The sequence below is a fragment of the Pinus tabuliformis genome, chromosome 6 (genome assembly GCF_031772625.1).
Source record: "Pinus tabuliformis cultivar Carrire ecotype Pingquan chromosome 6, CPIR1, whole genome shotgun sequence".
Taxonomy (NCBI): Eukaryota; Viridiplantae; Streptophyta; class Pinopsida; order Pinales; family Pinaceae; genus Pinus; species Pinus tabuliformis.
The window spans coordinates 1,555,520,790-1,555,592,878 of NC_142292.1; the positions used below are offsets into that span (position 1 = coordinate 1,555,520,790).

The window sequence follows — 72,089 nt, forward strand, 5'->3', positions numbered from 1 at the left end:
TGAGTAACATCAGAAAATGGTGGCATGAAGACTTGCAATTCTAGGGATCTAAAATGTTTCTCCTTCATAAAAGACTAAAGCACATTAAGTTTGGACTCAAAGAATGGAATAAGAAGGATTTCGGTAACATTTTTGTGGACAAAAAAATCAGTGGAATCCAAAATTCAGGAACTCAACCAGTCACTGATCAAAGATGGCTTTGACAAAGACAAAAATGAGTAGGCTGATAAAATTCATCATGAATGGGAGAACCTATGCAAACAAAAGGAAATATTTTGGAGGCAAAAGTCTAGAGTTCAATGGCTCAAAGAAGGAGAGCGCAATACAAGATTTTTCCATAGATCAACTATGGCTAATAGAGAATTCTGTTGAAAAGTGTGCAACAAGAAATGCTTGTAGAGATTGCAACAAGATGATGGAGCTTAGTGAAAAGAGTCGCCTTCACTAAGTGGGCCCGCAGGCTATTTTTGGCGCAAGTCTATTTTTAGACTATGTCTATTTTTAGACATATGGATCATGTCTATGTTTATGGATGATTGATCAAGTTGGGAAAAATAGATGGACTTCTATTTTTGATGAAAGTGTGAGTGATCAAAGTCTATTTTTAGACTGGCTGTCAAAAATAGAAAAGTCAAATATTATTGTCTCATAATAATATTTGGACTATAAACTTGATCTTATTCTCTTGGAGCACTTCAGAATGAGCTACGGATGTGGTACATGCAGATCCCACAAGGAAATACGTGGTTACCTATGGGATGACTAATATTTGCATGCAGGACTTCAGTTAGAACTCAAGTGAGTTCAGTTTAGTGGACTGGAGGTGCAGTTGATGGAGTTGTGTTCAGTTTAGCTTTGTTAAACTGGTTGTATTTAGTCTAACTGATCAATAGACTAGAGATGAGTTGGGTGAATTAGTTATTAATTAATTCACAAGTTATTAACTCATAATACAACTAAAGAATACATCAGTTAACTCAGTTGCATGTCAGTGCATGTTCAGTTCAACAGGGACAAGTGGTAGAGAATCAGATTGCTATCAGTTGTGACTATAGTTGTGCATCAGATCTTGCACAATCAAAGGATTGAGTATGCCAATGAGTTTGCTCACGTATTTGGCCCACATTTTAGCCTTTGCTCACGTCCACAAAGAGTGAGTGACTATTTTGCAGGTGAAAAACGAGTTTGGGAAGCCATTCTCATCAGTTCTCGAGCAGGTATTGAGCAGTGGAGGCAGGCAAGCAGTGGAAGAGATTTGGAGATCAAATCTGAGCTGTATTGTGTGTAACAGGTGGAGATACTTGTGAGAAGTATTATGCTTTGTATTGTTACATGATTCAATCAATATAATATACAGATAGTATGGGGTTTTTAGCGAGATGCTTTCCCCGGGATACATACTGTGTTTATGAGTTTGATTGATGCTTCTATGTGCGCCTGTGAATGTTTCTGCTTCTGTAAATTGATGATCAACGTAGAGGAGATTATGTATTATACATGTTCCGCTTATAATTGTATGATCAACATAATCTCTGTTGAATATGTGTCATATTATTCAAAATTTCTACATGGTATCAAAGCTAGATAATTGTAGAAAAAGTTTCTACATGGTATCGGAGCAGCTTGATTTGTAGAAGAGATTTTTACAGGATATCAAGCGAGGATTGATCATCTGATCTACTATTCAGGAAGTGTTTACATTATATTTCTTCAGGCAGAGTCTGTAATTGGGCCAGGTAGCCTCTGGATTCATCCTTCCCTTGGAAGGTGAGATATCTGGAGAATGCCCATACAGTCAATCTCTGTACGAGAAATATTTTGTTCTCACGAATTCTAGATCGGAAGCGGTTGAGTTTTGTGCTGGTGGAATTCGAATTTAATTCCAAAGCAAGAGATAAAACTCAGAAACATTCAGTTCGAGAATGGAGATAGTATGCCCCAGTATCTCACGAGGTTCACTCAGTGTCGAGATGAGCTGGGAAATGTGGGGGTTACTGTTGATGATGAGGATGGTGAGTCTAGGACTCCTTGACCTTCCTAAGAGTTGGCATAGCTACCAGGACTCGGTGAATGGAAGGGAGAAACTGCCAAATTGGGAACGACTATGGTCGGATTTGATGCAGGAGGAGATTAGACAGAGTACCAGAGACGGTTCTTCATCCATGCAGGATGAGGAGCACTGTGCCTTAGCGAGTAAGGTGAAGAAGGGGAAGGAGAAGGTTTCTCTTTTCGAATCTTGTTCTTCCAGTGATGGGAAGAAAGTTGACAAGTCGAAGCTGCGATGCTTTCATTGTCATGAGATTGGTTCATGGGTCAGGAACCTGTATGCTCTTGAGGTTCAAGATGCATGCAAAGCCTTGAGCAGCGAGGCAACTGATGGAGACTTGGTGGTTGAGAGGGAGCGTATATTACCTCTCAACATGCAGAGCCAGAAGAAGTCTCAGACGATTGTGGAGGAGCCACGATTGGTGCAGCAGCTTCAGGAGGTTGTGGAGGAGCCACAACAGGGGAAGCTGAAAGGAGATCGAGTAGAGACATCTACTCATCCAGAGACCTCCAGTAGGGGGAAACTTCAAGCCAGGTGGGCTGAGGGATCGCATGCAGCCATACCTCTAGGTAGGAGGTGGGGTGATGTGGATTGATTGTCCCAAGGAGGAGGGGCAGGATCCTTGAGGTACCCAACCTCTCGGATGAGACCTTGCTACGGGAGCCCTGATGTGTAGTAGCAGGAACTGACTGATTGGGTAGAGACAGATGCGGATGGAGCGGCAGAGAGAGTGACAGTGCAGGGAATCCCAGGACAGCGCATAGCTAGCAGGCTGTAGCAATGCGAGAGGCACAAGTGTTTTGCACAGTGCTAGGTGGCACAGAGAGGTGTGCAATGGTGCGAGATGCATGGAGATGTTGCAGTAGCGCAGATGTCAGAGAGGGAGCACTTGTCAGCAGCAGGTAGAGCTTCAGCATCAGAGGATGTTTCTATCCCAACAGGGAGGTCGGTTGGGAGGTGCAGTGCGGATGCAATGCTGGGAGATAGAACCAGCAGCAGCACGGATGCAGTCAGAGATCAAAGTGATAGAGGCTAGAGCAGTTAGATACTGAAGAGCACAGAGATGTAGAGTTTCAGTCGACAGAGGCAATAGCAGTCAGAGACTTTGATGACAGAGCAAGTGGACCGGCCAGATGTGTTGCATGGAGAACATTCCAGAGTTACAGGATCGGGTTTGAGAGGAAGCCTTTCTTGTTGAGAGGGAGTGTTGAAAAGTGTGCAACAAGAAATGCTTGTTGAGATTGCAACAAGATGATGGAGCTTAGTGAAAAGAGTCGCCTTCACTAAGTGGGCCCGCAGGCTATTTTTGGCGCAAGTCTATTTTTAGACTATGTCTATTTTTAGACATATGGATCATGTCTATGTTTATGGATGATTGATCAAGTTGGGAAAAATAGATGAACTTCTATTTTTGATGAAAGTGTGAGTGATCAAAGTCTATTTTTAGACTGGCTGTCAAAAATAGAAAAGTCAAATATTATTGTCTCATAATAATATTTGGACTATAAACTTGATCTTATTCTCTTGGAGCACTTCAGAATGAGCTACGGATGTGGTACATGCAGATCCCACAAGGAAATACGTGGTTACCTATGGGATGACTAATATTTGCATGCAGGACTTCAGTTAGAACTCAAGTGAGTTCAGTTTAGTGGACTGAAGGTGCAGTTGATGGAGTTGTGTTCAGTTTAGCTTTGTTAAACTGGTTGTATTTAGTCTAACTGATCAATAGACTAGAGATGAGTTGGGTGAATTAGTTATTAATTAATTCACAAGTTATTAACTCATAATACAACTAAAGAATACATCAGTTAACTCAGTTGCATGTCAGTGCATGTTCAGTTCAACAGGGACAAGTGGTAGAGAATCAGATTGCTATCAGTTGTGACTATAGTTGTGCATCAGATCTTGCACAATCAAAGGATTGAGTATGCCAATGAGTTTGCTCACGTATTTGGCCCACATTTTAGCCTTTGCTCACGTCCACAAAGAGTGAGTGACTATTTTGCAGGTGAAAAACGAGTTTGGGAAGCCATTCTCATCAGTTCTCGAGCAGGTATTGAGCAGTGGAGGCAGGCAAGCAGTGGAAGAGATTTGGAGATCAAATCTGAGATGTATTGTGTGTAACAGGTGGAGATACTTGTGAGAAGTATTATGCTTTGTATTGTTACATGATTCAATCAATATAATATACAGATAGTGTGGGGTTTTTAGCGAGATGCTTTCCCCAGGATACATACTGTGTTTATGAGTTTGATTGATGCTTCTATGTGCGCCTGTGAATGTTTCTGCTTCTGTAAATTGATGATCAACGTAGAGGAGATTATGTATTATACATGTTCCGCTTATAATTGTATGATCAGCATAATCTCTGTTGAATATGTGTCATATTATTCAAAATTTCTACACATTCAATAGAATCTCGACGATAAAGGATGAGAATGGGGAGTTTCAGAACACACATAAGGACATTGAAGCGGTCCTTGTTCAGCATTTCCTAAACATATCCTAGGAAAACAATCCAGACAGGGAGCAATCCATAAAGGAAATTACAAGATTTATCCCTAAGCTGGTGTCTAGAGAGGACAATATTAACCTAAACAGACCAGTAACTGAAGAGGAGGTCAGCGAGGTCCTCAAAGACATGCAGAATGGCAAAGCACCAGGCCCGGATGGTTTTAATGTGGATTTCTTCAAAGCTTGTTGGGACATAGTCAAACTGGATATTGTGAATGTTATAGAGGATTCCAGGGGTAGTAAAACCATCCTGAAAGCCCTCAACACCTCCTTCATCTCCCTGATTCCCAAACAGGACTCAGCTCAAATGGCAAATAAGTACAGACCCATAGCTTTATGCAATGTAGTATACAAGATAATTTCCAAGGTAGTGGCTAACAGACTCAAACCTCTCCTTCCTTCATTAGTGTCGAAGGAACAATCAGGTTATGTGGAGGGCAGACAAATTTTAAACAACATTATTCAAGCCCATGAGGTGGTTCACTCTCTCACTAGCAAAAAGTAGGCGGGAATGATCATGCAATTGGATATTACCAAAGCTTATGACAAGGTCAATTGGGTTTACATCAAGAAGGTGCTCATGGCCTTTGGGTTCGATCACAATTGGGTCAGATGGGTTATGGCTCTAGTGACTACTTCCAGCTTTTCAATTTTGGTTAATGACTCTCCCTCAGAGATCTTCATTCCTTCTAGAGGCCTTAGGCAAGGAGACCCGCTCTCTCCCTTTCTCTTCATCCTTATGATGGAAGGACTTGGGAGGTCTATTAAGCATGCCAAAGCCATGGGCAAAATCAAAGGTCTTCAATTAACTAAGAATGGTCAGACACTGACGCACCAACAATTTGTAGATGATACCATGTTGCAAGGAATCCCCACAGTGAAAGAAGCTTCAGCCTACAACCAAATCCTTAATGTATTTGCAATGGCAACAGGTATGGAAGTCAATCTTTCTAAATCAAAAAAAAAATTCTTAAACACTAACATTGCTATTCAGAGAAATATCTTAGGAATCCTTGGCTTCCAAAGGGATTCCCTCCCCTCAAATTATTTGGGAGTTCCTCTCACGGCCAAAATAATGCTCAAAAGTATCTGGGAACCTGTGCTAAATAAGTTGCAAGACAAAGTTAAAAAATGGACCATCAGAGCCTTGAACTTGGCTGGCAGGCTGGTATTGACAAAGGTTGTTCTGCAATCCATCTCGGTTTTCATGTTATCAGCCCTCCCAGCTCCCAAAGGTGTCTTAGAGCAATTCAGGAATATTCAAAGAGATTTCCTGTGGGGTAAGGAGGAAACAAGGAAGAAATGGGCCCTGGTTTCCTGGGATAAAATCTGCAAACCCAAGAGCCATGGGGGTCTAGGCTTAGATGACCAGGAGATTCTTAGTAAAGTGCTAGGAGCCAAGCTTTGGTGGCGATGGGTGCAAGAGCCAAAAGCCCATTGGGCAAGGATCTGGAAAGAAAAATATGCCAGCTCTTGGCACACTAATGATCTCATAAGAATGTCAGGAAACATAAAGGGCTCTTACATCTGGAACAGGGCCTGGGATAATAGAAGCATAGTGCAAAAAAACAGTTTCTGGGAAATCAGAGAAGGTGATCTAGCACTCTTTTGGGAGGAAAAATGGCAACAAGAACCAATGCTGTTAAAAGAGGACTTTTTAAGTCTCAAGCAGGAAACAGATTCCCAAGGGTTAAACAAAGTAAAGGATTTCTGGGATATTTCTCAAACACAGGGAAAGTGGAGAAGTTGGAGAAGCATTGACTGCAGAGATGAAAACCCCATAAAAATAAAAGCAGAGGCATTGAGAAGCTTACTGAAACAAAGGATGATCTTGGTTACAGAGGGGCAGGATCAATTGAGATGGGGTAACAACAATAAAGGTACCTTTAATCTAAAGGAAGAAAAAGATATTCTCCTTGGGTTTGATTCCAATGTTCCAAGAAAAACCTGGCAGCACCTCTGGAAATACCAAGGGTGGATGAAGATCAAGCTTTTCATGTGGTTGGTTCATCATAAAAAAGTCTTGACATGGGACAATATTAGAAAAAGGGGTGTTTTGGGTCCTTCCAGATGCCAGCTTTGTGTAGAGCAGGAGGAGACTATGGAGCACATTCTCAACAGTTGCTCTTACACCTCTTGGCTATGGGGTTCTTTCTCCAACATTTTCCAACAGACAGATTGGGACAAAGGAAGTATCACTAATACCCTAAATAAGTGGAGAATGGGCTTTTCGGAGAATGAATTACTTAATTTGGCCTGGGCCTTCACGCCAGGATTCATTATCTGGAATGTGTGGAAAGAAAGGAATAAAAGAATTTTCAAAAATGAAAGGTCCAACCCTCAGCGGCTATATAATTTGATATTGAATCAGATCAGGGAGACAGTCAGCACCACAGTTTGCAACATCCCAAAGAATCCTCCCTCAGAGACGGAGCTGAGAACTCTCAGGCTTCTAGGAATGCAAGAGATTGTTCCCCAAGGTCTAAAAAGAAAGGATGTACCTATGTTTATAGAGAAGGATTTCTGGCAACCTCCACCGAAAAGCTATCTGAAATTCAATATTGATGGTGCCTCAAAAGGCAACCCAGGTACAGCTGGTTTTGGAGGAGTTTTAAGAGATGAAGAGGGCAGTATCATCTTAATCTTCCACAGCCATTTAGGTAGAGCCACCAACAATATGTCGGAATTAATGGCTCTGGAGCAATGTCTAGAGATTCTGATTCAGAACCATAGATCAAATGTCATTATAGAAGCGGACTCAGAAATAACCATCAACTCTGTAAAAAGAATCTGCTGTGGTACTAAACCAGAGAAAGTCTCAAATCACTAGAGACTAATTCATGTTTATCAAAGAATTCAAGTGCACCTTTAGGGATTTCATACTATTAGTTTCAATCATGTGCATTGAAATGCTAATAAGCTAGCGGACATTCTGGCCAACCAAGGTGTGAATAATGCTAATTACGGGATGGTGAAGAAGTGGCAGGAGATGCCCCAGAACCGTTTAAAGGCTCTCTGTGATGAACAAGCTGCAAAGGACAGAGAAGTGGTTCAATATCGAGGAAGGGTGTCGAGCACGAATTGATTTTTCCTAGCTAGAGCTTCCACTGCCTCTTAGAATTTAAGTGGAAGGTGGGCAAGCAAAGATAGGCCGCTTTTCCCCCGAAGTTAATCAACAGGATTCCCCTGGTTTTTGGACGGATTCATGTTAAGTCATTTTCCTTATCAGTGTAGTCTCAGATTCAAGGTCTATAGTAAGTTCAGGTTAGGCGGGAGGTTTGTTTTTCCAGTTACCAGAATTGACAACCTTTCCGTTTTCGAGTGGAAAACCTTGCCTCGGTTGGTTTCCTGATGATCGCCCGTCGCTTGAATGGTAAGCGGTTTTCCTTTTTCGGTAGCGATTCCATAGAGTCTTCAACACGTGGCAAAGGGTTGTTTTGATTACCACCCTTCATCGCTTACTAAAGTCTGGTTGTGTTGGGAGGAGCGATATGGTTCCTGACCGTTGGATCCAGGCGCCCGGATCGACGGTTGGAATGGAGCGGGTTGTTTTGTGGGGTTGGAGGTTTTGATCACCCTTTGGCGTGGTTTGTGTGGTCGGGGGTGACCGTTGTAATCTTATGAGTTGGTTTCCCGTGGATCAGGTGTTGTCCAAGGATGGGTGTGGGGTTTTTGCTTTTGGTAAGGGACTCTTTGACCGAAGTTCTTGTAAATGGACGGTTTGGTGTACATAATGTAAATTTATTTTGAATTAATGAAATAGAAGGATCGGCTCTTGCTTCAACAAAAAAAAGATGGTTGAGAAGATCAACCAAAATGTGACATAATGCTGCATATTTTCTTCATGCATCCTCCACCTATTTTTTAGTATTTGGTCCCTAATGATATTGGTTGAAAATATCAACTGAAACACGACATAATAGAAATTTCGTTATGCAGTTTACCGAGAAGTCTTGCACAATATGTTGACAAACTACACAAATCCAAACTTTGTAAGAATAATGTGTTTTTGAATCATTCTAGTAAGGAAATATGTACTTACTTTCACATATCACACAAATTGTTCAAATAAATAAAGCCCTATTTAATTAACTAATAGAACTTGTGCTTTCTATAATAGATTAACCTTTTTTGTATGTGCTCTCACCCGGATCCAGAGGTTGATGGTTCTCACCGGGAGAACTACCCATAATAGAAGGTTAAATAGCTTTTGATTCTAATGATATCTTATTGAGAGATATTTTTTGTAGATAGCCTTTCTACAAAGCTTAGGAAAAACATCAACACCCCCCCAAAAAAACCATTGCAACAAGGCAATAGCAAAGTAAAATGTCAATATGCATTCAAATGGTAATGCCAGCTCTCCTTGGGTGAACAGAGATCTAACTATATGGTAATAATTGTAGACAAGACACTCATTAAAAATGCACTTGATTCAAGATAAAGAAACTAATTCACGAGTTCCATCTCTTAAAAATGAAAAATGATAAACTGGACCATCCTTGGAAGAATGATGAGAATTGCCAAAAAAATTCAAATGTGAGGGGAATCACACCTGACTTGCAGCCTGTGTATATATCTTATCCTCAAATCGCAAAGGAATTTTATAAATTTCATTCATGGCATTTGGACCTTTATGTGGCATGTGTTTCCGAAGAGTGTCCATTTTGCACACAAAAACATAGCCTTACAAACCAACTTCTGTGGTTTTTATTGAAAAACCAACCAATTACAAGAACTTTTGCAAATTTGAAAACAATATGTTTTCTTGCTTAAGATTGTAGAGTTTTGATAAGATTCAAACACTTGTATGTTTTTGTTTAATATTACATAACTTTGATAAGGTTCAAACCGTTGTATTTCTTTGTTTAAGATAATTCAACTTTGATAAGGTTCATATTAAATAGTAACACGTACATAGAACAATCAAGCAAATTGGACTAAAAAAGTCAGGGCTTGGAATTCAAGTTGAACACTAACCATTCTATATGTCAATTATTTCTCAATGAAAATAGGGCTTATTTGATCGAATTACATTTATATTCTAGAGTTATAGTAGTCTGATTGGCCTTATCCAAAACTAGCAAATAAACACGTTTAATCTTGGCATGAAGCCAACTGAGCTTGATACTCTAACCAAACTACAATCTTTGTCCACTATTCATCTTTCCCTAACTACTTCAAGTTGAAGGAACCAAAAACCATGAAGGATCCAATAGATTGAAAATACGCTTCTTTTTCCAAAATGGCACCCTAATAATGTATTATCAGCACACAAGATAATTCAACAACAATTAGTACTTCAGTTATGCATTGTATTTTCATACTAACATTTCATTCGGCTGAATTCAAGGATTATGTGCATGGTAAAGACATGTAATTATGGTTTGAACCCTATCATTGAGGATTTTTTATCTTTGTGGTTTGATGATTAGATGTGGAGATGAAAAACCTCACTTTCAAGGTTGTTTGTAGTTCTTTATTTGATCAGCAAACTAAAAGGCATGGATTACACATCGGAAATATAAATACTAAGAGAAATGCAGACAACACAAATTGAACCAGATAACACACCACTATGCTTGAGAACCTTCAATGTTTATTTTGAGTTGGGGAATTTCTAGGCTCAATCATAACACCATGCTTATTAGGCACCCATATTCATTATGGCTTGGAACATTCGTATCGGTTGCTTATAAAATATAAATCTACAGGGATCAAATCCTCCTGGTGTAAACCTTCCATGAGTTTGTTTTCCATCTTAAAAAGGTTTCCACCTTGAAGTTTTTGATCCCTCCCTTCTCATGATAGATCTTGAGTTGAGAAGGATGTCAGCTTGTATTCTTATCAAATGGCACATGTCAACTCCATGTTGAGCATGGAAGGAATTACACAGTTTCTTTGTATTGGGTTGTAGAAAGTGTATCTCAGTGCAATGATTTCTTTATTTTTTTAATTTATAATTTGACTAATAACAATTGTTATGACCTTGGAAATTCTCTACACAAGCTCAACCTTAATCATCCAAAAGGAAAAAAAAACAGGCAAAGCCATTTTAAAAAAGAGGTCAATGAGCCTTGAGGGTTAGTTCAATTGGTTGAGTTCCCATTTCCAAAGTACCTCACCAATGAGAGGTCATGAGGTCAATTATCCTTGACTCCCTCGAGGTTAGGGTCTTCTATTTTGGATGGTAGGATGTGATCCCTTTAGGTTGATCTACCTAGATTTTCCTCGGAAAAAAGGGGGTCAATGATAAAATAATTTTAGTCTTGGAGATGGCACACGTATCCATAAGGATATTGAATCATTCCATCTGTGCATCTTGGTGAAATGATTTTTTTATTGTTGCAATTTATAATTTTACTAATAACAATTGTGATGACCTTAGGAATTCTCTACACAATCTCAACCCCAATTGTTCAAAATGAAAAAAAACTCAGGAAAATCCATTATAAATAAGGGTTCAATGATAAAAGCCTTTTATTCTTGGAGGTGGCACACTTATCCATATGAATTTTGAATCATTCCATCTGTGAGATGAGAATGTTGCAAACTATTTATGTATCTTTGGGACTAAAAAGGTCTCAAAAGCCTCAATCAAACAAATGGATGACCCCTCTGCAGAAAATTCCTTACAAGGTATTAAGAAAAATAGTCAATTTCAATAACATCGAGGGTTAATTCTATTGATCAAGGTCCCATCGCTAAAATTACCTAGCTAATGGGAGATCACAGGTCAATTCTACTCAATGCCTTTAGGGTTAGGCTCTACTAATAAACTAACAGCAAGTGATCCATTTGGGTGGATCTACCTGGATATTTCATTAGGAAAAAATAGTCATTTTTAATAATTAATACATGCATTAACCTCAACCCAAAATGTGTAGTAGTAATTGGTAATCATTTCCTACAGAGAGTGATACCAAGTTGTATTAAATTATTCAATTGGATCATAACAAGACCCCTCCTATCCTAAAAATTATTTGAAATTACTCAACTGTACACAGATGTGTATGGAATTATCGGTGGCCGAAACTATTATCAAACAATGAACCCAAATGAATATTGGAACATCCACAAAGAGAAGATTGAAAACACAAACAAAAGCCAAAAATATGGGTGTTGTGAGTCGATTGGGCACATCTTATTGCCGACCTTCTGTCTAGAATCCTTGTTCCTCCAATTGTCGGTATCCATGGCACTCTCTAGTTGTTTAAAGCCAAAGATAATGAGGAAGAGGTGTTATGAACATAAAATGAAAAGGGGTGTTACATGTTGCTTATTATTGTTAATAGAATGACTAGACCCTTGTCTCAGTATTGAAAGACATGGGAGGGAGGGATACTAAATCTCCTCACAAGCACATATTAAAATAAAAACAATGATAATGATGACATATGATAAATAATCTGATCATTATGGTCGGTAAGGGAAAAGTACATGAATGAGTTTTGATAAAATTATTTTATAGATGTGAAGGAATCAATCAAGTCAAATTGGAAAAGAAAAGTGTAATACTTTCCAATAGATTCTTAGCCATTTCCATCACTTTCTTTCTCCTTTTCTGCTAATTTCCAAATAGTCTGCACATGCGTTCATTGGAATTGGTCATTCTGAGGTCCCAACCCTGATGCCTATTTATAAAGGCATCTCAAAAAGTAGAACTTATCATCAAAGGGTGCGTAGCTTGAGTGGTAGGTACGATAATTTTCCATCCCATCCACTCGAGTTCAAGTCCCCAATGAAATGGCTTGTCATAGTAAGGTTAAAAGGATTGGCATCCCATTGGATTCTAGGATCCCAGCTCCAGTTCTTGTGGTATCCATACATCTCAGCCCTAAGTTGAACTATGAGTTTCTGAGTTGAACTATGAGTTTCTAATATATGTGGCTTGCGGGCTATTACATATATCTCGGGAGGTTGTTAGTTCCCCATCAAAAGAAATTTTTTAAGAAAAGTAGAAATTACCACTTTAAAATTTGGCCAATTACATTAATAATAGTATAGGTTAACAATGCTTATAAAATTATTATATATACACTATCTAAATGTTGAAATGTTTAAATGTCAATAATAATATTTAAAACAAAAAATTATTTATAGTATTAAATTAAGGATTCAATAAAAATAAACAATATATTAAGTTGTATATAAACCATTTAACATGTAAAACTTAAATTTGAACAAATGTAATTAGTATTCCTATGCAATGATATTAATTTATGTGTGTTGAAGAGTATAACCTTCTTGAAGTTGTAGTTATTTATGCCGCCATCATTTCTTGGGTATTGAGACAAATTAAAAGACTGAACATTAAAATCATGTCAAGGTTTCTTCTTATTTCAACATATACATAGAAAGGTATGATAACATGCCCCCTCCTAAAGGTTTGAGAATTATCATTTTTTTAACTAAGCTTAAACCTATCACAATGAGGCCAATTCCTAGATTTAGCATTATGAGAGGCTATGACCAATGGAGGAATTTTTATTGGGGCCTTTATATTTACTAATATTTGCACAACATTACTGCATTTTACACGCTTGGAATAACTCTCAATGCCTTTACCAATGGACATGAAAAGGGCCATAGACTAGCAATATGGGCAGTATTCTATTATTTCCATCATAAGAATTAATATGAGGGGAGGAAAAAAATGCCTTAGTCCTATATATATTAGGAATATATGGGATATCAACTCTAGTAGGATTTTTTTCACACCATGTATAGGAGTCATGGAATGTACCATGGAAAGGGGAGGTAAACAAGGGCTTTAGGCCCTACAAGAATCTTTTTAGTCTCAAGGGTTATGAGCTAGACTTAAAAACCACATATATATTTAATGGATCTTTAGTCTTAAGTCGGGATATGGGCACCATATGAGGTATTTCTTACCACTTATGGGATTTAGTATATATGTTATGGTTAGGAGAGGAAAACAAGGGCATTAGTCCCTAAATTAATCTTTCCCATGCTCAATTGCCATGAACAAGACCTCTAGCTGGGAATATAGGCATTTATTATGTTTTTCATAAGAGAAATAGGTCTCATGGCCTTTACTATGGCCAAGGAAGGAGATTTAAAAGAAAATGACATAAGTCCTAGATAATCAGTAGCCATTAAAAAGGATTCAAACCACCCCATTGGTTATATTCTTTAAGGGATATTCTTTGGCCTCTAGGAGGGATGTGTCTACCATTCAAAGGTTTTGCACACCATGATTGGGTCTTGGAGTCTCATCATTAGACCTTGATGAAATTAGGAGGATTTAAAATCACATATGATGCTTAGAAGTGTAGGCTTCGTAAAAATAGGAACATAAGGGGCTTAGGCCTTATTTAAATATTTGATGATTAATATTTGTGAATTAGTTATCAAAGAACCACACATGACCCCTATAGGGGATCTTAGGCCTCTATGTGGGATATTTAGTGTCATTAGTATGTTTTACATAGTAAGAATGGGTCTTAGGCGTGTACCATGGGAAAGGGATGAAAACCATGGCCTCAAGCCCAAAATGAAAATTCTTTGGATTATACTACATGGAAAATATCCTCTTTGATTGGTTTTAGGCCTCCATTTAGGATAAGGGTTCCATTATGAGGTTTTCCACATCATATAAGGGATCTAGGGCTTATATCTCACCAAGGAATAAAAAAGGGCCTTAGGACTAAAAAAAGTATTTCTCATGTTTAATATCTATGAACAAGATATTATAATGGGAATATGGGCACAATTAGTATGTTTTCATAGTAAGAATGGGTTTCATAGACTCTACGATGGATAGGGGAGGAAAAAAATATCCTTAGTCCCTAAAAAAAACTTCTCTAGTTCAATGGATGTGAATGAATAAGGCCTCAAACCACCACACATGTCCTATCTAAGATATATATAGCCTTCAGGTGTGTTATGGGTGTTATTTGAAGGTTTTGCGTGCCATAGTTGGGTCTTGTGGCCTCTAAGTTTGGCCTCAATATCATTAGGAGTTTTTTTGCACCATGTATAGAATCTGGGGCCTTAAGCATGGTCAAGGAAGGATCATAACGTGCTTGGTTCATATTTGAATCTTTCCATGATCAATATTGCTGAAAAAGTATTTGAATTACCACAGAATACATCTCTAGGGGATATTTGGCCTCTATGGGGATCTTTGTCACCATTGGTATGTCTACATGAAAAGAATGGGTCTTGGGTAAAGTATTATCTCGAGGGGAGGAGAAAAGAGGGCCTTAGGCCCTAAATAAGCTTCTATAGTTGAAGGAACATGAAGTAACCCTCAAACAACCACATATATACTCTCTAAGGGATATTTAGATTTCAACTTGGACATGGGAGTCAAGACATGTTCTTCTACATAAAGAGCCACAAGAATTGTTAGTATGTATGGTTTTCTAATGATAGTGTGTGCACATTCTAAGAATGTGAATGCACTATTAGAATTTGTGCACATTTTTGTAATGCATGTATCTGTAGAATTATTTATAGAATAATATGGCTTTAGAGTAATCTAGATTTATATTAATTGGCCAAGTTTGAATTAACATACTTTGAATTCAAACTAATAAAATCATTTTCTTTATGAATCTAGTGCAATTATCAACCTTGATATGTAACAAAATCACAAAAACCCCACAAAAAATAGTGTGTCATCTCTCTAAGATGTGAGGAACAAATTCCTATTAACCCTTAAGCCCCTTGTATATCAGTTTCAAACTCTCTTTCTTGTCCCTCCTTCCAAAGGAAGCATACAACTATTATATATTGTAAACTTATACTCTATATTATATAAAATTGTTTTACTTTTAAAATTATAGATGGATTCATAGACCCCTTTAATGGGGTAACTGTATCAATCTACCTAAATTTTAACATTGTAGACAGATTTAGAGACCCCCTTAAAGGGGTTTCTAAATTTTAACATTGTAGATGGATTCAGATACCCCTTTGTCTCTAAATTTTAACATTATAGATGGATTTAGAGACAACCTTAAAGGAGTCTTTGAATCCATCTGCAGTATTAAAATTTAGTTAAATGTAACACTTCAGTATCAAAATTCAAATTTTCCATTTCCAGAGTGACATAATTAAAAATGACTAGCATAAATGACTAATACATGTACTTATTGTACTTGTTAGCTGGTCATATTTTTATTCTTGGACTATAGTAGTCGTTTACGTTAATCATAAGTTTAATTTGGCACTTATTACCTAATCATATATTTTAGTCTTGGACTAAATTATTCATTTACATTAGTCATTTTTAGTTAGGTCACTTATTATCTAGTCATATATTTTATCCCTAGAGTATATTAGTTGTTTAAGTTAGTATTTTTTAGTTGGGTCACTTAAAATTGCTCAAATTTAGTAGTAATTCACTTGAAATAATTGTGGTGACTAACTTTTTTAGTGGCGTAGTCACTAATCTCTCATTTTGTACTAGTCGTAATGCGCAGGTGAAGGATGCTATCCTCTATGACTATGCAATGCACAGTTCTAGGAGGTAAGACTTCATCACTATGGCTTGGAAATGTGCAATGCATAGTTGGAGGAGGAGACTAAGGGATCAATGATGAATTGTGCAAGTTGAGAGGACTAGAAGAACTCCAAAATTGACTAAATGTGGGATCAATGACACAAGAAAATGAGAGTAAGATCATACGACAAGTCGTAAACATGATCACACACACATACAATACAACACATGATCCGAACTTGTTTAATACCCAAAATCAACACGTATACAGTGAATCGATAGTAAAGAAACACTTATATCCAAGTGTGACACTTAATATGTATCTTTATGACATAGGTGTCGACTTTAATAAATATGTGTGTTATGCCATTGGAATGTGTCCAACAAATATTCTGATGATTAATATCATCCACTAGTGCATGAGTGTGTGTTGGAGCTGCCTCTAGAAGTTGTGCCATAGTTCTCTTCATACTACAACAAAACAGGAAATTTCCACCAAATTTAGCACCAGATTTTAGTGCATTTTTTTCTCAATTGGGATGAGTAGCCTGGTGCTAAATCTGGCTTTATTGCACAATTTTTAAAGCGTCCTTTTTTGTGCCAAATTTTGCATCTTTTTTTATGCAAAATTTTGCATAATTTTTTGCATCATATTTTGCACCAAGATTTGCATTTGGTTTTACAACAGGTTTTGCTTCTAGCTTTGTGCCATTTTTTGCATCATTTTTTGCTTCATGTTTTTTGCCATTCTTTGTTTCTAGTTTTGTGTCATTCTTTGCCTCTGGTTTTGTGTCATAATTTGCATCACATTTTACACCATCTTTTACTTCTGATTTAGTGCCTTTTTTGCATCTAGTTTGTGCCAGTTTTTGTATCTAGTCTTATGCCATTTTTTTCTTCTAATTTTGTACTTATTTTTACATCTATTTTTGCACCAGCTTTTCAATCTTTTTTTACACCATTTTTTGCATCCAATTTTGAACCATATGTTGAATCTGATTTAGTGCCAAATTTTGCATCCATTTTTGCACCATTTTTTGCCTCCACTTTTGGCTTCTTGTTTAGAGTTTTACTTTTGTTTCCATTTATGACCCCCTTTATGGGTTCATTTTACTAATTTCAATTACATAGTGAAATATATTACAGTTTCTAAATATCATTTTGTTGTAGGATTTAATGCATGGTTAGATGAGCATAAAACCCTCTCAGTTTGTCTTGGAAACCTGGAAAAACCGATTAAGAGAAAGGTTGTTCTAAGGCTCAGGATCCTCAGTAGATCAAGGTGTAGAGTATAGATTAAGAAAAAGAGAAGGAATTCCTGTGAGTCCTCGCATGCAGGTCTTGTTAGAGTTTTTAGTATAGCTAGGAAGTGTTCCTAGAAAGCTCCAAAGCTTGGTCCTACACATAAGAGAGAGAATAAAGCAACCTTCACAACATAATATCTTGATAATCAAAACTATCATAAACATATAAATATTACTGAATAAATAAATATAAACCAAAATCCCATACATTCATTAGTTAAATAGAATAATTCAATAATGAATAGAAGCATATGGAAGGAAGAACAATTGATCTATATTAATAAAGGAGTTAGAGGAAAGTTACAACCATCAGATGGATTTGCAACAGCATCTCCCCCAACTTCTAGCTCCAAAACTCACCCTCTCAAGATATATCTCAACGTGACAATACAAGGATTCCCATCCTTTTCTCAATGGCCAAGCCTCCAATATATAGAAAAGTGAAGGCTATGAATATTTCCCAAATTCCTCATTAGTTCAATTTTGGAAAAATCTTTTGGGTAAATAATTTTTCCTCATACAAAAATGGCATTTTCCACCTTTTAGATGTTTTTGTGCTTAGGAAAAATATTCCCCATGCTTTATGGCTCTTTCCCGCTTTTGTAAGCTTTTCTTTTTTAGGAAAAAGCTAAATATGAGGATAAAGAGATCACATTCCACTATTTTAGTTTCCGAAAGTGAACAAGAGTGTCAATCCTAGTTAAATCGAGCTTTTTCCTCGTGACTGAGTGAGAAACTTGGTAACAAAAGTTAGATGAAGGGGACAACTTGTTATAGACTAGGATAATGTGGTCCTCATGGTACATAACTTGTATTATAGTCTTATATAGTCTAGGAGAAAGGGGTATTTCAACCAACAACATAGTATTCTCCTCCAAGATGATGAGGAGGTATTTTCATGTATAACACATTTAAAAAGATATCACAATTCAAATTGATAACTTAATATGTGTAAACAAATTTAAGGGTAATTGACAACATTCATCAAAAAGATAGTAGTATCCTCATATATAACAATTCTCCATCAAAAAATCATTAACAATTTTCAATATACATATATGACTACTAAATCAACACTTATCACAGATATCATTATTCCAAGGTAAATTCACAACATTACATCCAAAAATAGTAATAGCATCATACATAATGATTCTCCATCAAAAAGCACTGACAGTTTTCAACACATATATAAAGTAACAAGATAACACTAATAATATCCTCATCATCTTTAATCAAATCAACTAAGATTCAAATGTGTGATTATCATATCAAAATATTTTGTGAACGCCATTATTCTAAGGTAAATTCACAACATCCATCAAAAGATAGTAATATAATAATCCTCCATCAAAATAATGTTGGTAATTTTCAATATATACATAAAATAACAAGATAAAAATTATATTAGCATCATCATATTTAATAAAATCAACTAAAAGTCAATGTATGATTACCAAATAAAAATGTTTCATAGATATCATTATTCTAGGGTAAATTCACAACATTCATAAAAAAATAGGAATCTCATCATACACAATAATTCTTCATAAAAAAATGAAAACAATTTTCAACATATTTATAAGGTAACAATATAGTACCGATAGTATCATCATCATTATTCGAATCAACTAAAATTCAAATGTAGGACCGCCATATTAAGACATCCAAATTAAATATAAAAAATAACGCATGGCTAGCTAGCACCTCGAAAATCATAGTCAAGATCATCCTCATGATCATTTCCATGATCATCATCTTGACCATCCTAGTAATATCATCCACATAATCATCACCAACGCCATCGCCATCCTCATCATCATCGTCTCTGATATATGATGTAATCTAATCATAGCCTGTATCATCATCTTCGTGGTCATTACCTGTACCGTTCTAGAAAAGAAAAAATATATTACATGCTAGTACTAATTCTATAGCACAATGCATATTTTTATTACAATGCTAACCATAAAATGAGGTAAGACATAATAAAATTTAATAATAATAAAAAATAAAATGAAAATATGGTTTAAGATATATTGGAGATCCAACTAAGATTACACTTGTAATTCACATTAAGTAGTAGAAGCATTTTTTAATGCATATGAAGTAGGTACCCATTTGTTCTTCATATTATATTGTGAATGTTTCTTATGATGTCCATGCACGATTGGTAAATTAAGAGTTACTGGAAGCTTTATTTCAAATTACAATTGTAATTCAAATTAGAAATAGAAAAAAATTTAACAAAAAAAGAATGTCACATGAAAAAGTAAATTATTTTTAATGAAAAATAAGTCGCATACAATATGAATGTCACATGAAATATTGAGTTGTTTTTAATGCATGTACTTTTCTCTATGATAAAATGGATCCTAATGTTCGTTCAAGAACAAATTCTCACAAATAATTACTTCATTTTATCATTATCACACTTAATCCATTATACCTAGTGATGAAAATGATTCCATTCAAATTTCTTTGAACTCCCTAAATATAATGTAAAAGAGAAAACTCCATGACCATGACCACAACCGCAACCCCCTCCTTTGCCTCGTCCACCATTAGAGACAATGAACTTGGAGTTATGACCATGATAGCAACCCCTCCCTTGCCTCATGTCCACCATCAGAGGCATTGAACTTGGAATTAAGAGTACTCATGTTTTCTTTGCTCTAATTAATCTCCAAGGAATCAAAACTTGATCAATATATCAAGGACTCCATCAAGGAATAGATATATCAAAGGCGAAGCTCAATCGGCTTTGCCAAAAGGGTGTGAAATAACACTTATCTATGTTTTATGAAATAACTCGAGTGAGTGGAATGAATAGTGGGAAACACTTACAGGGGAAGGAAGTTTTTTGGTCCGTCCTTATTTTTATTATTATTTTTGCTTCTTAGAATGGAGGGAAGTGTTTAAAAAAAATCTAAATTTTATTTTAAATTTAAAAAAAAATATAAATATAAATAAATAAATAAATAACTTTCTTATGTTTTAGTTTTTTTTAATATATATTTAGTTTTAGTATTTTTTTTTTCTAAAAAAATATATTTAGTTTTTGGTATTAGATATATATATATATATATATATATCTATATATATATATATATATATATATATATATATATATATATATATATATAATATATATATATATATATATAGATATATAGATATATATATATATATATATATGTATTTTAAACATTCCATTCATGCTAAATTTGTGATTTTATGATAAAGTTTAAATTATATATTAAAAAGTAGCTTAATGCCATGTGTTGTGTCACTGGGATGGGTATTATACATCTCTTCCTTGCTAAGTTATAGAATGTGCTTAAGTTTTCTTAATGCAATAAAATTAATTTTGCTCTTCATTATATCTTGAGATGTTCAACTTGCACCTAATAAAACAATAAAGTTAAAATAGGTTTACCTTTGTCCTTTGTAGATATTTGTCCGCATTAATCTTGGTCTTAATGAATTAATTGTCTTATGGTGGCCTTGAGTGGACACTCCCATTAGTTGCGTGCTTTTTATTTTTCTATTAGTGACATTTCTTAGGCTTGATAACATGTTATTTAATTTATGAAAATGTGTTATTGTCCATATTATTGTTAAATGTCTTTTTTTAACCATGGTTTAGCAAAAAGTTCCCAAAAGGTTTATAGATTGTATTTTATAATGTAATGATTCATTGCTTGAAGAAATTGTTTTGGATATTTTTTTTAATGATTCATTGATTGATGAAATTATTATGGATATTTTTTTTAGTATATTAACTCATATGTGATAAAGTCAAAAGTCACCTCTTTTTGAGATTTTCATTGGTCAATTTCCCTTAAGGCCATCAAGTTCACCATTTGATCCTAGGTTAAGGAAATATAGGAGTCATGAAGTGGCATTGTCCAAGCACTTAAATCTTGAAACATGTTTTTTTTAGTTGCATTATACTTCCTTTCTGTGTAAATTCTCCATGAAAATAGTCTCATGGAACATGAGGGGCCTCACTAGCAAAGGAAGAAAAAGGACTCCTAAAAGAAAAATGGTATGCAAAGCACCCATCAATAATGTTGATATAATAAAAAAAAATATTAAGTGAGGTTCTACCTCATATAATTAGCAAATGGGGTAGGAATTGCCAAGTAGTAGTGATTGATGCTTAGAGATACATGGGTGGAATGGTTATTATTTCGAATGATAAGGACATCAAGGTTACGAATATGTTTACCTATTTTCACATTATGACAATATATTTCTAGTTAATTGACATCAAGGACTACTACCATGTATCCAATGTTTTTGACTCCAATATCACAAATGGAAAACCTCTATTTCTCAATTCTATTTCCAGCACAAGTAATTTATACTCCCCATCTCCATGGATTATTAGGAGTGACTTCAATATTATCAAGTGTCTAGAGGAAAAGAAAGGATGAATCACAATGTTTACCCAGATATTTTGTAAGCTATACCATCAAAGCCCTAAAATAGTCTCCATTAAAGTTCTCAAGCAATGAGTCTCCAACCCACACACGTGGATCAATGAAATGTAATACATGTGTGTGTGGTGACTAACTTAATAAATTGTTCTAATAAATCCACAAACTTAAGTATTTCACTCCGTCACATAAATTGACCGTAGTGTGACATAAGGAAACCAAGAGTAGACATGAAACCCTTAGGCAACAAACATTCCCTAGATCCTCAATTATATGCTTAAATGATGAAGTGAAAATGCAAGGGGAAAAGAGGACTTCATGATTTAACCATCACAAACATGTGATCAAGTGTGGCTAGGAGTGTATATATTCATATTTTTTTGAAAGAGGGAGTGAATACATGAGTTACCATTCATTGGGCCTTATTTTTCTTTCTTTTGCTTTTATATTATATAGGACTTAGGGAATAAGTTTTCATAAGTTTGGCACAACTCATAGATATAACATTTACATGAATTTTCACTTCAACCTTAGAGTTTAGACTTAGATAAATCATTACAGTGTATCTTTAATGATTTTGGCTTTCACTTTTTGATTTTCTTTCATCAAAAATGACAAAAGGGGAAATATTTTGCCACAAATCTAGGAATTCTTAATCCTAAAGGTGTCATGCGATAAAAACAAATTAATGATGTTATTCTCCATGAAAATGGTGGGTATTCTTGAGAAAATCTTATGCTTATGGATGTCTCCTCTCTGGTTGAGAGGGAGTGAGGGTGGACACACTATTATCCATGTGTCATGTACTATGGCCAGGACTAACATTTGTAAGCCTAGTAAAGACACCAATAGGGAGAATGGTGGATTGGATAAACATATAGGACCAATATTCTTTGATAATTTGTACTTTGACTAGGGCTAACTGCCATAAGTCAAGTACATTAATCTAAGATAAGAATAGTCATGAGGATTGACATTTCCTAGTGTCAAATATTATGACAGTGGATCAGGAAATGATCATTTGAGGACATACTTGGTGAACATCCTGGTGGGTTAAGTGCCTAGAGAGGCAGTGGTGTCCAAATTTATGCCTCCCAACATCGTGCTCTGATCTAATGGAGAGGTAAAACTTGTTAGTCAAGGCCTTGCCATTTTGACAATGTTGGCTATGATGATGTAAATAATCATTGATGCTTATCAATCCAGATCCCTTCTTATATGAATATTTCAACTTGAAAGTACTTTTTTGTCTCATTATGAGTACCTCCCTAGTTTAGAGGGAGTATCATCTTCAATATTGTCATCATCACCACCATCATCGTCATCATTGCATTATCATCATAATCACCATTCATGGCATCATCATCATCATCATCATTATGGACATTATCATCAATTTTTCATAATTATAGGTGTCATAAGAAATATCACCAACCCAAAAAATGTTCCAAGTGCTCGAAAAGGGTTGTTAGGACACATGATATATGCAAGAGAAATAACAACTTTATTTTTGAGAGATGATTGATCATCATCATCATCACTACCATTATCATCGTCGCTATAATTTTCATCATCCCCATCATCATAATTAATGTAATTTCTATCATCATTGTTGTCATCTTCGTCATGAACATCATAATCATCATTCATGCCATTATTGTTGTTGATGATGACCAAGATGAAAATAATGATAATGTTGATCAGATGACGATGACTTGGAAGATGATGCCAAAGATAATGACTATGATTATGACCATGAAAACATTTAAAAATTGGGAAGATTGTCCAAGGTCATCAGCATCATCATCATCATTTTCATTGTAACCCCCATTGTCTTTACCATCATTGTCATTATCATAATAATCACAATTCATGTCATCATCATCATCATAATTATTGACATTGTCATCAGTTGTTCATAATTTTCAATGTCATAAGAAATATCATCAATGCAAAAAATATGATGAGTGTTGGAAAAGGGATGCAAAAGCGAACAAAAAATGGGAGCAACAAAAGATGTAAAATTGGATGAAGAGTGGACAAAACATAAGTAGATGCAAAACGAGATAGAAAAATTGACACAAAATTGGGTGAAAAAGTAGATACAATAGTTTATGAAAACTTGGATACAAAATATGATGCAAACATGGATGAAAAAGTGGAAGAAAACATGGGTACAATAGTAGGCATAAAACTTAACATGACTAGTGGTGAAACAAATGTGGATACAACAACGAACGCAAAAAAGGACACAAACTTGGATGCAAAAATGAGGAAAACTTTGATGAAAAAAGGGATGTAAACATGGAACAAACATGGGTGCAATAGTGGACACAAAATTAGATGCAAAATTGGACGCATCAGAAGTGGATGTAAAAGTAGATGCAAAATGGGATGCAAAAAACATAAACAATATTTGATGCAAACTTGGACACAAAATAGGATGCAAATGTGGATGAAAAAGTGGAAGAAAATGTGGGTTGAAACAATAGGCACAAGGTATGGTTCTAATTGTGGCACAAAAAAAGTGGATGAGAAAGTGGATGTAATAACAAACACAAAAAATGATGCAAACTTAGTTGGAAGACAAGATGCAATAAGGGACGTAAAAGTGGATGAAAACATGGGTGCAATAGGAGAAACAAAATTGGATGCAAAATGTGGATGCAATGGAAGTATATGCAAAATAAGATACAAAATGAGATGCAAAACTCAACACAAAAGTGGATGCAAAAATAGATGCAATATTTGATGCAAAAGAGGATGCGAAGATGGATGCAAAATTGGAAAGAAGCATGGTTACAATGGTAAGTAAAAAACATGGCACAAACAACAAAAGTGGATGTAGTGATAGATGAAAAAAAATAAGCTAATGAAGATGCAAAAAGGGATGCAAAAGTGGGGGTAAACATGGGTGCAACAATGGATGCAAAATTTGATGCAACAAAATTCGATGCAAAAGTAGATGCAAAATGAGACACAAACCTTGATGCAAATCTTGACACAAAAGTGGATACAAAAAGGGATGCAAAAATAGATGTAAAAGTCAATGAAAATCTAGATGTATATTAGGATGCAATCATGGATGCAAATTTAGAAGCAAAAATGGGTGTAAAGGGAGGTGCCAAACTAGGTGCAAAGTACGGCACAAGAAAATTGGATGCAATTGTGGACACAATAACAGATGAAAAAGAGGATGTAAATATGGATGCAAAACAAGATGTAAAAGTGGATGCAAAAAAAGTAGATGCAAAACTAGACACAAACCTTGATGCAAAACTTGGCGCAAAGGTGATGCAAAAAATGATTTTAAAAATGATGCAAAAGAGGATGCAAGAGATGATACAAAAGTTGATGCAAGTGTAGGTGCAAAAAGTGGATGCAATAGAGGATGCAAAAGTTGGTGAAATGAAATTAGGTGCCAAACTTGATGCAAAACATGGTGCAAAGGATGGCATAAAACCTGGTGTAAAATCTAGTGTAAAACCTATTACAATACCTCATGCTAAACTTGGTGTAAGACTTGGTGCAAAACACGGTGCAAACTTTGCATCAAGTTTTGCACCATATTTGATAAATGGACATAAATAGTACCAAAAATGGGCTCTAGATGCGAAAAAGGAAGCAAAAAGGGATGTTAATCACATGGTTTTGTTGTAGTGTCAAGATGTCTGAAAAAAGTGAAAGCGACACATGCAAGAATGAAGGCAAGCAAAAGTGACACTTGCACAAGATAGAGCAAGTGAACATGACACATGTAAGAGTAAAAGAAAGAAAAAGTTACACTTGCAAAAGTGAAAGAGGCGGTTGAGAAACTCACTTAGAATATGAGGAATTTGCAAGCATGGTTGAGAGAATGCTTTGTATACTCCATCAATGCAAAAATCTCAAAAGTGAAAGATAAATGTGAAGATGAGCTCTCGACTATACTCTTTACAAGGGAGCAGACATGCAATGAAGGTTAGGATTGATATGGGTTCTTAGTGCATGTCAGGAAGCTAGGAGACAAGAGTGAATGGAATGACTTGAAGAAACACTCTCATTGTCAACTAAGAGTATGCAATCACTATATGCTGAAGATGACCTCATACTATCATCCTCCATAAGGATTGTGTAGTCTCAGTCTTTAGGAACTCTGCAAGGACGGTCCATAAGTACTCTACAAGCACTACCTTTGGGTACTGCATAGTCATCATCTTTAGGGACTACGCAACCACTCTCATCAGAAACTATGCAATGACTACTTTGAAGGATTGTGCGGTGCTTGACTCATTGATTGTTGGGCTTGCCTAAAAAGAAGTGTGCTTGTGAAGACATCTTGAGTTGGGCATGTTAAATCAAGTAGTTCATCACTTATAATTATCATAGGAATTCATGAACACTTGATCAACATGACCAAAACATGGCATGACTATAAGGAGGCTCTAAAACTTGGATGTAGGAAAAATTTTGGAGGGTGTTTTAGCGACAACAATTCCTTACGGAAGAAGTGAGTAAAATTTGAATGGACTCAAATATGCTAGGACAACTTTGAAAGACTAAAATATTTGTTGATAATGGCACCCATATTACAAATAGAAAACCCAAATAAATAATTTTTTGTGTGTATCGATGCATGCTTGGAAGGTCTAGGGGGAGTATTAATGCAAGGAGGACACGTGATAGCATATGAGTCTTGCACATTAAAGGAGCATGAGAAAAACTATGAAATTTATGACCTGGAGTTAGAAATTTTTATACATGCCCTTAAAATGTGGAGCCACTATCTAATGGGTAAGAAATTTACATTAATAATAGACCACATTAGTATGAAATATTTTTTCATCCAACCCGGCATAAATGCCAGGCAGGCTAAGTGGATGGTGTTCTTAAGCGAATATGATTTTGACATAAAGAATATAAACTGGAAAAAGAATAGCGTGGTTTATGCTTTAAACAAGAATTCAATGTCATTGTGTGAGATAGGAGTGAGTAAAATCAAAATAGTTTTTTTTTAACAAGTAAAAAGGGCAGCAATAAGTGATCAGAATTATAAAATGATTTATGAGAAGGTGAGAAGTGAAACTATATAAGGAAGACAATTATAACAAAAAAATAACAAATATGGATTGTCGTTATACAAAAAAAAACTTTACATTCCAAATGAGCATGAAATTTAACAATTAATTCTCGCTTAATACCATAATAAACCATATGCAGTACACCCGAGATACCAAAAAATGATTTATGCACTTAAAGAGGAGTTTTATTGGCCTATAATGACAAGGGAGGTGGCAGTATTCCTAAAAATGTGTCAAGAACGGAAATTGGTGAAAGCATAGCACTAGCATCCAACAGGATTGTTGAATTCCCTACCAATCCCAGAGTGGAAATCGGAGGTGATATCCCTAGATTTATGAACAGTTTACCCAAAACAAGAAAACATCACCATTCTATTATGGTAATAGTGGAGAAAATAACTAATTTCGCTCACTTTATTCCTGTACATTCCACTTATAAAGTTGCACAAGTGGCATATGTTTTGTGAGAGAAATCTTTCGACTACATGGAATACCAAAGACAGTAATATTATATAGGGATGCAAAGTTCACATCGAACTTTTGGAAATCTTTGTTTGTTGGAATAGGAAGACAGTTAAGCATCAATACTTCGTATCATCCACAAATGGATGGACAAACAAAGAGAGTTAATCAGGTGGTTGAAGGCATGTTGCATATGTACATTATGAACCAACCCACTAAGTGGGAGGATTATCAAAATCTAGTAGAATCTGCCTACAATAATGGGTATCATGCCTCACTTAAAATGAGTCCCTTTGAAGCCTTGCATGGAAAAGGATTTCACATTCCCTTAAATTGGTGTAAACTAGAAGAAAGACTCATGTTAGGTCCAGAACAATTGCAAGAAATGGAGGAAATGAAAAAAAACAATTAGGCAAAATTTAAAGGCTACCCAAGATAGGAATAAGAGTTATGTTGAGCTCAAAAGAACACATAAATAGTTCAGTGTGGGATATTTTTTCTACATCAATGTAAAACCAAAGAAGAGTTCCCTAAACCTAGGAAATGTTTCTAAACTAGCTCCACAATTTTGAGGACCCTTTGAGATCATGGCCAGAGTTGGGCCAGTGGGTTATCAACTTGCATTACCATCACATGTTAAAGTTCATAGTTTTTTCCATGTATCCTTGTTAAAAAAGTATGTATATGATCCATATCATGTATTTTATTGACATGTGGTATAGGATTAACCACAACAAATTTTGGATCGAAGGGAGATTATACTCTAGAATCGAGTCATTGCCCAGGTTAAAGTGCAATGGAAGCACTTTGGACCTGATGAGGCTAAATTAGGATTGAAAGATGAGATGAGAAACTCTTTATTAGTGTTTTTCAAATGAACATGAACCTATGAAATTACACCAAGGACAATGTTTTTTTAGGAGGGGGGAGATGTAATACCCCTAAGGAAATTACTATATGACTTATTTATTTAAATTTTGATTAAAGAAAGTAAATGAAATCTGATGAATAGTATAGTATAAATATTCTTTAGCAAAGATGAAATAAGGAAATTATATTAAGTTGTTAATCCTCTGAGGAAAATGTTAAAGGCTAACATGAGAGATTAGCCCCTAATTGTCAAGAAAAACAGTTGGAGTTGGTTGAGCCTAGTAAGGCAGAAATAAAACAAAAAAAATTCACCTTCTCTTATTTTATTATGGGATAAAAGGAGAATAAAGACAGATTGAAATACCATAATATATTATATGGCTAGAGATAAATTCCATGGTGTCGAATCTGTGAATCAAGATTTGTGGGAGGTAAAGATAGTTCTTGAAAAATAAATACCAGTGGGAGAAAAAGGCTGGTAGAACCAAGAGAATTTAACAGGACACTACTAATGGTTTAGGAGGTATAAAGCTACAAAATAAACTCCTAGTGTGATACTTATTTTCTTGACAGTTTTCGGATAGCTTAGGGGGGACCAGTGGATAATTGGTTAAAGGTCAGGTGGAATGTAGAGGCCTTTAACCTTTTTCAGAAATGACTCAGATAAGTGTAGGTTAAAAACTTTGTGTGTGTAGATGTGATTGTCAATAGAAGAAATTGTATAGAAGGAATATTTCATATGGATTGACTATGGGCTTTGCAGTAGAAGTTGTACATAAAATATATATTGGTGCAGGAAAAAATCTATAAAAGATTTGGTTGAACTAACTGTGAAATTTTACAAGATAGAAACAAATTGAGCAAGGAAAGAAAGCAAATATATTTATCATAAAAAAATTATTATTTTAGCAATATGGGTTTATTGCAGGTATTGAATAGTGTTCAAGTTACAATGAATGTTTTGTTGGAACTATTCCTATATATATATATATATATATATATATATATATAGTATTTATATTATTTATATATTTTGATAAATAAGTAAATAGTGTATAGGTTAGAAATAAAATCGTAGGAGAGAATCCCACAATAAAACCTTTTAGTCCTTGTTATGTAACCAAATAAAAAAACAAAACAAAAGATCGATCAACGACTTGAAAATAAGCCTCTTCGAGGGAGAAACATCATTTTACATCACATAAATGAAAATTTCTTAGATGATTCAAATGACAAGACCTCCTTGGTAAATATAGGAGTCTAAGGGGTCACAATATAACTAGGTCCTACATAATAATAATAATGTAAGGGAACAACAATAACAATAGTGGACTTCTATGGGGCACAAAAATAACAATATGGGGGCTACACTAGTATTATAGGGACCTAACACGCCCCTCCCTTTCAAAAAATTGTTTTCCTCGATGCTTTAGTAGTTCTAGATGCTTCTAAATAAAATACTCATCCACCCATGTGGAACCTTCAGTGGGTAAGTTCTTCCACTTAATGAGATACTTTGAAATTGATATGTTTTGTAGATTTGAAATTATTGTTTTTGTGATTTCTTCAGGATCTAATATGATATTTCCTTCCTTGTCAAGTTTTGGCAATATAGTTCAAACTCGAAGCTTGTCACCTATAACCTTATTTAATCATGAAACATGGAAAATTGATTGTACTCATGACGGTGCAAGTAGCTCCAATTTGTATGCCATAGTACCAATATTTTGCAACACCTTGTAAGGGACATAGTACTTTGGTGATAATTTATTAACCTTCTTAGCTTGCTTGAGGAATTTTTTTTGTATGGTTGTAGTCATAAAATTAACAAATCACCCTTATCAAAACTTCTTTCACTATAATGTTTATCTTCTTGCTGTTTCATTCGATTATGTGCCAGAGTCAAGTTATCCTTTAAGAGTTGGAGAACTTGTTGTTGATGCTCAATGTGATCTTGCACTACTTGAACCTTAGAATTTTCTCTTAAAGATGATGTGATAGATGGTGGATGATATCCATAAAGCACCATAAATGGGGTCATTTCTATTGTGGTGTGGAAGGAAGTGTTATACCACCATTCTACTAGGGGTAACCACTTTATCCATTGTTTTTGTTTATCAGATACAAAGCAACAAAGATATCCTTCCAAACTTTTATTCACTATCTTATTTTTCCCATCCAATTGACGATGATAAGATGAGCTATGAGCTAGTTGAGTACCAAGACAAGAAAATAATTCTATCCAAAAATTCCCTGTGAAAATGGGATCTCTATCAGTTACAATAATATTTAGGTTTCCATGCAACTTTTGAACTATTTCCACAAATGCAATAACTACTGTAATGGATTTGAAATGATGAAATAGTGCATAAAAGCGTGCATACTTGGTAATTCTATCAACTACCACCATGATGACATTCTTTCCTTCGGCCTTGGATAAACCTGTGATAAAATCCATTGAGACCTCTTCCCAACATTGACTTGGAATTTCTAATGGTTGTAAAAGACTGGGGCTCTTAACTATCTCAACTTTATTTTGTTGGCAAAATACACATTCTGCCACAAACTATTGAATATTTAATTTAAGGTAATCCAAAAGAAAATCCTTCTTGACCTTGTGATAAGTTTTTAAAAATCCTGAGCGCCCTCCTATAGGAGAGTTTTGGAATTCCAAAAGAACCTTTTGTTTAAGTTGGGAGTTATTACATAGATATAAGCGATCTTTGTACCACAGTGAATCATTTTTCCAAATAAATGAATAAGATGCACTAGGATATTGTTGTAACTTTTGAATGAGTGTCCATACCTCATCATCATTCTTCCATTCCTCCCTTGCTTTAGTTATCCAATCAGGTTGGATAATAGAAATGACACAGAATAATGTTTTCACATCCTCATCCCTTCTTGAGAGTGCATCTGCAACAACATTTTGCTTCACTTTTTTGTAGATGATTTTTTCAAAGTCATAACCCAACATTTTTGTGACCCTCATTTGTTGCTTTTCTAAAGATAATCTTTGTCCAAGAAGTATTTAAGACTAACATGATATGTTTTTACCTTGAAGTGTATTCCCATTAGCTGAGGGCACCATTTCTTTAGTTCATGTAGGATATCCAACATTTCCTTCTCATAAATAGGTTTTTGTAAATACTTTCCCTTGATTGGACAAATTTCAAAAGAAAAGGGTCTTCCTTCTTGCATTAAAACAACACCAATCCCATCTGAGGCATCACATTCCACAATAAAGGTTTTTGTGAAGTCTGGTGTAGCTAATACCAAAGCTCGAAAAATTGCCTCTTTGAGATGTTCAAAGGTCTTGCTTCTGAAGTCCAAAAAAATGCATCTTTCTTAAATAATGTTGTTATAGGTGTTTTTATCTTCCCATAATTCTTAACCAACTTGCACTAATACCCTGTCAACCCGAGAAATCCTCGAAGATACCTTAAGTTTGCGGGGATTTTCCATTCCTTGATGGCTTTAATTTTTCGAGAGTGTTCCTTAACACCCTCATGGGATATAATATGACCCAAATATTCCACTTCTTGTACCTCGAAGAAACATTTGGAGAGTGTTGCATACAATTGTTTATCCTCCAATCGTTTGAGAACCCTATCAACATGTTGAACATGGTCTTTCCAAGACTTGCTATAGATTAGTATATCATCAAAAAATAGTAACACAAATTTTCTACCAAAGGGTTTGAAATTGGAATTAGTCAAACCTTGAAATGTGGAAGGTGCATTAGTAAGGCCAAAAGGCATCACCAAAAAATCATAATGGCCTTCATGAGTTCTAAATGTTGTTTTTAAAATGTATTCTATCTTCATTTTTATTTTATGATATCTGGAATGAAGATCCATCTTGGTGAAGTAAACTACTCCATGTAGTTCATCCAGGAATTCATCAATGACAGGAATGGGAAAATTATCTTTAATAGTGACCTTGTTGAGCTCTCTATGATCCAGACACGTACACCATGATCCATCCTTCTTGTGAACCAATACTACTAGAGAAGAAAAATAACTTTAGCTAGGTTGAATTATACCTATCTCTAGCATTTCTACAACCATATGTTCAATTTCACTCTTCTGAGCATAGGGATATCTGTAAGGTCTATAGCTTGGAGGAACACTTATTGGAATAAATGAATAGCATGATCATGATCGTGAATAGATGGGAGACCTTTGGGGGTCTCAAATACCTTGGAATGATTGTCAAGGAGTCTTTGGAGATCTGAAGAAATAGATAACTTAGATGTTTGGACATCTAGCGACAATAATTGTGCAAGTACCCCTCATTTTCCCTTTTGAAAAAAAAAATCATGCCATTAGAGCTTGGTATCTTCCAAGTTTTTCCTGTGATACCCATTAATTCAATTTCCTTTCCTTCCAAGAACAATTCCAAGAAAAGTTCTTGAAAATTAAAAATTATCGTCCCCAAAGTTTGTAACCATTGGACTCCTAATAAAACATCCACACCACCCATTTGAATAACAAGCATTGGACTATTAAATACATATTCATACATGGTTAAATTGATATTATGGCACTTCCCTGAGCAATTTATAGTTCCTCCATTTGCAACCATCACTTGACACTCTAGTGCTAGATATAGAAAGAAATTCAACTCCTTGGCCATCTTACAATGAATAAAATTATGAGTACTACTTGAATCAATCAACGTTATTACCTTTTTCTTCTTGATATATCCTTTTATCTTGAGAGTTTGAGGAGTGGTAATTCTCACCAATGCATTACAAGATATTGTCGGATTCATTTCTTCTTTTTCATCCCTAAGGTTGAATTTTGGTGTATATCTTCTTCTTTCAATGTTTCTTGTTACGTTTCATCTTCCTCTTCATAATATATGTGAAATAATTTCTTCTCAGCAAACTCATTACCTTTAGCGTATTTTTTATCATAACTGTAGCATAACCCTTTTTCTTTTTTTTTCCTCCATTTATTGTGGTGTTAACCTTGTAGGTTGTGGGAAGCTAGGAGAAATAATACTTCCATGTTTATAGTTGTGAGTGGTAGACCTCCTTGTTTCCGTAACTTTTTCTTTCAACTTTTCTTAACACCCTGAATGTATTCTCCATTGACTTACGTTCCCAAAGACCAACCTCTTTTTGGATGTTATCCTTTGAATTCCCTAAGAAGACATCAATCAAATGCCCCTATGGAATATCAGTTACCTTGATATTCAATCTTTGGAAGTCCTCAATGTTCTCCCCAACTGAACTCTTTTGTTTGAGAGTTATCATTCAAGCTAATGGAATAAGAGCAACATCACAGAGCCTATAATGTTGCAGCATCTCTGAAAAATAAGTTCTGAAAGGATATGAGCAAGCTCGGGACCCCAAGACTCCCCTACTGAGGTAGTGAAGTTTAAATCTCGTATTAAGAGGAGAGAGGGGTCTAATAGTAGTCCACTAGATTGGACTTGATCCCAAAAGTCTCTCCTTTCACAATAGGGACATAACAATTTACTAAATTGATCAGAAAAGGGAAACCTCTTATAAACCCTTCTATGATGACACCAATTGATGAGAAGAAGGCTTGAAACAATGCAAATTTTAGGTTCCATATGGAGAGTAATCCTCTTGACAGCTCAAGAAATTCTACTGTTTAGGAAAAACAACCCGAGCACAAGTACCAAATGGCTTCTCTAGCCTTCAGCCCTAGAATGAATATCTCTTGAAGTAGGATAATATGGATTTGTATTTATGCACCCATCGTTTGAGGGAAATGACTTTGGAGGATCCCCCCACCCCCTAATAATTAAGAGACAATATAATCATTTTGAAAGAGCCATGGAGGGCTTCTGTTCTCTAAGTGCCCTGGTAACAATATATTTGTTTGTCCTTTGTGTTAACAATAAATAGAATATTTCAATGTTCATATTAAATAACATAATTTTATATGAACTAAAAATAAAGTAATAATTTAAAGAGAGAGAAAAAGAAAAGATTTCTTATTTTATTAATAGGTTCTTTCTAATTCAAGATATGAGGAGATTTGTAATTCCTTCAATATTTTATATGGAATTGATATGTAAGGTTCTCAAAATAATATATATATATATATATATATATATATATATATATATATATATATATATATATATATAACGAGTGAAAATAAAAATATTGTTATAGCTTAAACATTTTATTATTGTGTTGCTCAAAACCATTATAAATCTATCTTAACTCTGAATCTACCAAGAGCCAAGATAAATCAAATCTCTTGAGGTGAAAATATTTCTTCAGGATTTCACTCAAAAATATGTTTGCATACTAAGAGTTTTGATCCCTCTTGGTACTTAGTAAATCCAGAGTTAAAATATATCTATGTTGATTATAATATACCTTGGCTAAGATAGATATAATAAAACTTAAAATATTATAAGTTTAGAGAGTTTTCACCTCAAGAGATTTGAAATCTCTTGACCCTTGGTAGATTCAGAGTTAAGATGGCTCTAGGATGGTAGTATATATATACACACACCATTGGAAAAAACCATGTGTTTTCTAGAGCCGAAAAGCCATCAATGATAAATTGACAATTTTACCTCAATTTTATTTTATTTATTTATTTTTTAATGTAATTTGACCAAGCCAAAATATTTACAAGACATGACAAACATTACAACATCTCTTACATACTGGGATGCAGAGAGCCTCTCAATGCAATAAAATACAATCTCTCATCAAAAATATGAAAATCCTAAAAATGTCACATACCAAATTCGAAATGTATACCATTTTTTTTTGTAACCCAAAGGAACCTAGCAGCCCACCTGAAACATAACTACCAGTAAACCTATGGGGGGCTATGATATGTTCCCCTCCCCCTAGCTCGAGTCACAACAGGGGGGGATTTGAAACAGGGTTTTTCGAGTTTCAATGATATCACATTTCTCGGATTAACCAATTGAGCTCCCCCCATGGGACCGAAATACATACCATTAAACTTGAAACCATTTCTCTTTTATTTTTTTTCAAATCCTTTCATGCATGATGCAAGAGCATCAACCCACCCTAAATCAAATTTGACTTTTCAGACATTCCAAAAGGCAGAGGTGGGAAAGAGAAAAAAAATCCTCATATTCAATTAAGTTTGTTAATTGTTTCTTCTAATTTATGTGGATTGTGAGTGATTTTAGGGATCAGAGAGATCAAATCTCTTGAGGTGTAAACTCTCTAAATTTATCTCTAAGTGATGGTTGGTTTTGGATGATAATGAATTCAAGTGGAAGCGTGATGATGAGTACAACTGTAATTATGGACGAAAGAGGGAGTTTTCACTCATGTTCCTTATTTATTGTTGAATCCAAGTATTCACATAAATTTGATTGGCCTTGATTTTGTGTTTGTTCTTAGTTTCTTATTAATTGGCTCCATAGTTTGGTTGACATGTGGGTCATGTATCATGTTATCTATCTATTGGTTGTCTCAGTCCATTTTTATTGCCGTGGGTTGGAACTATGCAAGTGTGTTCCTATATAATGGGTCTAGGAATTCTTGTGGCCCTATACACCTAGTGGTTGATGGTTCAATGAGACAATCTTTTCTCAGGGGCATGCTCTTAATCAATTTGGAAGAGGAAAGGCACATGAGTGTGCAATTTAGGACCCATGTATAAGGGACTTCTTGAACCATCAACAACAATCAAGTGCAGAAAGGACGAGACCAATGGATTATATTTGGGTAGAAGACATACAATTAAGCACATTTCTTGTTTCTTTGTTCATGTATAAGGTAACTCAATACATATACTTGGCCTGGCTTCCATTCTAAATTGTGGTGTTTAGCTAGTTTAATTATGAATTTTGGCCCCTTTCTGGTTGTATTGGGTGTCTTGGGGTTTATAGACATTGTGCTCTATGCATGTTACCCCTCTATGTGTGTTACCCCCTATTTTCTCTTATGTTTTGGCAGTCTAGCATGTGCAAGGAGATGCAAACCACTGGACTTATGACTAGCCCGCACTTCATTTAGCAATATGGATCTCTCCTTGGAGGAGGGACTTTGTGGGTATTAGGGTTTTCTCACCTGTGGTGTGGGAGTTTCCAATTCTCTCACCTTTTGTGGGACTATGGTTCATGTAATTCTAGTGAAATCTTGGGTATTCTATATTTGTTGAGAAGAGACATGTTTTGGTCGACATGGGAGAATTTCTCCACATAGTTTGTCAATGACCATTCCAACCCATAGCTTACATGCACCGTAAAGAAATACATTATGCCACATCAGCGTGGCAGAGTTCAATAAGGGGTTGGAAAGAGAGGTCAGTCAAGTAGCTACCACCTAGAGGATCTAGCCTTGGGAAAGGAAGTGGCTCCTCATCCGATCCACCCACCTAGCTCCTAGGAGCATGCTCCTAGTTTGGAAAATAATGATTGAAAATATTGAAAACTTCGAATGCTTTTGGAACAGCTTACTAAAGACAAACTTGAGGACGACGATGTGATTATTTCCTTCATGAATGACCTTCAAAGTAACCAATGGCATATGAAGGATACATTGGTTAGTCTGCAAAGGAGACAATGACACATGCAAGAATATCTGGATCATTTGGAATGTCGTTTGGCCAATATGGAAAAGCATGTAGATTGTGAATTCCAACCTTTGCCACCCCCTGGTACACTACCAAAGAATCATGCTCTGGATACTTCCTTATATTCATAATGGCTCTTTGTTGTATATTGATCTTAATAGTTTTATAGTTTAGTGCTCCTTTCCATTTCTAGATTATCAACTATTTTGGTAATGTGTAATCATTTTTTATAGCTACTTATTGACCAACAAATCTAATAAAAATGAGACCCATAATATTTTACATAAATAAAAAAGTTTCACTTACCAAAAAAACCCAAAAAATAACCTCTTATTAAAAAGCATATATTCTCAATCATTAATCACAATGCGGAATCGAGAATAAACAAACATTTTGAACTTAAAAAACAATTTAGGTGTTACGGAGTGAAAACAAACTATTACAACTTCACTGGTATGGTTAAGTATTGAAGTGTCCAAAAATTAACAAATTTCACAATAATTTAAAATGGTTATAAATTATTTAAAGTTAAACACGAATCATTTTAAATGGATGAAATGATAAATATAAGTATATAGGTTTTTGAATTCATTTTTATATTAAAGATATTAATATTTATATTAAAAATAAAATAAAATAAAATAAAAAAATTAAATATTTAACATTTATCATAAGTTTGTAGAAACATTGAAAATAATGATTCATTTAATTTAAACTTCAGATAAAACTTATACATTTCTCAAGTTCAAAATTCAAATTTTATTTTTTAAATATTTAACTTTTATCATAAGTTTATAGAAACATTGAAAAAATTGATTCATTTAATTCAAACTTCACATAAAACTTATTCATTTCCAAGTTCAAAATTCAAATTTTAAGCTAGAGGGTATGGATTAATTTGCATCTTATTTCAAAGTGTATTGATTAGTCCATTGCACTACATAGTGTATGTGGCTAAATGGATGTGAATTAGGCAAATGGATGGTTTCAACAAATATGTTTATAGTTTTAAAAAAATAATTCATTTAATTCAAACTTCACATAAAACTTATTCATTTCCAAGTTCAAAATTCAAATTTTAAGCTAGAAGGTATGGATTAATTTGCATCTTAATTCAAAGTGTATTGATTAGTCCATTGCACTGCATAGTATATGTAGCTAAATGGATGTGAATTAGGCAAATGGACGGTTTCAACAAATATGTTTATAGTTTTATTTAGTTATAGTATTGAATATGTTTATAGTTTTATTTAGTTATAAGATTGAAATTTGATAAGCATAACATAGATTCATTTTTTTATTGACGGAGTGTTAAAAGGATCAAATCATTTGTATAATGCAAATCATTTTTTGAATTTAAAATTTGAGGAAAAGTTTGTAATTCTTTTCAAGAAAATGGGAACGATTTTTAAAATGCAAAATTTAATGGAAAATTTTAGGGGCTAATATTCTCAAGTGGGCTAATTTTCCATGCTTTTTTTAGGAAAAAGAAATTCTCCAATTTTCTTTTTTCTGAAAATTATTTAGCCCAAATTTTATAGTATAAAATTACTTTACCTTAAAAATCCCCGGTATCTTATAGAGACTATATAAAATCATTAGAAATTTGAATATTTTTGCAAAAATATTGTTATAAATTTTATAGTTTCCATATTAGGGACTAGTGAGATTAGAAAAAGTTTCTAAACTTTATGATAAATTTTCATCCTTAAAATTTTCCTTGAGATAGATATGTGTTGATTTTGAGCAACACACTAATAAAGCTCTCTCTCTTTGACATTCAAATATTTTATTTGTGATTCACATTCTCCACATTAAAATGTTAAGACATGCCCCCTGGTATTCAGAAGTAGAAAACATATATCCTTTTTAGTTATTAATATTTTCATAATATTACATACCTGACATACTTGTTGTAGTAGCTTGAATTAAATAATTGAAAAAAAAAGTCTATTAATGGAATGATATCTCTATATATAATATTAAAATCTTTTACGAAATATGTATTGAAATATTTGATTTATAACTCATATTAAACTTTTTTCCTTTAATTAATATTTTTTTAAATATTATACACCAACTCCATATTAAAAATGAAATAAATTATACATCTTGATATTTTTTTAAATATTATACACCAACTCCATATTAAAAATGAAATAAATTATACATCTTGATATTACAAAAAAAAAAAAATTAATCTAGTTTTCTCTATATAAAATTATGTCATTTAATACCAAAAATAAAATATTTTATTTATGACTAAAATTAAAATATTTTTTATTATTAATATATTTTTGTTTTAAATGTTACATGTTAATTGAAAAATAAAATGTATAAGGCATCAGGGAATGGAAATACTATTATTTTTGCATCAACTCTATGTTAAGTAGTGAAAAAAATACATGTTTCCCTTATAAGTAAAGTAATATTTTATTTATTTTCAATTATTTTATCTCTTTATATAAATTTGATGTAAAATTAAAGTGGAAATTGAAGTATTTTATTTACGGTGACAATTGATTTTTGTTGTTATTATGATCATATGGTGTGTTTATTTTAGAAGAGGATTTCCACAATTTTAATTTTATTATCAATAAAAAATATTTAATTTGCATAGAATATTCTTGAATATTCATAGTAATATACACAGATTTATCACCAAAATAGTTATGCTCCTTTGTAATTAATTAAAAAATGTCATGACAACAAATATCATATGAAGTGAGTTATAGTTTCTTAGGCATGTGGTATTGATAAGTCATGCTATTGTAACAAAGCTTATTTACAAATTAAAAACCTCCATAATAAAGTAGGTCAATTTCCATTTTTTAATAATAATAATAATTATTATTATTATTTAAAATAAAATTATAATTTAATTAGTTAGGTCGTAAGGCGTTTCCCTCTGAAATCAACTCCCCTCTCTACCTACCTGTCATCCTTGTAATCCACACGATTATATGTTAGACAATTGCAACAATTTCAGCCGTTGATTCAAAGTGGTTACAAATTCGTTGCCCAAATGGTTTGCGAGTTTCATTTGGCATCTGGTCGTAAACAATGAATAGCTCCATCCCCGCAGTTGAACGAGGCTCCAGTGCTACATGCGTCCCACGAACCCCTTCATTCCCTCCATGAACTCTTTCGTTATGCATTTCACTGCGATTTCTTGGCCACTGCTAGGGAGAACGCCCATATAAATCTTCCCAAATCCCCCTGGTCCAAAACATTTTCGTCCCTGAATCCACTGGTGGCGATGCGGAGTTCCTTGTAAATGAATCTATGGGGCCAAAAATCTTGCTCCCATTCTTCGATCTTTTCTCTAATGCCATATTGCCTTTGCTATGGAGCCAGAATCTCTGTAGATTCGCAGTTTGATCATTGCAGAAGATGTAAGGGTTTTTCTATATAAAAGAGATGTATTACATCTCATGCAATATGATCATATTTTGTTCAATCATCTCTCTGCAATCGGAATACACACTTCAGATGTTTATGTACTGTAAATCCATTTAACAGAGCCTCAATTGTTTCAATTTTGTATCCATGGAGATTCAGGGGAAATCAGTAACAGATACATGGTTCGATGTCAGAGTGATATACTTAAGATTGAACTCCTGTTTGCTTAAAAGTGCACCAAATTGTTTTACGATTTTGTTTCCCGCTAGAAGCATGTCAACCATTCTTGAGGTTAATGGCATCAGAATTCCTTCCGCAGAGCAGACCTCTCGCAAGCTGCGAAGAGACAGAGTAGATACAGAATTTGCCGAGGCAACTTATATCAGTACCGATAATCTGTGCACTAATGAGGGCTTGCCCTTTGAGCGCCATCATAGAGGCGAGCTCCTTGTTACAGGGAATTTTGAGAGACTGGCTTTGGAAAATCCCAAGGCTAGGAAAAAGGTCTGGACCATGGAATGTACCTCTGCAATATCTGTCGGATCTTCCTATATTCTATCGAGCAAGGCTGAAGTGCTTTCAGGTCTGAGTGCACCGTTCCTCGAAGTTTATGTGGCTGGGAAAGGCTTGGGTCGGCCCATTGTTTTGACCAAGATGGTGCACTTGCTACCTCGTAGGAAATGGATTCGATGCATTTCTTTGGATGCAATACCTGAAAATGATGATAATGATGGGCCAGGAATCGGTAGATCAAATTTGAAGTCTCAGGTGAACAAATTATATGTGCTTTCTGCACTACATTGTTTGAATATCGTTATTCTTTATATTCTTTATTGAGTATTTATATTCAGGGAAATTTCTGGATCATGTGATGCAGCTTTGCATCATTGCTTCCATTATTCTTAATAAACCACTATTCTTGATCAACCACAAGCCAGTAGGCCTACTTCTCAATTAGTTTAGAGGATGTGGGGAGGGTTGAACTTCACAGATTTGATGGTCCAATCACAGGCAAAACTAGATATGTCTGAGTTACTTCAAGCTCCATTTCTTAAGTTGAAAAAAAAACAACCTCACTAGCTTTGTAGCTTTGAATTACAGGTTGCAGAAATTGTTACTAGGACAATGTTGGGGTAGACCGTAAGAAATTATGCTCTAAAGTTTAATTGTGAGGCCGTTGAGTGGATCGTTGATGCCCAGATCTTGCCACAAGAGAGTTCTGAACTGTCCAACGCTAGAAAAGTTGAAAAGGGGAATTCAAGTGGGGGAATTGGCCGATTCACAGATGTAGGGAAAGAGTGGACAACAATTGGCCTTCCCACGCCATTGATGGACTTGGGTATGGATTGATGGACTTGGGTTCACGTTTATACTGACAAATTGAGTGACTTGGCCTTCCCACGCCATTGCATTGACTTGAATGACTCCATAGGAGACCAATTCTTGAGTTCTTTATTTACAAAATTCAAAGCTACAGTAGGTAGTCTTCTTTCATACACCAACAATATTAAAAGGATAGCCTCACTGTGTCTGTATTCAGAGAGAGGGTTCCCGTGCTCGAATTTAGGATTTGGGAATTGAAAAGACGATATTTTCGTTGAGAGTATCAACCTTGATTGGGAATTGTTTTAAACTGTTGAAATTTCCTTTTTAAGGTTTTGGTGATTTTAGAAGCAATTACCAGTCCTCTGAGAAGAATATGGCAGGAGCTGACAGTGGCAATGATCGTTCTCTAGAGCAAACTCCTACTTGGGCAGTAGCATTTGTTTGTTTGGCATTTGTGGCCATCTCTTTACTTCTTGAACATGGTATTCATTATGCTAGCAATGTAAGGTTTTGCTTAGATTTCAACTGTGCACTTTTTGGTTTAGTTGAATTGATCTTACTTCAGTTCACTTCTGCATTTAGTTTGTTTTGACTGGTAGAAATTTGATAAATATTGCCTTCTGAAATCACCAACAAAACACACTTTTAAAACCTAATATGAATGCCTCATATTCCATATGTCATCAATGATTAGAAGTATAATTATTGCATTGGTTATTACAGGAAAAGGATGCTGATAGAGGAAGACATGATAAACAAATCTGCAGGATTACAAGTTTTGAATTCTGCTTGCATCTGTACTAATAAAGCCCTTTTCTGTCATTATATTTACAGTGGCTCTCCAGAAGAAATAAAAAGGCTCTATATGAAGCGCTTGAAAAATTGAAAGCAGGTAATGGATACTCGAAACCACTCATATCCACCATGTTGCTTCTTGTAGTCTATCCCCCTAATACTCTGAAACTAATTTGAACAACAAATTTATGCTATTTTAGATAGAACCTCCTTCTAAAATGGTTACATGGGTTGAACTTGACAATATCTGTTTTATGTATTTAACTGATCTGCTTAGATTGCATTGGTAGCTTGTTTTGGATTTTCTAAATTGAATTTCAGCCTTTAATTTCAGGCAACTACACTGATTTCTTTTAGCACCTGCTGGCTAGAATTTCTGAATATGTCCTCTAAGCAAATATTTTTGAAAATCGTCTTTTTGGGTTGCAGAGTTGATGCTTCTGGGTTTCATATCGCTTCTACTGACAGTTGGACAGAAGCCCATTTCCATGATTTGTATACCCAAAAAAATAGCTTATATTATGCTTCCATGTAAGAAGGAAATTGATTCTAGCGATATAAAGGTGGAAGGGGATAATGACCAAGAAAAGGAGCGCATGCAAAAAATTCTATGGGAATCAATGTCTACTGAACAGGAGGTCCCATGGAGACGCGTCTTAGCTGCTTCTAAGGGTAGCCAACATTGTAGCTCCGCACATGTAAAGGCCAAACCCTTCTCTTAGTCTTAATGCACATGGTTTCTTTATCCAGGTCCTATGATTCTTTACTTCAAGCTCCATTTCTTAAGTTGAAAAAAAAACAACCTCACTAGCTTTGTAGCTTTGAATTACAGGTTGCAGAAATTGTTATTAGGACAATGTTGGGGTAGACCATAAGAAATTATGCTCTAAAGTTTAATTGTGAGGCCGTTGAGTGGATCGTTGATGCCCAGATCTTGCCACAAGAGAGTTCTGAACTGTCCAACACCAGAAAAGTTGAAAAGGGGAATTCAAGTGGGGGAATTGGCCGATTCACAGATGTAGGGAAAGAGTGGACAACAATTGGCCTTCCCACGCCATTGATGGACTTTGGTATGGATTGATGGACTTGGGTTCACGTTTATACTGACAAATTGAGTGACTTGGCCTTCCCATGCCATTGCATTGACTTGAATGACTCCACAGGAGACCAATTCTTGAGTTCTTTATTTACAAAATTCAAAGCTACAGTAGGTAGTCTTCTTTCATACACCAACAATATTAAAAGGATAGCCTCACCACGTCTGTATTCAGAGAGAGGGTTCCTGTGCTCGAATTCAAGATTTGGGAATTGAAAAGACGATATTGTGGTTGAGAGTATCAACCCTGATTGGGAATTGTTTTAAACTGCTGAAATTTCCTTTTTAAGGTTGTGGTGAATTTAGAAGCAATTACCAGTCCTCTGAGAAGAATATGGCAGGAGCTGACAGTGGCAATGATCGTTCTCTAGAGCAAACTCCTACTTGGGCAGTAGCAGTTGTTTGTTTGGCATTTGTGGCCATCTCTTTACTTCTTGAACATGGTATTCATTATGCTAGCAATGTAAGGTTTTGCTTAGATTTCAACTGTGCACTTTTTGGTTTAGTTGAATTGATCTTACTTCGGTTCACTTCTGCATTCAGTTTGTTTTGACTGGTAGAAATTTGATAAATTTTGGCTTCTGAAATCACCAACAAAACACACTTTTAAAACCCAATATGAATGGCTCATATTCCATATGTCATCAGTGATTAGAAGTAGAATTATTGCTTTGGTTATTACAGGAAAAGGATGCTGATAGAGGAAGACATGATAAACAAATCTGCAGGATTACAAGTTTTGAATTCTACTTGCATCTGTACTAATAAAGCCCTTTTCTATCATTATATTTACAGTGGCTCTCCAGAAGAAATAAAAAGGCTCTATATGAAGCGCTTGAAAAATTGAAAGCAGGTAATGGATACTCGAAACCACTCATATCCACCATGTTGCTTCTTGTAGTCTATCCCCCAAATACTCTGAAACTAATTTGAACAACAAATTTATGTTGTTTTAGATAGAACCTCCTAAAATGGTTACATGGGTTGAACTTGACAATATTTGTTTTATGTATTTAACTGATCTGCTTAGATTGCATTGGTAGCTTGTTTTGGATTTTCTAACTTGAATTTCAGCCTTTAATTTCGGGCAACTACACTGATTTCTTTTAGCACCTGCTGGCTAGAATTTCTGAATATGTTCTCTGAGCAAATATTTTTGAAAATCGTCTTTTTGGGTTGCAGCGTTGATGCTTATGGGTTTCATATCGCTTCTACTGACAATTGGACAGAAGCCCATTTCCATGATTTGTATACCCAAAAAAATAGCTTATATTATGCTTCCATGTAAGAAGGAAATTGATTCTAGCGATATAAAGGTGGAAGGGGATAATGACCAAGAAAAGGAGCGCATGCAAAAAATTCTATGGGAATCAATGTCTACTGAACAGGAGGTCCCATGGAGACATGTCTTAGCTGCTTCTGAGGGTAGCCAACATTGTAGCTCCACACATGTAAAGGCCAAACCATTCTCTTAGTCTTAATGCGCATGGTTTCTTTATCCAGGTCCTATGATTCTTTACTTCAAGCTCCATTTCTTAAGTTGAAAAAAAAAACAACCTCACTAGCTTTGTAGCTTTGAATTACAGGTTGTAGAAATTGTTATTAGGACAATGTTGGGGTAGATCGTAAGAAATTATGCTCTGAAGTTTAATTGTGAGGTCGTTGAGTGGATCGTTGATGCCCAGATCTTGCCACAAGAGAGTTCTGAACTGTCCAATGCCAAAAAAGTTGAAAAGGGGAATTCAAGTGGGGAATTGGCCGATTCACAGATGTAGGGAAAGAGTGGACAACAATTTGCCTTCCCACGCCATTGATGGACTTGGGTATGGATTGATGGACTTGGGTTCACATTTATACTGACAAATTGAGTGACTTGGCCTTCCCACGCCATTGCATTGACTTGAATGACTCCACAGGAGACCAATTCTTGAGTTCTTTTTTTACAAAATTCAAAGCTACAGTAGGTAGTCTTCTTTCATACACCAACAATATTAAAAGGATAGCCTCACCAAGTCTGTATTCAGAGAGAGGGTTCTCGTGCTTGAATTCAGGATTTGGGAATTGAAAAGACGGTATTGTGGTTGAGAGTATCAACCCTGATTGGGAATCGTTTTAAACTGCTGAAATTTCCTTTTTAAGGTTGTGGTGAATTTAGAAGCAATTACCAGCCCTCTAAGAAGAATATGGTAGGAGCTGACAGTTGCAATGATCGTTCTCTAGAGCAAACTCCTACTTGGGTAGTAGCAGTTGTTTGTTTCGCATTTTTGGCCATCTCTTTACTTCTTGAACATGGTATTCATTATGCTAGCAATGTAAGGTTTTGCTTAGCTTTCAACTGTGCACTTTTTGGTTTAGTTGAATTGATCTTACTTTAGTTCAGTTCTGCATTTAGTTTGTTTTGACTGGTAGAAATTTGATAAAATTTTCCTTCTGAAATCACCAACAAAACACACTTTTAAAACCCAATATGAATGGCTCATATTCCATATGTCATCAGTGATTAGAAGTAGAATTATTGCTTTGGTTATTACAGGAAAAGGATGTTGATAGAGGAAGACATGATAAACAAATCTGCAGGATTACAAGTTTTGAATTCTGCTTGCATCTGTACTAATAAAGCCCTTTTCTGTCATTATATTTACAGTGGCTCTCTAGAAGAAATAAAAAGGCTCTATATGAAGCGCTTGAAAAATTGAAAGCAGGTAATGGATACTCGAAACCACTCATATCCACCATGTTGCTTCTTGTAGTCTATCCCCCAAATACTTTGAAACTAATTTGAACAACAAATTTATGTTGTTTTAGATATTCTAAAATGGTTACATGGGTTGAACTTGACAATATCTGTTTTATGTATTTAACTGATCTGCTTAGATTGCATTAGTAGCTTGTTTTGGATTTTCTAAATTGAATTTCAGCCTTTAATTTCAGGCAACTACACTGATTTCTTTTAGCACCTGCTGGCTAGAATTTCTGAATATGTCCTCTGAGCAAATATTTTTGAAAATCGTCTTTTTGGGTTGCAGAGTTGATGCTTCTGGGTTTCATATCACTTCTACTGACAGTTGGACAGAAGCCCATTTCCATGATTTGTATACCCAAAAAAATAGCTTATATTATGCTTCCATGTAAGAAGGAAATTGATTCTAGCAATATAAAAGTGGAAGGGGATAATGACCAAGAAAAGGAGCGCATGCAAAAAATTCTATGGGAATCAATGTCTACTGAACAGGAGGTCCCATGGAGATGCGTCTTAGCTGCTTCTGAGGGTAGCCAACATTGTAGCTCCGCACATGTAAAGGCCAAACCCTTCTCTTAGTCTTAATGCGCATGGTTTCTTTATCCAGGTCCTATGATTCTTTGATTGATTTTCCTGCCGAGATCGAGTTGATTTAGACCATCTTGAAATTAGCTTCCCATACAAATTTCAAATATTTATTTTATGTTGGATTTTACTTGATAACTCTGCTGCTTTGTATTCAGGGTAAGTATCCTCTGGTTTCCCAAAGTGGCATGCATCAACTCCACATCTTCATCTTTATGCTGGCAGTTCTCCATGTGTTATATAGTATCTTAACTGTGGCACTGGCAAGAGCAAAGGTAGGTGGAAGGGGAGATCAATTATTTTGTCCAATAATGTTCAGTTAAATTCTGCCTTGGGTTTTACTGTTTTGACCTCTGCATGCATTTATATCCTCTGTTAATACTGAGATCTACAAGCCCTCTTGATGCCTAGATGAAGCGTTGGAAAGAGTGGGAAAGGGAATCACAAACTCTGGATTATGAGTTTTCAAATGGTGAGTTGATGTTCTTTTATTTCTTCTCCCTTAACTGGGTTGCTATGGATTCTTATTTACTCCATTCTCTGGAGACTCTTTAAGTTGAAAAGTAATAACTGGTTGGCAACCTGCCAATTCTAATTGGGATATACCATGTTAGTAATAGGCTGATTAGTCAATGGATCTTAGTTATATCCTCTGTTAATACTGAGATCTACAAGTCCTCTTGATGCCTAGATGAGGCGTTGGAAAGAGTGGGAAAGGGAATCACAAACTCTGGATTATGAGTTTTCAAATGGTTAGTTGATGTTCTTTTATTTCTTCTCCCTTAACTGGGTTGCTATGGATTCTTATTTACTCCATTCTCTGGAGACTCTTTAAGTTGAAAAGTAATAACTGGTTGGAAACCTGCCAATTCTAATTGGGATATACCATGTTAGTAATAGGCTGATTAGTCAATGGATCTTAGTTAAAGTAGTTTGGTAAACAATTTGTTTCCCAACTATGTGGGTTCAAGTCTCTAGAGACATGTTGTAAGTTGTAACTGGCCTGTTTATAGTATTTATGAAATAGTTGTAACTGGTTTAATAGTGATAGTTGATCTTTCAAGTTACTAATTCTCCGAAAAAATCTGGTTTCAGTTAAAAAAATATATTATAAGCCGATTGAGTAATGTTTTTAAATATAGAAGATTGAAAGGACACAGAATGAATCTTTTGGGTTGGGTAACTTTTTGAGCGTGTTAAGAAAACTGTATATTGAGGCAATTGCTTGCTTTATTGGTCCAAGCAGATCCTGCAAGATTCAGATTAACCCAAGAAACCTCATTTGTAAAGCGTCATATGCCTTTATCGAGCCGAATACCGATTCTTAAATGGATGGTAAGTATTTCATACTTGCAAATGATCTATGGATATATCTGAGTTTGACCTTTGCATGTTAACTGAGAAATATCCAGTTCTGGTTTAACATTAATTTTCCTTGGATTTGCAAGTATGATTCTTTCGACAATTCTTTTGGTCAGTAACAAAAGTTGATTACCTGACCTTGCGCCATGGCTTCATTGTTGTAAGTCTTGATAAATTTAAATCATCTTTTCCATTTCATCTTTGTTATATCAGCACCCATATCATTTGTGTAAGGAATCTGATTAGTACTATAATTTTATTTATTTATTGGAACTGTATAGGCTCACTTGACCCCAAATAGCAAGTTTGATTTTCATAAATATATCAAGAGGTCATTGGATGATGACTTCAAGAGGGTGGTTGGAATCAGGTTAGTAAAGATTTCCCTGTTCACAAAAGCTTTGGTCTTCAGAAATAATATTAGGTTTCCTTCTTGGGCCTTGCTATGTCAACTTCTTGGAATGTTTTGAAAATCCCCTTGAATTTTACCTAAACAGAGGCCTTTTGATGCATTATCTCCAGTCCTTCCTTGTGGGCTTTTGTTGTAATTTTTTGCTTCTTAATGTGTATGGTAAGTCTTCAAGACTTATCTCTCCCGCCAAACACATAATTTTGCATATTCATAAAGCAGTTTTTGCTTTTGTTCAATTAATATTTTCTTTTGGATTGGATGTGTTTCTCTGAGCAGGATGGTATGCGTACTTTTGGCTCTCTTTTGTTCCCTTAGTTGTAATTTAACAAAAGTCTTAGACTAATAGGATTGTCTTATTGATGATGTGAGTTAATGACCTAGAAAGTTTCTTGATTGAATTCTTCGGGCTTATTGCCATTCGATCTTGAAAATGCGCAGACGGTTTTGTTGGTCGGCACAAAGCTACAAGTTATAATAACAGAGATGGCCTTAGAAATTCAAGAGAGGCATGTTGTAGTTCAAGGAACTCCCATAGTGCAGCCAACAGATGAACTTTTTTGGTTCAGTCGTCCTAAACTTGTTCTTTTCTTGATCCATTTCACTCTGTTCCAGGTATCAAAATGCTTTTCACACCAATGCCTCATTGACAAATTCTATTTCTGAATCCTGTTTACTGAATATTCATGGAAATGACAATGCTTTGATGGTTAGCAAACTTACCTTATGTTCTGCAGAATGCTTTCCAGCTTGCTTTCTTCTTGTGGATATGGGTAAGCACTATGTTCATTTAGTAAAGAATGAACTTTTGCATGTAGAATCATTGGATTTACTATTATAACAATGGTAACATATTGCAGTGCTAGGTGTTTTAAATCAATTTTAGTTTACACAGCTAAAAAGTTTCAATTCTGATCCCTCTGTGCACCTTATTTAAATTTGACTTCATTCTTGCAGTACGAATTTGGCCTGAGATCTTGTTTTCATGAGAGGTTTACTTTCATCATAGTAAGAATTATCACAGGGTAAGTATGCAACATATAGACTAGTGTGCTAATTTATATTTTTTTGGGTACATGTAAAGGACATTCTAACTTCCAAGCAAACTTCATCATTTTAACTGTTTGTTTTTTATTTATTTAATATCATTATCTCTTCTTTGACTTAGCACTAGTTGATTGTTTTGCAGCTTTAATATGTGTAAGGAGAATATTGAGAGTGACCTTATTACGCATCTGATAAGGATTACCTTGGGTTGCTTGTGTTTGTGTCTAGGGTTGTTGTGCAGTTTCTATGTAGTTACATCACACTTCCACTTTATGCCCTTGTGACACAGGTCAGTCTACTCCATGTTCATTGAAAATACAATCAGTTTAGGTGTTTGACAGGATCGATTGAACTTGAGAAAATGTTGGCTTATATAATTACAAAAAAGGAGAGTTACATCGTCCAAGTATTCACTTAGTGTATTCACCTGGTTTATTTTGTACAGAAATAGATTAATCAAACCCTACATTGTGATATTAAATATCTTACTTGTACTGATAAAATTAGAGATAAGGTGTCACTTGATAATGCATTAACACAATTGTTTAATGAGACCACTTTTGATTTTTTTTTGGTTGATTTTGCCCAAAATCTGAGTAGAAATTGTTAAAACCATAGTTTCTGATTAGAAATAGGGGAAATTTTAGCTTTAAGTTGTTGAATTTGCACAATCCAAATGTTTAAGGGATTTTTCAGGACATTGAATCCATTTTTGTACTCAAAAATACAATTTAAACAATGAAACATTGTGATCTCACCAAAAATCGTGTCATCAGATTTCGGTGAAACGGTTAAAAAATCACCTCATTAAAAAATAGTTAAACTCATAGTAGACAAATTTATCAGGAGATAGAAAACAGTGGAGTTTAATTTTTTTTTTTGTACAACAATTATCTCTCTATTGAGAGCTTCAGGTAAAGCCTTAGAGGATTTTCGAATGAAAAGTATGACCACTCTAAAATATGCTTCCTTTTGTTTGTTAAATTAAATTTTTTTGCAGTCTGGAGCCTTCCAGAAAAGCAGAGAAATAGAAATGATGATTTTTCTTTAAATCATTTTAATTTTATTTCTTGATATAACCCTGTTTGTTGATAGATAGAGAACATCCATTTTTGGGGCAAATTTTGTTTTTCCAGTATGTACAAATGTTTTAGTGAACTTTTGGATTGTTCAAAAACACTCTGTTCTAGTTAAATATCATGTATAAAGGAATGTGCTCTTAAAATATGATGGGATATTTTTATGCAGATGGGATCTCACATGAAGAAGGCAATATTTGAAGAACAGACAGCCAATGCTTTGAACAGATGGCAACAAAATGCTAAGAAAAAAACAAAACGAGATAGAAAGTCAAAGCATTCTTCCCCTGGTTTCACAAGCAGATCAACTATGTTTTCGGGATTTCAAAGTGGAGAAACAACTCCAATCCATGGATCTTCTCCATTGCATTTGCTCCAAAGATACAAAACAGCAGGAGACATGGAAACTGCAGATGCCTCTGAGAGATATGACCACTCAGAATCCAGCGCATCAGATTCGGAAATTGATGCATCTTCTTCTTATCCTCCCCAGCATAATCAACCTGTTTTGGTTACCGAGGCCCCTGAGGATATAGAGACTACAGAATATCCCAGTTCAAAAGATGCACACACAAATGATGACAAATTTCCCTTTCCCAGAATATAAATGTTCCATCCACATCATACAAAAGCCTGGTTCAAAGCCAATTTATATCTAAATTTGACTTATCTTCCATGGTAAAGTTTATCTTCATTTAAGCAGCAGAGAGAAGTGGACCCATAACAAACAGGGAACCAAAAAGGCATCTGCACATTCTACCTACATTTCGTTTCATTGAAAAAATAGCTTTCACTAAAATCAACTGTTCAAATATTTTTAAAGGAGGAGCCACTTGCTTCTTCTCCTCTCCATTCTGTCAAATTCAGCTAGCACCAGTGCCATGATGGAAAGCCTTGCCATCGCACTATATGGGAAAGTATTGGGAAAGACAACACAGCAGGCCCTGCCACTGATGAAGCAGAATGACATATTCCTTAGACTTGCTCTTACCATCACGGGATCTGAAAAGTCTCTGGAACCTGGTAATGGCGGTCGGCAGCCGAATATACCAGGACTCAGGTATTATATAGGTTGTGAAACATGTTATGTTAAAAACATTAGTTAGGCTGAACATTTAATGTCTCACAACGAATCAGAAAAATGGCTAAGAGGCCAACAAGTGAGCAGAACATGCAGGCCTGCCAAGAAACCCCAAAGGGCGCACCAGCAAAAAAAAAAAAAAACCAGAAACCCCAACAACAAAAACTAACGGGATTTCAAACAAAAAATTGGGCACAGGTCGCCTGGATAACTCCCAAAAAACCCCACATATTCATGGCATGCCAATCAGCGTTGAAGACCAAAATATGATGATAGCCTTTAAATTTTCAACTCTAAATTTCAAGAGGTGTAACCTTTTACATAACGATCAAGCAATGAAATACATGGGGCTTTTACATAACCAAATGAAATCATTAAGATCAGGCAATGAAATACATGGGGTTCGGCAGCTTGAAGGTCCTGATCTCCTTGGTACTAGTGGTAATGCTTCTGAGGACAAGGGCAGTCCTTTGACAATAGCTCATATACAAAGGTTTTGAAGCTTCTATATCTTAAATGGCTAAACAAGATTTGTTAGACCTGTGGATTTTAATATATGAAACCGTTTATACTTATGTTACATGACTAATTGGCTCTCTTATGCAGCAATGTTCTTGGATCATATGCCCTACTAAGTGGTTCCAATTAATGGGGCATCGATTTGAGTGTTCAATATATTTTTATTCTTTATCAAAGTATTTTTTTGCTCTATTTGCTTTCTTCAATTTATGCCTTACGGCGTTTCCTTTGCAACATCTGGTGCAAATGCTAGTTTTATGATTTTTTTAATTTTAGTAATGTGATATGTTTGTGTAGTAATTGTCTTGATGTTTATCCATGTTAATTTAAAAGGTTGTATCATTATTTTTTTTAAATATAATATCATGGGCAACATCTTCATCATACTACACTCTGAAAATTCTCAAGCAATAATAATTTATCTATTAACTAGCAATTGCCCTAAAAGGTGCAAAGGTACACTGAAGGAATAGCAAATTTATCTATCGATTATTTTGAAAAACTAAATCACTAAAAAAAAAAAACTCTTATTCTTAGTAAAGTAAATATTGTATAAATGATTGGATGAAATTGAGCCTCTCCTCTTGGTTGAATCTACTCAGCCAAACCCATCAAAAAACACTTTTGTGTAAAAATAAAGAAAATAGGAAAAATTAAGATACAAAGAAAAAGTCCTTAATCAAGTAATAAAGAAGAATATTTTTGAGAAGCTAATAGAAAACCTAATTTATAAAATGAATATTTAAGATGTGTAGAGAAGTTGAAAATAAAAATTATAATAATTTAATAAGCTAAATTTTTAAGATGTGTAGAGAAGTTGAAAATAAAAATTATAATAATTTAATAAGCTAAATTTTTGGTATCTTAAATATTTTGATAGATTTGAAAATTTGAAAAAATATAATTTTAAATGATAATTGATTTGAAAATTTGAAAATTTATAATTCTAAATGGTTGAAATTGTATAATTTAATTGCTATAAAATTGTGTAGAAAACTAAATCAATTTTTAGTATCAAAATGCAATTTAAATGAAAAAACCTTATAACTAAAAAAACACAACCTTTAAATATTTTAAAAATAAAACATTGCTTCGTCAAAAGAGCCTTTTTCTATAGAAACTTAAAGCTTTGGAGATTCGTGCAATGTTTTTGATTTCAATAAAAAGACAATAAACTCTGAAGAGATGCCAACGCAGAGACCTAAGAAGTCTACAGAAAATGGAAGCGCGAGCATAAAAAGTGGTTAATCTTACGACAATGGAAGTAGTGAGACTAAGTCGATCCACAATGCAAATTGTGAAGGGGAAGGTCTTGCATTCTGAAGGACAAGGTACAAAGTGGAGTCTGAAAATTGAGCCTTCAAGAATATAGGTATCAGAGCTCGGGGCGAAGCGTTCTGCAAAAGATGACAGAGAAAACAAATACCAAAGAACCTTTCAACCTAGTATTTTTTGGTTGCTTTAAAGTGCCGTCATTCAAGAAAATCTCAATTGCCCTGTTTGGACATCAGAGCACCCAAAAATTTGTCATTGGTGAGAGGGAGTTGGTCTCAATTTCCCTATGGAACATGTCATCTAGGAGATTAAATTCGAAGAAGCAAATAAAAAAATCTTTGAGTTCCTAAGGATACATGAATCCGATCAGGGTTTTGCTCACCCCCATCTGAAAGAAGTCCATGAAACAACCTCGTGATGCATTTCCCAGAGAAAATAAAAAATGTCCAAGAAACAACCCAGTGATGCATTGCCTAGAAAAATTCAGCCCTCAGTGATGCATTGTCCGGAAAAATTCAAAAAATTCCAAGAAACAACCCAGTGATGCATTTCCCAGAAAAATTCAACCCTCTTATAGGATTGATGCTAAAAGTATGAATTCTATGGATGCCCTTGAAGATTGAAAAAATAGATTAAGACTTCCTGTTTGCCCTGCATTTGGGAATGATAAACTCATTGCAGAGAAAGAATACAAGAAGCAGAGAATAGAAGAAGAGAAGCAGGAGTTGAAGACAATTTTCCTCCTTGAATTAGAAGACGAAACGAAGATTTCCATGGAAAATATTATGACTTTCTTGCCAAGCGCCCATTGGAGGAATTAAATGAAAGGATTCTCAGGCTTTACGTAAAGTGGGCAAAGAAAAATGGTATCAGAATGGGAATTTAATGTTTTTCATATTCATGATGTTTTATCATTGAATCATTTTATATACCTTTTATTGTTGAGATAAACTGCAAAAGGAAATTTATAAATTGTACATTGTCAAAAGCCAACCCAAAATGGTATGCAAACATAGTCAATGAACTCAAATCTGAACACCTGAAAATAAATGCAGGGGAAGCAATGAATTCAATAACTGTGTAGCATATATTAATGAGTGAATTGAACGGAGGGATGCCCCACTCTCATATGTACACAACAAGATACTTGCATTTACACCCATTAATGCAATAACAGACTTTGTGTTTTGTTTGGTGACACATATCAGTAATGCACAACACAATACAATATGTAATGTGATTATTCAGTCTGATCAATAATTCCTTTGATATGTATTTCAGTATTTAGCTAACAAAATTGTTTGATATTTGACTGTATCAGATCTCGAAGCTTTGGCTAGAACTGTTAGGAAACCAACTCACAAAAAGATAGAAAAGATAGATCAACACCTTAGAATTCAACCTCTTCGAGGGGCAAACCTCCTTTACATTACACAAATGAACAATTCTTGAATGATAAAAATGACAAGACCTCATTTCTATATATAAGAGTCTAAGGGGTCATAATATAATCAGAGCCAACATAACAATAATAATGTAAGGGCACAATAATAACAATAGTGGGCTTCTATGGGGCACAATAATAAAAATATGGGGACTACATGGGCACAAAAATGTAATAGGGGGGTTGTACTAATAACAGTAAGGAGTTACACTAGTAGTATAGGGACCTAACATGCCCCTCTCCTTCAAAAAGTGTTGTCCTCAACGCTTGAGTAGTTCTTGATGCTTCTGTATAAAATTATTGTCCTCCCATTTGGAATCTTCAGCAGGTAAGTTCTTCCACTTGATGAGATACTCTGAAATTGATCGATTCCGTAGCTGTCGGGTTCTTATTTCTGTGACTGCTCCGGGTTCCAATATGATTTTTCCTTCCTCGTCAAATTCTGGCAATATTGTTTGAATTGGGATCTTCTGAAACTTTCGAATAAGTGGCCACACTTCTTCGTCCTTCTTCCATTTATCCCTTGCTTCGTTTATCCAATCTAGTTGGATAATAGGAATATCACAAAACAATGCTTCCACATCCTCATCCTTTCTTGAGAGTGCATTTGCAACAACATTTTTCTTCCCTTTTTTGTAGATGATTTCAAAGTCATAACCCAACATATTTGTGACCCATTTTTTCTGTTCTTCTAATGATAATCTTTGTTCTAAAAAGTATTTAAAAATATCATGATCCATTTTTACCTTGAAGTCTCTTCCCATTAGGTAAGGTCATCATTTCTTAAGTGCATGTAGTATTGCCAACATTTCCTTCTCATAAATAAGTTGCTTGAGATGTAGCCATAAAAATACCCAATCGCCTACATCAAAACTTCTTTCACTGCAATGTTGATTTGCCTATTGTTTCATTCGATTATGCACCAAAGTTGTGTTATCCTTTAAAAGTTGGAGAACTTTTTGTTGATGCTCAATGTGATATTTCACTGCTTGAATCTTTTTCTTCTTGATATGTCCTTCTATCTTGAGAGTTTGAGGAGTGGTAATTTCTTCCAATGCATTACAAGATATGGCCGGATTCATTTCTTGATGCTCGATGTGAACGTTCACTTCTTGAACATTTTTATTCTTGATATGTCCTTCTATCTTGATAGTTTGAGGAGTGGTAATTCCGGCCAATGCATTACAAGATATGCTCAGATTCATTTCTTCTTTCTCAATATGATATTTCACTTCTTGGACCTTTTTCTTCTTGATATGTCCTTTTATCTTGAGAGTTTGAGGAGTGGTAATTCTTGCCAATGCTTTACAAGATATGGTCGGATTCAATTATTCTTTATCTGTGGTTGGTTCCTGGTGTATATCCTCTTCTTTTGACATTTCTTGATCCTTTTATTCCTCTTCTTTACAATCCATGTAAAATAATTTCTTCTCAACACACTTATGACCTTTAATGTATTTGTTATCACAATTGTAACAAAGCCCTCTTTTTCTTTTTCTTCCAATTGTTGTGGTGTCAACCTTGTAGGTTCTAAAAGGGTAGGAGAAACAACACTTACATCTTTATAGTTGTGAGGGGTAGACTTCCTTGTTGCCATAATTTTGATTTCCACTTTTCTTGCCAACCTGAATGCATTCTCCAATGAATCAGGTTCCCAAACACGAACCTCATGTTTAATGTTATCCTTTAAAGTCCCTATGGAGACATCAATCCTCTGCTTCTCTGGAATATCATTTTCCCTTATATTCAATTTTTTAGAGTCCTCAATGTGCTCTGCCATTGAACACTTTTGTTTGAGATTTATCAATTGGCTAAAGAAGGTGTTTCTCTTTGTATCCTCATAATGTGCTATCATTTCCTCCGTGAAAATTGACCACGTAATAAGTCGTTTAAGAGAACAAAGCCCTTTATACCATAAAAATTGATCTGGTTCTAAATATGAAGATGCAATACGTACCTTTTGTAACAGTTTCACTTCATGTAGATCAAAGTATTGTTCCATTTGTAGTATCCAATTTATCGGATCTTTTCCATCAAACTTCCTCATATCGCCTTTTCTTGATTTTAGGAGCTCTACCTTGAAACCGCTGTAACTTTGTACTTTCAGATCACCAAGATCTGAAATTGTCTCCTACAGTAGCCCTCTGAGTATTCTTTCTAACCCCGCAAGTCTGATCAGAATTTGATTCTCTTAGAAAGAGTTATGCCCAATCTCCTAAGATGACCTAATTATATAATGTTTTAGTAGAGCGAACTTGTACAACGAGCCACGTGTCATTGTTTCGACCTTCGAATCTGAAAAATATACATAGAAAACTACAGTCCGTCCTCTTTCTGTAACTTCTTACCAAATTTCAATTTGTTTTTCAGAGAGACAATTATGACTATTTTCCCAAGGTCACCTGTTTAGAATGTAATTCGGGAGTCTGCAAAAACCCTAAATTCCTCAGATCATGTATCCGAACATATAGCTAGACAAGATCTGAAATTCAGACTTGAGGTTCAACGCAATTTCATCTCAGAAGGGTTTTTTCTTTCGCTTCTGAAATGTCACAGAAAAAAACGTTATAGCGAAAATTTCACGATGACCTGTTTGGAGCAGTGAAACCCTAGAATCCAAAGCTCTAATACCAAATGTTATAAAATGAGCTCATGAAAAGATAGAAAAGATAGATCAATGCCTTAGAATTCAGCTTCTTCAAGGGGCAACCTCCTTTACATTACACAAATGAACAATTCTTGGATGATAAAAATGACAAGACCTCCTTTCTATACATAGAAGTCTAAGGGGTCATAATATAATCAGAGCCAACATAACAATAAGAATGTAAGGGCACAAAGATAACAATAGTGGGCTTCTATGGGGAATAATAATAAAAATTTGGGGACTACATGAGCACAACAATATAATAGGGGGGTTGTACTAATAATAGTAAGGGGTTACACTAGTAGTATAGGGACCTAACAAGAACTCATTAATGGTTTCCAGATTTGGCTTCCAAGACCTACATGTCCTCAATCATAGTTGTGCAAAACCATTGAGAGCTCTGGAACGTCCTCCAAATTTAGCTTCGGCACCACAGACTCCTCACTAATTTGTTTCTCCTCTTCCATGAATAAATCTTCATTTTTCCTTTCTGACAAGAGGGGATGCATGAGGAAATCCCCGAAGAGGGGCAAGATTCTGGTGCCTAAGCTCCATTTGCTTGCAGTTTTCATAGCGAAATCAAGCTTGAATGCCAGGGAGGTCATGTCTGTTGTAGAGAGTACCGAATATAGCTTGGTCATGGGTAGAAGAAAATAAAAATGCCCCAAATCCAGATCTGGAGACCATTGGTGTGGCATACAAAGTGCTGAGGATTGTCCAACGTAAGCTTTGCTGCCTTTATTATCCTCTAAAACCCCTGAACACTTCCATCTGAATGTATGACTTTCATAGTGCTGGACGGTATAGAGGTCGAAGCGCACAAAACAGAATTGCCCATGGCTTCCCCTATTCCCTGCCTTTTTGCAGTTCTATGAATGGTCTGCAACTGTATGCATGGGGTACAGGGCATTTATGAAGTATGCCTCCCTCCATTTGATATATAGGATAAAAGAATGTGAATGTAACAGCTGGCTATAGCGCAATTCTCGCCAAAATCATTTTATGTACGATAGAAAACTGACATAATAAGAAATAGAAAATCATTTGTTTATGTAAAGTTGAGACCCACATGCATTCACCCACCCAACGTTGCATCAGTAAGCTTCAACTACACAATAAAAGTATGGCTAACAATTGTCTTCTAGCGGTTTCTGAATCTGTTAAAAGAGCAACTACCAATCTTCTGGAACATCGAGAAAGAAGACATAATTATGCTAATCACTGGTAACTGCTCAGTGAAATCTTGTCCAAAAAAGTATAATTAATTTGAAATTTTCTAATTTTTGTGTGTTTAGGAGAATGAAATTAAGGCTCTACTATTGGTTGAATTTGTCAAGCCAAACCCATACTATTGATTGAATCTGTCGACCCAAACTCATCATAAGAACACCTTCCATGTAAATATAATTAGCAATTGCACCACATGTTGCAATAGGAACACCTTAAGGCATGTTGCAAAAACTTGGATAGTATTACTTTAGTGATCTAAGGGGACTTACCACTACACATAGTGGCATGGAGGGGAGTTCTTCTCAAACCATCTCTCCATGCACTGATTACCTTCTCATAGAACATCCCATTGCTAAACATCACCATACACAGACCACCGGGCCTAAGACTCGTTCATATGACTGGTCTTGCGACAACACGATCTCAAACCCATCTTCAATATGATCTGTGTCCACTGGAGACACTAGCTGCCATACCAGGCTCCCTCCTGCTGCTCCACCCATTCTTGAAGACCTTAGCACACTCTCGTACACAACCTCCATGAAACTCTCCCTGAATCCTCCATCTCTTTTAGGGATTCCAAATTCAGAGAATAACAGAGGCATTTTCAGTGTCTTCTCACAGTCTTCGATGTGAAACCGTGTCTAGTTTTTCACAAAAGAAAAATGACATTCTCGATCACTCTTCTTGGAAATCTTGTGCAGAAAGATACCTTGGTGTTAATCTTGTTAAGGGCGGGCTCATAACCTTATCATTAACTATATGAAACCCTGTAAAAAGCTTGAGTATTGCACCAAGATAAACAATCGAAGATGTTTCATTTCAGTGAAAGATAGGTATGTCACTCTGTGTAATATCATCATTGAACTATGATGGAAAAGAATGAATGTGCATAATCTCAAAAGAGTAAATATACCCTGAATCTTTTCATCTTTATATGAAAATGTTTTCACAGTTTGAACTCATGTTGCCGATCTAATGTTTTTAAAAGAAATTATGTTTGTGTGGGAAACCAAAGACAAAATATATCTTAGCCTTGAATCTTTTAAATGAAAAGAAGTTTGGGAATGAAGGTTTCCACAATCTGAACTAATGTTGTGGATAAAATGCTTCTAGAAGAAACTGTGTTGTGTGTGGAAAATTTCTGAGGATGGTCCACCCACCATCAGGAACAAACAACGCTATTTTCATAGGTAGAGCATCCCTCAAAACATCAAACATTTCCCACACCCAACACAGTTTCTTCCAAAATGATTTGATTGACAACATGAAAAAAAGTTTTATCCATTGATTCAAAAGAATTTACACTGCAATTTGTTTTATCCCTTGATTGGGGTTGAGATAGATGAATCCAACAAACTAGCACTCAGCAAGAAACCAATCTTGCTTTGGTAGGAGAGTTCAAAGTTGCATAGATAGATTGCAAATGGGGAAAGGATGCTACAATCAATACAATGCAACACAAGTTAGAAGAAGTTTCTTCTCACAATAGGAGAAGACAGAACATATATTAGAACAAAGGATGTAAGATCCTCGCTGTTGGCATTAAGGCACAAGAGATAGTATAATCTTTCATTTTGTGTAAACTAATGCTAAGCACAAAGATATAAAAGAAGACTGGTAGTAGAGTGTGGATGTATTTATTTTTTGCTGCCACATGTTTCAACTGTCATTTATTGATTTAAGCTTATTGATTGGCAATGTAAATTTTCCCAAGTGTCTTCACCTACAATAGGTGACATTTTCAACACTGCGAGGGATAAAAATACTTGTAACTCAGCTTGGGATGGATCTAGGTAGGTATTTATTGGAAGAACACAAATAGACTCGAGACAAATACAAAATTACAACCTTACATGAATAGCTACAAGAACACTAGAGACAAAATTTAAATAACATGAAACCTTAAGCAACAACTTAAATTCTAGATGCCTAAACTCTTGAAAATCAATTAGAACTCCAAGAATCAATCGAGTCACCAAATACAAGATAAAAATCAATATTGTTGGTTGAAGATTTGCAAAAGTAGATTATCTTTTCCATCAACATTCAAATTCTTGAAAACAATAATTTGTAGGACTCAAAGCATTTTATACTGTTTTTTTGTCTTGTTTTTATTTTTTGTGTGTGAGAGAGACTAGAGGAATAAAAAACTAATCCAGTCTTGTACTGACATGACATGGTGTTGATTACGACTACTACCACTATAATATCTACTCGAGGGTTAAACTAGTGAAACACCCATAGGGCACCCATTCGCTAACTGTTTTACCCACTGTGAGCATTATATTGTTTATGTCATAGACAAAGAACTAGATGCATTTATATGTGCTTTAATATCCACTTTCTTCTTTTACACAAAACAACTCTTTTACTCATCAGTGCCCAACCGTTGATGGGGTGACTAATCCATTTAGTTTGGGAGAACCCACAACATTAAGAAGACACTAGTTGCCATACCAGGCTCCCTTCTACTGCTCCACCCATTCATGAAGACCTTAGCAAACTCTCATACACAACCTCCATGAAACTCACCCTCTATCCTCCATCTCTTTTAGGGATTCAAAATTTAGAGAATAGCAGATGCATTTTCAGTGTCTTCTCAGTCTTCGATGTGAACCTGCGTCCAATTTTTCAAAAACGAGAAATGACAGTCTCGTTGACTAGTCCATTTAGTTTGGGAGAACCCACAACTTTAAGATCAGGGTTCATAATTGGTTGTCCTGATTTCATTCAGGAATAACATTTTCAAGAAAGATGGAGATAAATATTTTCTTGCAATTTGTCTCAGAGTTGACAGATTATTACTCCTTGTCTATGTAGGTACGGGTAACCTGACAGCTCAAGCATTAGCTGCATAATATATAATTCTTGATGTATTCTTTGTTAATGAACTATAAGATGCATTTTCCAAAAATGAAAGAAAGGCACGCTTAAAATTAACATGTCTAATAGAAATTTGCCATGTGTACCATGACCTTTAAGTGTTCAGCCATACTGTGTCAATTCTGGTATCGAACAAAAGAGTTTTTCATTTGGATTACAAGTCACAACCCACTGGACTTAGTGCTCTTACTGAAACCCATATCCAAAACATGATGACAATATTTCAACAGGGTACTCTACAACCCCCATTAATGAAGAAGAATAAATACAAGGATAAATTCTACAAATTAAACTGAAATCTTGACCATGCACCCATGGGGTACATCTCTCTCTTTTATGATTACTTGGCAGATCTCCGAACTAGGCCCTTACCTGAGCAAAGAAGCCCAATTCTAGTGAAATCCTCAGAGACCTTATTTAATAGACTTCCTGAGCACTATGCCGCATATTCAAATGGGCTTAAAATTTCTATGAGCAATAACTGCATTAAAAGGGTCACTCCCCATTCTCAGAAACACTGAAGGCCAACCAAATGGAGAATCTGTTTTCACTGGCTTCTTCAAGTCTTTTATTATCTCAGGTTGTGTGAAGCCAGTCACACATTGAAAATACTGCACAACAAGCTGAATCCTACTCTAATCTGTACCATCTCTCCATGCACTGATTGCCTTCTCATAGAACATCCTATTGCTAAACCTCACAATACACAGACCACTAGGCCTAAGACTCATTCATATGACTGGTCCTGCGAAAACACGATCTCAAACCCATCTCCCATATGATCTTTGTCCTCTGGAGACACTAGCTGCCATACCAGGCTCCCTCCTGCTGCTCCACCCATTCTTGAAGACCTTAGCACACTCTCATACACAACCTCCATGAAACTCTCCCTGTATCCTCCATCTCTTTTAGGGATTCCAAATTCAAAGAATAACAGAGGCATTTTCAGTGTCTTCTTACAGTCTTCGATGTGAACCCGCGTCCAGTTTTTCACAAACAATAAATTACAGTCTCGATCACTATTCTTGGAAATCCTGTGCAAAAAGATACCTTGGTGTTAATCTTGTTAAGGGAAGGCTCATAACCTTATCATTCACTATATGAAACCTTGTAAAAATCTTGAGTATTGCACCAAGATAAACAATCGAAGATGTTTCATTTCAGTGAAAGATGGGTATGTCACGCTGTGTAATATCATCATTGAACTATTATGGAAAAGAATGAATGTGCTTAATCTCAAAAGAGTAATTATATCCTGAATCTTTTCATCTTTATATGAAAATGTTTTCACAGTTTAAACTCATGTCGCCGATCAAATGTTTTTAGAAGAAATTATGTTTGTGTGGGAAACCAAAGAGCAAATATATCTTAACCTTGAATCTTTTAAATGAAAATAATTTTGGGAATGAAGGTTTCCATAGTTTGAACTGATGTTGTGGATAAAATTCTTCTAGAAGAAACTGTGTTGTGTGTGGAAAATTTCTGAGGACGGTCCACCCACCATCATGAACAAACAATGCTATTTTCATAGGTAGAGCATCCCTCAAAACATCAAACATTTCCCACACCCAACACAGTTTCTTCCAAAAATATTTGATTGACAACATGAAAATAAGTTTTATCCATTGATTCAAAAGAAGTTACACTGCAATTTGTTTTATCCCTTGATTGGGGTTGAGATAGATGAATCCAACAAACTAGAACTTAGCAAGAAACCAATCTTGCTTTGGTAGGAGGGTTCAAAGATGCACAAATAGCTTGCAAATGGGCAAAAGGATGCTACAGTCAATACAATGCAACACAAGTTAGAAGAAGTTTGTTCTCACAATAGGAGAAGACAGAACATATATTAGAACAAAGGATGTAAGATCCTTGTTGTTGGCATTAGGGCACAAGAGATAGTCTAATCTTGCATTTTGTGTAAACTAATGATTAAAGCACAAAGATATAAAATAAGACCGGTAGTAGATAGTGTGGATGTATTTATTTTTTGTTGCCACATGTTTCAACTATCATTCATTGATTTAAGCTTATTTATTGGCAATGTAAATTTTCCTACGTGTCTTCACCTACAACAGGTGACATTTTCAACACTGCTAGGGATGAAAATACTTGTAACACAGCTTGGGATGGATCTAGGTTGGTATTTATTGGAAGAACACAAATAGACTCGAGACAAATACAAAATTATAGCCTTACATGAATAGTTACAAGAACCCTAGAGACAAAATTTAAATAACAGGAAACCTTAAGCAACAACTTAAATCTTAGATGCCTAAACTCTTGAAAATCAATTAGATCTCCAAGAATCAATTGAGTCACCAAATACAGTATAAAAATCAATACTGCTGGTTGAAGATTTGCAAAAGTAGATTATCTTTTCCATCAACATTCAAATTCCTGAAACAATAATTTGTAGGACTCAAAGCATTTTATATTGTTTTTCTTGTCTTGTTTTTGTTTTCTGTGTGTGAGAGAGATTAGAGGAATCAAAAACTAAGGCAGTTGTGCACTGACATGACATGGTGTTGATTACAACTACTATTGCTATAATATCTAGTTGAGGGTTACACTAGTGAAACACCCATAGGGCACCCATTCTCTAATTGTTTTACCCATTGTAAGCATTATATTGTTTATGTCATAGACAAATAACTTGATGCATTTATATGTGCTATAATATCCACTTTGTTCTTTTACACAAAACAACTCTTTTATTCATCAGTGCCCAACCGTTGATGGGGTGACTAATCCATTTAGTTTGGGAGAACCCACAACTTTAAGAAGACACTAGCTTCCATACCAGGCTCCCTCCTGCTGCTCCACCCATTCATGAAGACCTTAGCACACTCTCGTACACAACCTCCATGAAACTCTCCCTCTATCCTCCATCTCTTTTAGGGATTCAAAATTCAAAGAATAACAGAGGCATTTTCAGTGTCTTCTCAGTCTTTGATGTGAAACCACGTCCAGTTTTTCACAAATGAGAAATGAGAGTCTCGGTGGCTAATCCATTTAGTTTGGGAGAACCCACGACTTTAAGATTAGGGTTCATAATTGGTTGTCCACATTTCATTCAGGAATAGCATTTTCAGGAAAGATGTAGATAAAGATTTTCTTGCAATTGGTGTCAAAGCTGATAGACTATTACTGCTTGTCTATGTAGGTACGGGTAACCTGTCAGCTCAAGCATTAGCTCCATAATATATAATTCTTGATGTATTCTTTGTTGATGAACTATAAGATGCATTTTCCAAAAATTAAAGAAAGGCACACTTAAAATTAACATGCCTAATAGCAATCTGCCATGTGTACCATGACCTTTAAGTGTTCAGCCATACTGTGTCAATTCTGGTATCGAACAATAGAATTTTTCATTTGGCTTACAAGTCACAACCCACTGGACTTATTTCTCTTACTGAAACCCATATGCAAAACATGATTACAATATTTCAACAGGGTACTCTACAACCCCCATTAATGAAGAAGAATAAATACCAAGATAAATTCTACAAATTAAATTGGAATCTTGACCATGCACCCATTGGGTACATCTCTCTCTTTTATGATTACATGGCAGATCTCCAGACTAGGCCCTTACCTGAGCAAAGAAGCCCAATTCCAGTGAAATCCTCAGAGACCTTATTTAATAGACTTCTTGAGCACTATGTCGCATATTCAAATGGGCTTAAAATTTCTATGAGCAATAAATGCATTAAAAGGGTCACTCCCCATTCTCAGAAACGCCAAAGGCCAACCAAATGGAGAATTTGTTTTCACTGGCTTCTTCAAGTCTTTTATTATCTCAGGTTGTGTGAAGCCAGTCACATGTTTCAACTGTCATTTATTGATTTAAGCTTATTGATTGGCAATGTAAATTTTCCCATGTGTCTTCATCTACAACGGGTGACATTTTCAACACTACGAGGGATGAAAATACCTGTAACTCAGCTTGGGATGGATCTAGGCTGCTATTTATTGGAAGAACACAAATAGACTCAAGACGAATACAAAATTACAGCCTTACATGAATAGCTACAAGAACCCTAGAGACAAAATTTAAATAACAAGAAATCTTAAGCAACAACTCAAATCCTAGATGCCTAAACTCTTGAAAATCAATTAGAACTCCAAGAATCAATCGAGTCACCAAATACAAGATAAAAATCAATACTGTTGGTTGAAGATTTGCAAAAGTAGATTATCTTTTCCATCAACATTCAAATTCCTGAAACAATAATTTGTAGGACTCAAAGCATTTTATACTATTTTTTTTTGTCTTGTTTTTGTTTTTTGTGTGTGAAAGAGACTAGAGGAATCAAAAACTAAGCCAGTCTTGTACTGACATGACATGGTGTTGATTACGACTACTACCGCTATAATATCTAGTTGAGGTTTACACTAGTGAAACACCCATAGGGCACCCAATCACTAACTGTTTTACCCACTGTGGGCATTATATTGTTTATGTCATAGACAAAGAACTAGATGCATTTATATGTGCTTTAATATCCACTTTCTTCTTTTACACAAAACAACTCTTTTACTCATCAGTGCCCAACCGTTGATGGGGTGACTAATCCATTTAGTTTGGGAGAACCCACAACTTGAAGAATACACTAGCTTCCATACCAGGCTCCCTTCTGCTACTCCACCCATTCATGAAGACCTTAGCACACTGTCATACACAACCTCCATGAAACTCTCCCTCTATCCTCCATCTCTTTTAGGGATTCAAAATTCAGAGAATAACAGAGGCATTTTCAGTGTCTTCTCAGTCTTCGATGTGAACCCGCATCCAGTTTCTCACAAATGAGAAATGATAGTCTCAGCAACTAATACATTTAGTTTGGGAGAACCCACAACTTTAAGATCAGGTTTCATAATTGGTTGTCCAGATTTCATTCAAGAATAGCATTTTCAGGAAATATGCAGACAAATATTTTCTTGCAATTGGTGTCAGAACTGATAGACTATTACTCTTTGTCTATGTAGGTACGAGTAACCTGTCATCTCAAGCATTAGCTCCATAATATATAATTCTTGATGTATTCTTTGTTGATGAACTATAAGATACATTTTCCAAAAATGAAAGAAAGGCATGCTTAAAATTAACATGCCTAATAGCACTCTACCATCCGTACCGTGACCTTTAAGTGTTCATCCGTACTGTTAATTCTGGTATCGAACAATAGAGTTTTTCATTTGGCTTACAAGTCACATCCCACTGGACTTTGTGCTCTTACTGAAACCCATTAGCAAAACATGATTACAATATTTCAACAGGCTACTCTACAACCCCCATTAATGAAGAAGAATAAATACCAGGATAAATTCTACAAATTAAATTGGAATCTTGACCATGCACTCATCGGGTATATCTCTCTCTTTTATGATTAGTTGGCAGATATTCAGACTAGGCCCTTACCTAAGCAAAGAAGCCCAATTCCAGTGAAATCCTTAGAGACCTTATTTAATAGACTTCCTGATGCTGCATATTCAAATGGGCTTAAAATTTCTGATGCCGCATATTCAAATGGGCTTAAAATTTCTATGAGCAATAACTGCATTAAAAGGGTCACTCCCCATTCTCAGAAACACCGAAGGCCAACCAAATGGAGAATCTGTTTTCACTGGCTTCTTCAAGTCTTTTATTATCTCAGGTTGTGTGAAGCCAGTCACACATTGAAAATACTGCACAACAAGTTGAATCCTATTGTAATCTGTACCATCTCTTCAAGCACTGATTGCCTTCTCATAGAACATCCTATTGTTAAACCTCACAATGCATAGACCATCAGGCCTAAGACTCGTTCATATGACTGGTCTTGAGAAAACACGATCTCAAACCCATCTCCCATATGATCTTTGTCCTCTGGAGACAATAGCTGCCATACCAGGTTCCCTCCTGCTTCTCCGCCCATTCTTGAAGACCTTAGCACACTCTCGTACACAACCTCCATGAAACTCTCCCTGTATCCTCCATCCCTTTTAGGGATTCCAAATTCAAAGAATAACAAAGGCATTTTCAGTGTCTTCTCACAGTCTTCTATGTGAACCCGCGTCCAGTTTTTCACAAACGAGAAATGACAGTCTCGACTACTGTTCTCGGAAATCCTGTGCAGAAAGATACCTTGGTGTTAATTTTGTTAAGGGCAGTCTCATAGCCTTATCATTCACTATATGAAACCCTGTAAAATGCTTGAGTATTGCACCAAGATAAACAATCGAAGATGTTTCATTTCAGTGAAAGATGGGTATGTCACGTTGTGTAATATCATCATTGAATTATGATGGAAAAGAATGAATGTGCATAATCTCAAAAGAGTAAATATACCTTGAATCTTTTCATCTTTATATGAAAATGTTTTCACAGTTTGAACTCATGTTGCCGATCAAATGTTTTTAGAAGAAATTATGTTTGTGTGGGAAACCAAAGAGCAAATATATCTTAACCTTGAATCTTTTAAATGAAAAGAAGTTTGGGAATGAAAATTTCCACAGTTTGAACTGATGTTGTGGATAAAATGCTTCTAAAAGAAATTGTGTTGTGTGTGGAAATTTTCTGAGGACAGTCCGCCCACCATCAGGAACAAACAACGCTATCTTCATAGGTAGAGCATCCCTCAAAACAACAAACATTTCCCACGCCCAACACAGTTTCTTCCAAAAAGATTTGATTGAAAACATGAAAAGAAGTTCTATCCATTGATTAAAAAGAAGTTACACTGCAATTTGTTTTATCCCTTGATTGGGGTTCAGATAGATGAAGCCAACAAACTAGCAGTTAGCAAGAAACCAATCTTGCTTTGGTAGGAGAGTTTAAAGATGCACAGATAGCTTGCAAATGGGGAAAGGATGCTACAGTAAATACAATGCAACACAAGTTAGAATAAGTTTGTTCTCACAATAGGAGAAGACAGAACATATATTAGAACAAAGGATGTAAGATCCTTGCTGCTGGCATTTTGGCACAAGAGATAGTCGAATCTTGCATTTTGTGTAAACTAATGCTAAGCACAAAGATATAAAAGAAGACCGGTAGTAGATAGTGTGGACGTATTTATTTTTGGCTGCCACATGTTTCAACTGTCATTTATTGATTTAAGCTTATTGATTGGCAATATAAATTTTGCCATGTGTAACTCAGCTGCTTGGGATGGATCTAGGCTCGTTTTTATTGGAAGAACACAAATAGACTCGAGAAAGAACTGCATGCCATTTCTTCCCACCATACTCCATGATGGCTCCCATTCATTCTCCATCTGTGTGATCAAAACAAACTCAAACAAAATACTTGTAGATTTCTAGAACAACTCTCAGATTTGTAATGGGGTGAGTCGTCCAAATGTAAAATAAGGTTAAAGGTCTCTCTACAAGAGTTAATATTTTTCCCTTAAGCTATTAAAGGAATAATGAAAATCTTAAAATTATTAAATTTGATTGTTGGTTTGGTTTTGGTGGGCAAATTATTTGTGGTAAAAATCTCTCTACATTGTCAATTGTTTTTTTTTTTTTTTTTTTTTAAAGAGTCACAAATTATTGTGTGTTTCATGCCGTTATTTTGTTTAAATGGATAAATGGATATATGGAAAAGTAAGAACTAAATCATCCATATTTTTTGTTTAAATATTTAAAAAGAGTGGCAAACTATTTTTTGTTTGATGTTGTCATTTTGTTTAAATGGATATATAGAAAAATAAACTAAATCTTCAACATTTTTTGTTTAAATATTTAAAAGGAGTCACAAACTATTGTGTGTTTCATGTAGTCGCTTTGTTTAAATGGATATATAGAAAAGTGAGAACTAAGGGTTGGTTACAGAGGAGATGGATTTATGTAGATATTATATTGATGAATGGATTAATTATACGGATTTTATTTTATTGAGCAATCTTTTATCACATTCATTTATGATTGAGGTTGAAATAGAATCAATATGAACTAAATCATCAACATTCTTTGTTTAAATATTTAAAAGGAGTCACAAACTATTGTGTGTTTCATATAGTCACTTTGTTTAAATGGATATATAGAAAAGTGATAACTAAGGGTTGGTTCCAAAATTATTGTTTATCAAAGGAGATGGATTTACCTAGATATTATATTGATGAATGGATTAATTATAGGGATTTTATTTTATTGAGCAATGTTTTATCGCATTCGTTTATGATTCAGGTTGAAATAGAATCAATATGATGTGAGAGCATCTCTACAAGTCAACAAGACTTGAGAGGCTCTTGTCATATTTACTAAATGAAGTGGGTTCCCTGTTGGCATTATGATACATATGTTGTACTTGATGGCAACCCACTCATCTCAGATGATAAATTATAGTGCAGCAAAGTTCACGCACTTTCATGCAGAGAAAAGTTTCTTTCATGTAGAGAAAAGTTCACGCACTTTCATGCAGAGAAAAGTTTCTTTCATATAGAGAAAAGTTCACGCACTTTCATGCAGAGAAAAGTTCCTTTCATGAAGAGAAAAGTTCACGCACTTTCATGGTTGGCTCATGGTATTAGTCCGACAGTTTTTGATCCTAGGGTTTTGGTTCGTGGTATTGCATCCAAAAGTGTTGACCCCAAGTATTGGGTTCATGGTATTGTGTTATTATGGTTTTGGACCATGGTATTGTGAAAGGCCTAAGACTATAAAAGAGGAAGGAGATCATTTGGCAAGGCAATTTTTTGAATGAATCGAATATCTAATAAGTGCTAGATCTGAAATATTTGTGATTAGGGTTATGGTGGAGATCTGGATCTGAATGAAGGAGGAACCTTAGCGCATAAAGAAGGATAAGTTCTATTGATGGGTCATAATCTTTAAGCTTGAATAATAGTATCTTTGTATGATTTTGATCTGTTATATGAGGCACATGCTTGATCTATAAATCTGACAATCTGGGTTAATTAGTGTCTGAATATTTGAAAGAATGAATTATCCTTTATAGATCTGTACGCAGGTTCAGTGAAGTGAAAGAGCATATACACGCTGGTTCAGTGAATGAAAACGGCGTATACGCAGGTTGGTCCAAACACAGGAGCGTATGCACGCAGGTTTCAAGTTGTTGAAGTAGCGTATATCTTTTAAATTATGATCTAGTTGCCTCTGTTTATTGCTGCAGTATTCTGGGTTCAGAATTTGGTGTGTGGTTACTGTTACTGTGTTCTGGGTACAGCTGTCAGAGAAGTGTTTACTTGATTCAGTGCTAATTGGGGAAAAGGAGATTGTTTGATGCAGATATACTTGATGATTGATTGATGTTCATGGATCCAGTCTGAAAATTTATGAAACGTGGTCCCTGGAAGAAAGAGAAGGTTGTAGCCTTCAGTAGGCCAGCACCTACGTACTAGTATCTTGGCTAGTACAAGAGCTAAGGGGGTTGTAGCTCCCTTCCAGGAGAAGCTGGAAAACGAGAGAGGGTTGTATCTCTCTGTAGGTTGTAGCCTGCGTACTGGTAAAGGACTGCACCAGTACATTGTAAAAGGAAGTTTCTAATTAAAGAAAGATAGAGACGAATTGCAGCAAGTGGTTTTCACCCACATTGGGTTTCCACCTTATATCTTGTGTTCTTGTGTGTGACTGTCTTCTGTTCTGTTTTACTGGTCTAGTTACTTTTTATTTCACTCAGATACACAGATTAATAATCAACATCTGAAAGATAAAGTAAATCATAAGTTTGCATTGTATACGCGGGTTTCCTTCTACATAGTTGTGTATATATGTGGGTTTTACTAACTGAAGTAGCGTATATCCTCTGATTTTTAAAAGGGAATATTTGGCTTGATAATACTGATTCACCTCCCCTCTCAGTATTATTTCCAACATTCCCTTCATTTAATTTAAGTCAAATTTATGCAAATAAAAGATAGAGATTTCATTTTCTTGTTGAAATAGAGATTTATTTAGGAAATGATGAATTATTTCCTCATCGGCATGTAATATATTATTTGAGAAGATTTGTTGAGGAGTTAGATGATTTCTAGGATATGAGAGATTTTAGGGATGAGTCAATAGAGATTTCAGGAGCTAATTTAGGATTTGAAACCAATTTTGGTATCATACTTGTTTGTACAAAAACATTGTAAGCTTATAGGCATAGGTTGTGAGAGTGAGAAAAACCCATAAACTGAATATAATCAAGTCGGATTATGCAATATGTGTGAATGAAAACTAGTTAAATATTCTCCCTTTTATGTATTTGATCCCCATGTTTGTATTTCATATGTTAATATTTTGCGAATGGTAAATTGGTGAAGTTGTGATGATAGGTTGTGTGAGAAGACAATGTAAACTCACAAGTAGGAAAATTTGAGCGATTAACTTGATAAGATGTCCATCGTGGATGAAAACGAGTCACAAAACAATCCCTATCAATAGGGAATGAAGTATTGAATGAGTGTTTCATAATCAATATCAAGCTTAGTGAG

At 35.2% G+C, this 72,089-nt stretch overlaps 1 protein-coding gene and 1 pseudogene across 2 annotated transcripts; both read left to right on the plus strand.

Annotated features, from left to right (window-relative positions):
- The first annotated feature begins 40,125 nt into the window (after nucleotides 1-40,125).
- On the plus strand, nucleotides 40,126-40,975 carry LOC149264659 (uncharacterized protein At1g01500-like). Its single transcript, XM_089400304.1, has one exon. The coding sequence runs from the start codon at nucleotides 40,286-40,288 to the stop codon at nucleotides 40,973-40,975; it is 690 nt and encodes a 229-aa protein (XP_089256430.1). The 5' UTR covers nucleotides 40,126-40,285.
- Nucleotides 40,976-41,835: 860 nt separating this feature from the next.
- Nucleotides 41,836-51,589, plus strand: LOC149264660 (MLO-like protein 9; annotated as a pseudogene). Its single transcript, XR_016250143.1, has 15 exons — nucleotides 41,836-41,966; nucleotides 42,299-42,356; nucleotides 42,689-42,957; nucleotides 46,839-46,955; nucleotides 47,372-47,432; nucleotides 47,927-48,019; nucleotides 48,129-48,202; nucleotides 48,324-48,412; nucleotides 48,565-48,608; nucleotides 48,728-48,771; nucleotides 48,893-49,066; nucleotides 49,189-49,224; nucleotides 49,409-49,476; nucleotides 49,727-49,787; nucleotides 50,747-51,589. The product of XR_016250143.1 is annotated as an MLO-like protein 9 (transcript).
- The last annotated feature ends 20,500 nt before the right edge of the window (nucleotides 51,590-72,089 follow it).

What these genes read in the sequence shown, in the direction of transcription:
- LOC149264659 (XM_089400304.1), top strand. Translation starts at nt 40,286, where the DNA reads ATGGAGATTCAGGGGAAATCAGTAACAGATACATGGTTCGATGTCAGA.